Genomic DNA, 72,089 nt, shown 5'->3' with positions numbered 1-72,089 from the left:
TGCACTTGGTGAGGTATTTCCTTCATTATAACTTGATAATAATAGCTAACATTCACTGAGTTACTGTGTTCTAGAAAGGGGGCTTAAGCACTTTAAATAAGTTAATTCAGTGCTTGTAATAACTCTATGAACTGAGAATCTGAGGAATTCAATACATTGTCCAAAGTGACCAATGCTTGGTATCAATGTGAAGATCCCATGTTCATAGAATTCCCAAGTGTGAGTCCTTAACCACTGTGCTCTTCCTCTCCTTTTGGAATGTAGAATTTGATTCTATGACACATATACAACATAGACAACATAAATTTGTCTCAGAAGGTCTGATGCATAAATTCTAGCTAGATTTTTCTGACACAGAAAGCTAGAGGGGAGGAGTTAAGATGGCGGAGGAGTAGGGGTCCTCTTTTTCAGCTGGTCCCCTGAGTCGAGCTGGATAGGTACCAGACCATCCTGAACACCCACAGAATCAGCCGGGGATGAAGGGAGATACATCTAGATCTCTACAAATGAACATCTCTAGCGCTGAGTATTGAGGTACAAAACGGGGAGCTGTGAATCCGTGCGCAAATACCAGAAGATAAACGGAAGGGGGAGGGAGCTGCTGCGTTCGAGCGCTGGGAAGCAGTAGCCACCTGCGCTGGGGAGTGGGCGGACTTGCGACCGGCACCCGCAAGAGAGCAGACTGAGACCATGAGCCAGGGAACGCGGGCGACAAGACTGAATACCAGAATTCCGGAGTGAGTGAACCACACTGAAACGGAGCTCCGGAGCTCATGGGGGCAGCTGGTGGCTGGCGGTGTTAGAAGCACAAAGGACAGAGATGTGCTGGCCCTGGAAGTGAGGGCTGGGACACCAGCTGTGGGGTGCACTACCCGGGATGTTGCAGGGTTTTTAGCAGCACCAACAAAAACAGAGTTAAAGAGGCCAGGAGAGCTCAGTAAAGAGTGGACAGCGATCTCTCTGTTCTGAGACAGAGGCTAGGATACAGCCACTGCTGCTCTGACTCTCAGAAGAGCCACAGAAAACCACCAGGGAAAGCCGCCAGAGAACAAAAGCCCGGAAATACCAGCTAACAGTGTGCCCATCCCCAAACCCCCTCGCAGGGGATGGGGCAACTCTACCCAAACAGGGTTGCCTGAGTATTGGCATGGCAGGCTCCTCTCCCAGAAGGCAGGCTGAAAAATCAAGAAGCTCACATCCCTAAGGTCCCTATAAAACAAGAGCACACTGCTTGGGTCCTGGTCAATGATTTGGGTTCTGGGCATCCCCGCAACCTCTCCTCATCAGAATGATGAGAAGGAGAAATCCCCCCCCGCAAAGAAAAGATGAAGAGTCTGTGGCCTCTGCCACAGAACTGATGGATATGGATATAACCAAATTGTCAGAAATGGAGTTCAGAGAAACAATGGTCAAGATGATGTGTAGGCTTGAAAAAACTATTAATGAAAATATTAATGACAATATAGAATCTCTAAGGGGAGAAATGAGAGCAAGTCTGGCAGAAATTAAAAATGCTATGAATCAAATGCAGTCAAAACTAGATGCTCTGACAGCCAGGGTGAATGAGGCAGAAGAACCAATCAAAGAATTCGAGGATGGGTTAGTAGAAGAGAAAGCTAAGAGATAAACTTGGATTAAAAAAATCCAATCGAAAGAATGTAGGTTACAGGAGATTACTGACTCAATGAAACATTCCAATGTCAGAATCATCGGCATCCCCGAGGGGGTGGAGAAAAATGGAGGTCTAAAAGAGATATTTGAACAAATTGTAGCTGAAAACTTCCCTATCTAGCAAAGAAAACAAGCATTCGTGTCCAAAAGGCAGAGAGGACACCTCCCAAGCTCAAACACGACAAACCTACACCATGTCAAGTCATAGGGCAATTAGCAAATATTAGATCCAAGGATACAGTATTGAAAGCGGCCATGGCAAAGAAATTTCTCACATACCAAGGCAAAGGTGTCAGAATTACGTCAGACCTGTCTACACAGACCTGGAATGAGAGAAAGGGTTGGGGTGGGGGGACATTTTTAAAGCTCTTTCAGAGAAAAACATGCGGCCAAGTATCCTTTATCCAGCAAGGCTGTCTTTCAGAATTGATGGAGAGATAAAGACCTTCCAGAATCATCAGTCATTGACCAAATTCGTAACCATAAAACCAGCCCTACAAGAGATATTAAGGGGGGTTCTATAAAAGTAAAAAGGCCCCAAGAGTGATACAGAACAGAAAATCACAATCTAAAGCAACAAAGACTTCACAGGCAACATGGCATCATTAAGGTCATATCTCTCAATAATCAGTCTCGATGTAAATTGCCTAAATACTCACATAAATGACACAGGGTTCAGGTTGGATAAAAAGACATGACCCATCCATTTGCTGTCTACAAGAGACTCATCTAGAACCTAAAGATACATCCAGACTGAAAGTAAAGGGATGGAATACCATCTTTCATGCCAATGGACCTCAAAAGAAAGCTGGGTAACAATTCTCATATCAGACAGATTGGATTTTAAGCTAAAGACTATAGTTAGAGATACAGAAGAGCACTATATTATTCTTAAAGGATGTATCCAACAAGTGGATATGACAATTACAAATATATATGCCCCCAACAGGGGAGCAGCAAGATACACAAGCCAACTCTTAACCAGAATAAAGAGACATATAGATAATAATACGTTAATAGTAGGGGACCTCAATACTTCACTATCAGCAATAGATAGATCACCTAAGCAGAAAATCAACAAAGAAACAAGAGCTTTGAATGCCATACTCGACGAGTTGGATGTCATAGATATATATAGAACACTACACCCCAGAACCAAAGAATACTCATTCTATTCTAATGCCCATGGAACATTCTCAAGAATAGACCATGCTCTGGGTTAGAAAACAGGTCTCAACTGATACCAAAAGACTTAAATAATTTACCTGCATATTCTCAGACCACAATGCTTTGAAATTGGAACTCAACCACAAAGAAAAATTTGGAAGAAAGTCAAACACTTGGAGACTAAGAACCATCCTGCTCAACAATGATTCAATAAACCAGGAAATCAAAAATCAATTTAAACAATTTATGAAGACCACCGAGAATGAAAACAAAATGGTCCAAAACCTGGGGGACACTTCAAAGGCAGTCCTAAGGGGAAAATACATAACCTTCCAAGCCTCACTCAAAAGAATAGAAAAATCTAAAATGCAGTTTTTATATTCTCACCTCAAGAAGCTGGAACAGAAACAGAAGAACAGGCCTAACCCATGCATGAGAAAGCAGTTGATCAAGATGAGAGCAGAGATCAATGAATTAGAACCCAGGAGCACAGTAGAGCAGATCAACAGAACTAGAAGCTGGTTCTTTGAGAGAATAAATAAGATTGATAAGCCACTGGCCAGACTTACTCAAAAGAATAGAGAAAGGACCCAAATTAATAAAATTATGAATAAAATGGCAGAGGCCACAAACCAACAGCAATGAAATAGGAAGAATCTTTAGAAACTTTTATCAACAGCTTTATGCCAATAAATTAAGCACTCTGGAAGATATGGAGGCCTTCCTAGAAACGTATAAACTACCAAGACTGAAACAGGAAGAAATTTATTTTTTAAACAGACCAATTAATTATGAAGAGATTGAAACAGTGATTAAAAACCTTCCAAAAACAGAACGCAAGGGCCTGATGGATTCCCTGGGGATTTCTACCAAACATTCAAAGAAGAAAAAATACCTATTCTCCTAAAGCTATTTCAAAAAATAGAAACAGAAGGAAAGCTACCAGACTCATTCTATGAGGCAAATATTACCTTGATCCCCAAACCAGGCAATGACCCCACCTAAAAGGAGAATTACAGACCAATTTCCCTGATGAATATGGACGCCAAAATTCTCAACAAAATCCTTGCTAATAGGATCCAACAGTACATTAAAAGGATTATCCATTATGACCACGTGGGATTCATACCTGAGATGCAAGTGTGGTTCAACATTCGCAAATCTATCAGTGTCATAGATTTTATCAGCAAGAAAAAAGCCAAAAATCATATGATTCTCTCAATAGATGCATAAAAAGCATTTGACAAAATACAGCATCCTTTCCTGATTAAAACCCTTCAGAGTGTAGGGATAGAGGGTACATTCCTCAATCTCATAAAAACCATCTATGAAAAGCCAACAGCAAATATCATTCTCAATGGGGAAAAGGTGAAAGCCTTTCCCTTAAGACCAGGAAAACGGCCAGGATGCCCACTTTCACCATTATTATTCAACATAGTACTAGAAGTCCTTGCAACAGCAATCAGACAACAAAAAGGGATCAAAGGTATCCATATCGGCAAAGAAGAAGTCAAACTGTCTCTGTTCTCAGATGACATGATACTCTATATGGAAAACCCAAAAGAACACATGCCCAAACTATTAGAAGTTATAGAGTAATTCAGTAATGTGGTGGGATACAAAATCAATGCTCAGAAATCACTTGCATTTCTATACACGAACAATGAGACTGAAGAAAGAGAAATTAGGGAATCCATTCCATATACAATAGCACCAAAAATCATACATTATCTCGGAATTGACTTAACCAGAGATGTAAAGGTTCTATATTCTAGAAACTACAAATCACTCTTGAAAGACATTGAAGAAGACATAAAAGATGGAAAAATATTCCATGCTCATGGATCGGAAGATTTAACATAGTTAAAATGTCCATGCTACCCAGAGCAATCTACACTTTCAATGCCATCCCATCAAAATACCAATGGCATTTTTCGAAGAACTGGAACAAACAGCCCTTAAATTTGTGTGGAACCATATAAAGCCCCAAATCGCCAAGGAATTGTTGAAAAGGAAAAACAAAGCTGGGGGCATCACTTTGCAGGATTTCAAGCTTTACTACAAAGCTGTGATCACAAAGACAGCATGGTACTGGCACAAAAACAGACACATAGACCAATGGAACAGAATAGAGAACCCAGAAATGGACCCCGGCTCTTTGGGCAACTAATCTTTGATAAAGCAAGAAAAAACATCCAATGGAAAAAAGATAGTCTCTTCAATAAATGGTGCTGAGAAAATTGGACAGCTACATGCAAAAGAATGAAACTTGACCACTCTCTCAAACTATACACAAAGATAAACTCCAAATGGATGAAAGACCTCTATGTGAGACAGGAATCCATCAAAATCCTAGAGGAGAGCATAGGCAGCAACCTCTACGACATCGGCCACAGCAATCTTTTTCATGACACATCTCCAAAGGCAAGAGAAACAAAAGAAACAATGAACTTGTGGGACTTCATCAAGATAAAAAGCTTCTGCACAGTCAAGGAAACAGTCACAAAAACTAAGAGTCATCCCATGGAATGGGAGAATATATTTGCAAATGACACTACATATAAAAGACTGGTATCCAAGGTCTACAAAGAACTTCTCAAACTCAATACGTGAGAAACAAATAAACAAATCATAAAATGGGCAGAAGATATGAACAGACACTTTTGCAATGATGACATACAAATGGCTAACAGACACATGAGAAAATGTTCAAAATCATTAGCCATCAGGGAAATTCAAATCAAAACCACACCAAGATACCACCTTACGCCAGTTAGAATGGCAAAAATTGACAAGGCAAGAAACAACAATTGTTGGAGAGGATGTGGGGAAAGGGGATCCCTCCTACATTGTTGGTGGGAATGCAAGTTGGTACAGCCACTCTGGAAAACAGTGTGGAGGTCCCTTAAAAAGTTAAAAATTGAGCTACCCTATGATCCAGCCATTGCACTCCTGGGTATTTACCCCAAAGATATAGATGTAGTAAAAGAAGGGCCATATGCACCCCAATGTTCATAGGAACATTGTCCACAATAGCTAAATCATGGAAGGAGCTGAGATGCCCTTCAACAGATGACTGGATCAAGAAGATGTGGTCCATATATACAATGGAATATTACTCAGGCATCAAAAAGAATGATTTCTCAACATTTGCTGCAACATGGATGGGACTGGAGGAGATAATGCTAAGTGAAATAAGTCAAGCAGAGAAACACAATTTTCATATGGTTTCTCTCATCTATGGAACATAAGAACTAGGAAGATCGGTAGGAGAAGAAAGGGATAAAGAAAGGGGGCTTATTCAGAAGGGGGAATGAAGCATGGGGGACTTGGACTCTGAGAAACAAACTGAGGGCTTCAGAGGGGAGGGGGGGTCAGGGAATGGGATAGACCGGTGATGGGTAGTAAGGAGGGCACGTATTGCATGGTGCACTGGGTGTTATATGCAACTAATGAATCATCGAACTTTATATCAACAACCAGGGATGTGCTCTATGGTGACTAACATAATATAATAAATAAATATTATTTAAAAAAAAAGAAAGCTAGAATTTTCTTATAAACAAAGCCAGGAATTAAAACAAAGTGGCTATGCACAAAACAGGAAATATGTCTCAGAATGGACAAGCATATTTATGGAAGTCTTGAGAGTTAAGAGCTTACCTTGGCTTAGTAAGGAAAACAAAAAATTGTAAGCAACTGAAATGCACAGTTGATTTGTTTCACTACTCATTTGGTGCTTCCACAGACATACCTGATAGTCTACCTACAATTAAATAAACCAATGAGAATTTTTATTCAAGTCTCATTCTGTTTTGTTTTGTTTTATTTTTTATTTAAATTAAATTTAATTAACATATAGTGTATTATTAGTTTCAGAGGTAAAATTTAGTGCTTCATAAATTGCATATAACACTTAGTACTCATTCCACCAAGTGCCCTCCATAATGTCCATCACCCAGTTACCCCATCCTCCTTCCCGTCTCCCCTCCAGCAACATCTCATTCTGTTTTAAGTATGTAGATCTAACTAGGGTCAGATCCCTATACAGCTAGCCTAAGCCAAGTTGAGAAGTCCTTGGAATCTGAATTTTTCTTTTTAATTTATTTATTTGACAGAGAGAGGGAGAGCAGGAGGAGTGGCAGGAGAGGGAGGGGGAGAGGGAGAGCGGACAGCAGGCTCTCTGCCAAGCAGACCCCAGGACCCCAGGATCACTACCGGAGCCAAAGGCAGATACTTAACCAACTGAGCCATCCAAGCGCCCAGAATCTGAATTTCTATCTTTAACAATTCATTTCTTTGGAGGAAGATTTGCCTTTTCTTTGTGCTCCTCTTTTAAATTACAACTAATCTCTGCAACATAACATTTTGTTTTCCTAGTAGAATCTTCAGGAAAATAAATTCAGTATTTCTCTTTCTTCCCCTACTTTTATTTCTTTCCCTCACTTTTTGAACTCCTGTGTGTTTCATCATGTTTTTAGTTATGTATCAGCTTCCAAAATCTATTTTTAACTTTAATCTCAAATATCTCAAAGTTAACTATAAATGCCTAAACCAATTTGGTAATAATCACTTCAGGAGCATTTGCAAAGGCCTACAAAATTCACTTGATAAATAGTAAAATGATGCAATACTCATTTATACTCATGTATTTCATCTGTACTAGTGAATATCATAAACTAAATGTTTAATTTAAAAAGAAATGAAATATTAGAACAATTTGAATAAAAACAGAAAATAGTTTTACTTAATGAGGACTTTTTTGTTCCATTTCTTTCAGTAAAAATGTTAAATTGTGGTTTAATCTTTTTCTTCAGTATCTAAATATGTTGGACAGGGAAAAACCTAAATTTATTTTCCAAGCATCATTAATCCTTAAATGTAAATGCTTTCAAGGGAAAGTAAAAACATATGACATTTAATGAGGTTGTTCTTAAATCATCAAGGCATTACTTGTTAGGACTACTTGATATAAAGAAAAAAATCAATCTTTATTAGCTTTTTTTTTTCTTTCTCTCTCTTTGCCAGAGGACATGCTTTTCTTGTTTATGTAACACTTTCCATGAAAAGGATGAATGGTAGCTCCAATATATTTTAGTGTGGGTTGCACACACCACAGACCAAACTAGGCCCTTATGTCCACACATGCATGATCCAGGTTCTAGAATGTTCTTTCTTTCTATCGTTTCACTGCCCATCCTCTGAGTTTTACTTCTTTTTTCATCTATCACATTTTGAACACCAGAAAGGTACAAAATCAAATTTTTTTTACTGTTTTAAAAAATATTTTGCTCTTAAAAATTGATGAAAGATTTGAGATATTAATTGAAAAGAGCCATAGGGCAGTTATTAGTTATAGTCAATCAGCTTTTAATTAATTGTGTCAACACCTTGCCTTCCTGAATATTTGAGAGAGTGGAAAGAGTCATTCAAGTTTTGATATTACCCTCTAAGACGAGGTTTGGTTCTAAATGAAGATGATAAATAAGGAAATACCAGCTAGGACACAGAAAGGTGTTTGTGGAATACTAACATGAACACTTGTGGGGGGTTTTTTTTGGCAAAAGCAGTCACTGATTGCTGAAGTAGATTCAATTTGCACTAGGGATAATTTTTACTTGCAAGTTACCCATATGTTAGCCAGCAGATTTGAAAAAATGCTGGCTCAAGACCAGCCTCAAAATTTGTATATTTACTTAATTTTAAATGAACTTTAAATTTTAAAATGCCCAGGCAAATGCAAAATGTAGAATGCACATATATAGTATTTTCTCACTTTTATAGTGTTTTTAATGGGTCATTATACCAATGTTAATTATTAATCTTATATTTCTGCATCTCATTTTCTCAATTGCTTTTTATTTTCACTCTTTCCTAACCTATGTCACAGGTATGAAAACATCCAAAACTGATTTCTGAACTGAGCTGCCAAAGATAGCTCTTTGAGTAGATTCTCTGTGCCTTTCTCCCATCTCTGGACATGTCCATTTTCCATCAAGGGGAATAATAGCAATGCTTTGTTGCTGCTGTTGTTGTTGCTGTGGCTGCTCTAGTTTGTATTTATCTTTTCTGTTCATTTATTGTTCATAGTTTTTACAGAAAACAAACTCTAAATAAATCTGAAGAAGGCTTATTATGAGGCTTTAAGGTTGGCAGAGATGGACTCAACCGTAACATGCTAAGCAGTTGGAGTAAAAATTCTTATATATGAGCTTAATCATAACTAGACTTCAGATGGTCACTTGTCTTCAGTTTACTCTTTCCAAAAGGGAGGTGCAGAAGTCGTATCTTTATTATCTATGAATTCTTAACAGTCTATTATATACCATCAGGGTTTCTTTAAATTAAACTGCCCTTCTCTAAGGAATGTAAACATCTGCAAATATTGTAAAATTAATTTGAATCAATCAACTGTGAGGAGATCTAAACTAATTTTCCTACTTTCCAAGCCATTATCAGTACTATTCTACTGCTCACAAAATAAATTTTCTGTTAGCTTAACCCAATTCTATTTGAGAAATTAAAAAAGTAAAATCTATTAGGCTGAGAAATTTCTTTAACAAATCCATGATATTTTAGGTATACATGTCTCTCCTCAGTGATTTGAGATTATGTTGGAGACATTTCTACTTACCATTCTAGGATCAACTTGTGTGACCATATAAACTTTACAATTGGCATAATATTTAAATTTTTTTAAAATACCATATTAGCATGAACAAATACTAGAAAAATAATTTCCAGTGCTAAGTGATGCTGCAGAATCCATAAAATTACATGTTTGAAAGCTATTAATTCTTTTTTTTTTAAAGATTTTATTTATTTATTTGACAGAGATAGAGACAGCCAGCGAGAGAGGGAACACAAGCAGGAGCAGTGGGAGAGGAAGAAGCAGGCTCATAGCGGAGGAGCCCGATGTGAGGCTCGATCCCATGACGCCAGGATCACGCCCTGAGCTGAAGGCAGAAGCTTAACCGCTGCGCCACCCAGGCGCCCCTGAAAGCTATTAATTCTTTTTATATGGATAATTTTGGATTTTACTGAGCTTATTTTAAATCAAAACCCAAGTGTGAGACCATCTCAGTGGAATTCCATCTGCTATAACCCAATCTACCTTATGACTACTTTTACATGAGGAAACATGTTTCACACAGTGTTAAATTCTATAAATGAGTATGTAATAATGACAAAGATTTGGAAGTCATACAAGAGTAACTAACTTATATGATGATTTCATAGTTCCTAACCTGAGGGTATCTTAGAGAACATTACTTAAAAATCTTATATCCCAAGGTTCCTGGGTGGCTTAGTCAGTTGAGTGTCTGCCCTTGGCTCAGGTCATGATCCCAGGGTCCTGGGATGGAGTCCCACATTGGGCTTTTTGCTCAGGAGGGAGTCTGCTTCTCCCTCTCTCTCTGTGTTCTCCCTCTCTTTCTCTCTCTCTCTTTCTCAAATAAATAAATAAAATCTTTTTAAAAAATTTTATAGCCCAGCTAGATATTAATAAAATACAACTTATACTATGAAAATTAGTGTCAAAATTTGAGGTTCTTGTTGTTAGCAATTAGTTATTTAGAGAAATTTTTATGTTTAGATAATGGGGCTGCAGAAGTTCTAGGAATTGAAAATGGCAATTTTACAGGTAACTTTAGAAACCAGCATAGCAATCTGGAAATAAGAAGATTATATTTAAACCTAGGTATCTAAATTAAAAATGACAAGACAGATATTTGTGGAATCAGCCTCACTGCTTAGTCAGATTCATAATCTATAACTTTTTTAGCCAAGTGAAACTAAGTCATACTAGTTTTTAAAAATGTGGTTAGTCTGAAAAGTTCTTTGAAAGGAGGGTCCAAATAATATATTTGATATATTTCCTTTGTTTATTTATCACTACCTAATATAATCTCTTGCATTGACATGGATTTCTTTATTCACAGTTTATGTTTGTATGGCTTTGGCCCATACATAAATATCAGTGTTTCCTTTAAGAAGAAAAAAGAAATTAAAAGAAAGATTGCTTTGCTCTCTTGCTGAGCTTAATTTAATGGGTAGCAGTAAAAATAAACATGTAACTATATTAATTACAAAACCATATATAATCTGAGGCAAGACAACACCTTAGTTGGGTTCCAAAGGTTAGAAACTACAAAATCCTTGGAAAATGTCCTGATTTTGTTTGGTGATAAATTAATAAAATCTCCCAAAATATTAAGGTGTTACTTATTTCACTGAATACAGATCTATGATGAGGAATAAAGCAAAACTTTTCAATCGAATTCCAATTATGTCAACTAAATAAGCCAGTTCTTCTAAGTTAAAAGTTTTTAATGGCTAAAGATCTACCATTCATTTGCATTTATTCACAATCTACCATGTATTAAATAATAACAGGCCCTTTGTATGCAAAAGTGAATAAGACTAAGTCTTTGCTCTCAATCTTTGGAGATACAAGGATTCTTTTTCTTTTCTTGAACGTTTATCCCTTAATAATGATAACAGTAATAATAGTTAAAATAAAATAGCAATAGCAGAAGTAACAATATTTTCAGTCCATCTCTCATTTGCATGACAAGGCCTTTTTTTTATAATGTGTGTGTGTATAGGTGTGTACACACAGGTGTGTATGTGTATAAAATTCAAGGAACTGAATTTTCAGTTCCAAAATCAAATTCAAAGACTTGAATTTTAATTCTCAAGATCTGGTTCCTAGTGCTAGATCTGGAAAAAAAAACACACACAGCAAATTCTGGGAAACCTTGAGCAAGTTACTTGAGCTCCATGTTTCTGCTTTTTGTTTAATGAGGATTTCTTTAATAATAGTTCCAAAATCCTGCCTTTAGATGTGCTTGCCCACTATGCTCTGTTGATGTCTTAAGGTCAATCTCTAACATCTTTATTGCAAGAATTCAAAGAACGATAAGGCCTTTGTGGACTAAGTTGGAAAACTACCCCAAGAACAGCAGATAGGTTTCATCACTTTGCTTCAGGATAAATTAAAACATATTATGTTTTCTTCACACCCCCAAAAGAAAATGTTATTACTTAACAATTCCAGTCACGTCTTTCTTTCAAGATATTCCTTGAAAGTCCCAGAAAAATTGTAAATGAAATTCATAAAGAGGGGAAAACACAGTTATTAGGCGGATATACATCAGCATGTGGGCAGGATTTAACAGAGCCCCTTTTTCCTATTGAAGAATTGATCAGACGACTTGACAGCTGGAGTTTACATGATTGTTGTACAATAAAACAGGACTACAGCTACCTTTTGCTGTGTTACAAATGCCAAGTGCAATTTTGAATACTTCTTCTCTTGTATAAAAATATGTTCTCTTCATAAAAAGGGAGGATAGATACAACTTATAAATGGGTCTATTCCTACAGTATCCAACATGCATAAAAAATTAAAGAGAAATTAAACCTGTGACATATAATTAAAAAGGAAAGAAAAACCTATTGAAGTTTAATGGCTGGATTGTAAGAGAAGCCACACACAACATAGTTGGCCCTCTGAGGTCTGAGGTAAATGGATTTCAGGATGTGTAGTTGGACCTCAGCTGTGAACACTGTGATTTTTTGAGAAAAAAGGATTGAATGCACATCTCTTTGTTGAAACTCTCTCAGAAATCCTAACAAATCTGACAATTTTAGATGCCAAAGATGGCATTAAGAAGTGCAGAATACCAAATAGGTGCAATATCCAAAATATATAATATAATTAAATCACAACCTTTGCTTAATTTTTATTTTACTCTTTTGTATTAAACTCTTCTTTTTTGGATGAATGAAAAGAGAGAAGCAAGTGAATTTCCTCCATTTTTTTGGGGCTATGATGACATGATTTGGAATTTTGGGAATTGTGAGTAGGATACTTTTAGTTCAAAACCAACTAGAGCTTAAAATTGAGTATGTATTTTTCCTGGGTTCTTAATTGTTCCAATGCATACTAGAACCTCTTTACAATTAAGGCATATTGAATTCAAGAATATAGTAATAATTAACTCAATTTTTTCAGCACTTTTAATAACACAAGTACTCTTATTTATTCATTTTAATCCAATATTTTTGGTAACACCTAAACACATTGTTTTAGGTGTTAGGGATACTATAGTAAATAAAACATAAACATATTGATTATATTTTATAGGGAGAGAGAGAGAGAGATTTTTTTAAAGGCAGGTGGGAAGATAAGTTATGTTCAGGGAAAAAAATTAGTCAGGGGAGGACATGAAATTGAGTTGGAGTTGAAATTTTAGATTAGATAGCTAGTCACTGAGAAGATGACTTTTGAGTAAAAATCTGAGGGCATTGGAGCTAGCCACATGGGTATTTTTTGGTAGGGCATTCTAGACAGTGGAATAGCCTGTGCCAAGGGCATGAAGTAGAAGTGTACCTGGAGTGTTTGAGGAATAAAAATATCTGTGTGATTGAGGTGAACAGAGTCAAATGGAGGACAATAAGGGAGATGGTCATAAATGTAACATAAACTAGACTCTAAGGGCTTGTAATGAATGGTAAAGACTTCAGTTTTTACTTTGGAAAAGACAGGAAGTCTACCTCATTTTTCATAAATTGCAAACTTCTTTTATGAGGGACTAGATATTTAGGCTTTGTAGACAGTCTTTGTCATAACTTCCAACTATGAAGTTGCAGTACAAAAAGAGCCAGAGATAATACCAAAAAAATGAAAGAATCCATGGCTATGTTATGATAAAACTTTAATTACAAAAAAGCAAGATGGCAGAATAAGAAATTATAGGCCCTCAATTAGTGATAACAGATGAAAAAGAATACCTCTGTGAGAACTCTAGAGACCAGCTGAGAAGCTACAACACTCAGACCATATAAAACCAAGAGGAGATTCTAGTGAAAAAAGGTGGGAAAATTTGCAGAATTTGTTATACGTCTGTGCCCTCTCTTTGTAACCTAATGCATAGAAACTCAGAGGAAAGCCCTCATTGGAGGCTCCCTCGTTAGGACAGAAACAAAAGAATGGACCATATATCCAACATTCTTGCTCTTGAGGGCTGCTTAAGGGGCTGGTTTCCATCTTACCTGATTTAGAGCATTGATGGAACCAGCACCACAGTTTGGAAACCACTGAAAACAGAGGTAAGTATGGTACATATTAAAATTGCCATCCCTTAGGCAGATAGCATGGGGAGCAAGATGTGAGTGGAAGTTTCAGAGGTCCTAGAATCTTCAGCTAGAGCAATTGGTGAAGGTCTTCCCCTACACAGTCAGTACACAAACAATGTTTTGTTTTGTTTTTTTAATTCCCAAATTTCAACAAAAGATCACAGGACAAAGAAATAAATAGAGTAGCATGGTGTAATAAAAGAAACAAAAGAAAACTCCAGAAACTGACTCTAAAGAAACATACCGGCCAAAGAATTTAAAATAAAGATACTCAATGAACTAAAAGAGAACAGAAATGGACACTAAAAAAAAATATCAAGGAACAATGAATGAATAAAATGAAAATCTCAACAAAAGATAGAAACTATATGAAAGAACCAAAAGGAAATTCTGGAGTGAAAAATACAATAACTGAATTGAAAAATTTATTAGAAGGGTACAATATCAGGTTTCAGAGGGAAGGAAGAAAGAATCAGTGAACTTGAAGATAGTTCATTTGAAATAATCGAATCAGAGGAGGAAAAAGAGGAAAAAAATGAGAAAAAGCAAAGACCTAAGAAGCTTATGAGATATTATCAAGAGGACCTATATACAGAATATGGGAATTTCAGAGAAAGAGAGAAAGGGACAAAGAGATTATTTGAAGAAATAATTGCCTAAGCTTCACAAATCTGAGGAAAGAGATGGATATATAGACTCAGAAACTCAAAGAACTACAAGAAGAAAAAAATCCAAAGAGGACCATACTGAGACATTATAATTAAATTGTCTAAAGTCAAAGACAAAGAGAGAATCTTGAAAGTATGAAGAGAAAGCAATTCATCACATGCAAGTGCCCTCTTATAAGACTATCAGTGGATTTCTCAGCAGAAATCTTATTGGGCAATAGGGAAAGGAATGATGCAGTCAAAGTATTGAAAGAAAAAAAAAAACCTATCAACTAAGAATCCTGTATCTGGGGGCACCTGGGTGGCTCAGCCGTTAAGCGTCTGCCTTCAGCTCAGGTCATGATCCTGGGATGCTGGGATTGAGCCCCGCATTGGTCTCCTTGCTCGGCAGAAAGCCTGCTTCTCCCTCTCCCACTCCCCCTACTTGTGTTCCCTCTCTCGCTGTCTCTCTCTCTGTCAAATAAATAAATGAAATCTTAAAAAAAAAAAAAGAATCCTGTATCTGGCAAAACTGTCTTTAAAAAATGAAGAAAAAAATGAAGGAAATTTAAGACTTCCTCAGATAAACAAAGACTGGGATAGTTTATTACCACTAGCACTGTTCTACAATAAATACTAAAGGAGATCCTTTTATTTTAAATGAAATGATAGTAGACAGCAACACAGAGCTGAATACAAATATAAGGTTCTCTAGCAAAGTACATCTTAATTGGTCAAGCCACATTTCAGCTGTTCAATAGTCAGAAGTGAATAGTATCTACCATTTCGACAGCACAGCTATAAAATCTGATTTTCCTTCTTTCTCTTTCAGTTGTCTAGCACTGAAATCTGCATTTATGTTCACAAAGTACATTGTACTGAGAATTATGACATCACATAAATCCAGATTAACTCAGTGTCTCTCAAACAAATTAGGGGGGAAAAAAAGCAATAGGGGAGTTTAGCCCAGGAGCAGCAGTTTGCCAACCTCTTTTATCAGTTATGTTTGTGATTTCATTTGATAGATGAAATAACTAAGTCCTAAACATATAAGAAACATTCTAAAAATAACCTAAGTTAGAAATGCTCTTGGGCCTAAAATTCAGGTTGGTATGATTCCAAATTCTTTCAACTACATTATGTTACCTTTGTAAAGACCTCTTTGTTTTGTAGACCAGTGGTTCTCAAAGTGTGGTTTATGAAACACATTCAGTGGTCCAATGAGATCAAAAATATCCTTGTAATAATACAATATCTTTCACTTGGTGACATTTGCAATGATGATATAAAAGCAATGCAGAGGAAGGGAGATATGAGCTTGCTGGTACCTAAGCACGAATCAGGGCACCAGCCCATATTGTACTAGTACTCATTGCATTTTTCACAACCACGTAGTCACAGGAACATTAAAAGCCAGTTTTACTTAAGAATGCCCTTGATGAAACAGTAACAATTGTAAATTTATTAAAATCTCAACCCTTGAGTGTATGTCTTTGTAATTCCATGTCACCAAATGGAAAGTACTCAAAAAGTACATATGCTATGACAGAATGATAGTTTTCTCCAGGAAAAGCACTTGAGTAACTGACTTGTAAGCTGAGCTAGCCATTTTTCGAATGGAATACCATTTTATTTGAAAGAATGACTTACGAACTATGGTTATGTTTGTTTACTTTTTGGAGGTAGAATTTATTTTCAGTTTTATTGGCAAATGAAATTATAAGATACTTGAAGTATGTGATCATTTGATACATATGTATACATTGTGAAAGGATTCCCTACATCAAGCCAATTAATGCATTCATCACCTCACATTTAATTTGGATATTTTGCTGACATTTTTTGGGAAAAAGAAGGAAGTGTGCCCATTACTTCAAGAAAATAGCTGACTGTATTTGTGGCCAATGACAAAATTAAAGCTTTCAATTTAAAATTATAATTTTGGAAAATTTGTATCTGCCACTGTGAGTTTGACAGCTTTCCAATATTTAAAGACTATTCTGATGAGATCAGTGGCAATATTAACCAACATAATTTTTACATATTGAATAGTGTACTATGTCAACATTTGCAAAATCTATGAAAGTTTGCAAACCAATATTTTCCAAAGTATTAATGAATGATGTTACAAAATCATGTGTGAATTAAAAGATTCCTTCAAAGCATAAGACAGACCATTGGATTTTAATGTAAGAGAGGATAGAAGCTGATTGAAAGGATTTCAGATCTAGTCAGTTAAGCGTCTGCCTTCTGCTCAGGTCATGATCCCAGGGTCTGGGATTGAACCCCGTGGCAGGCTCTCCACTCAGAGGGGAGGCTTCTTCTCTCTCTTCCTCTGCCTGCAGCCCCCACTTCTTGTGCCCCTCCACCCCATCAAATAAATAATCTAAAAAAAGGGTTTCAGATCTACTTTGCAATGAACATTTAAGAAACTACCACTTGTCAAGTTTTGATACAATATCTAAGAAGAATTTCTATAAATATTTTTAAGGAGGCCACTGAAATAGTTCTCCCTTTTTAAGCTACATATATGTGTGAAGCTGGATTTTTCATATGCTTTAAACAAAACAACAGAACAAATTAAATGCATAAGCAGATATGAAAACTCTTGTATCTTCTATAAGGCAAGACGTTAAGAGTTTTGCAAAACTATAAAACAATGTCATTCTTCTCACCAAGTTTTTGTTGCTTTGAAAAATATAGTTATTTTTCATTAAATATGTCAATCTTAACATGTAATATATTTATCATTTTATTTAGTGCATGAAAATAATTTTTGAAAAGTTACTTCACCAATTTCTAATACTGTAAAAACTGCTTAGTATAACCCATAAACTCAAGCTTGTTGTGGTCCTCAAGAATCCTTAAGGTTGGTAAGAGGGACCTGAGACCAAAAGTTTGAGAATCACTAATGTAGACAGTTATAGAGGGTGTGTGTGTGTGTGTGTGTGTGTGTGTGTGTGCGTGCTGTATGGTAAATTCTCAACTAACTGGAGTAAGGAGAAGGAATAAAAATTGTCTATTAACTGGCCTGTGTTTTCTCTGATCAAATTTAAGAAGAAAATAAAGAAAACATAAAACAAACCAATGTTGAATGTCTTTTAATATAGAGTCAACATAAACTGTTACTTATATGACTATATGTGACCAACTCTGATACAATGTAGGATAGTAAAACAGGTCTCTTATTTTCAGGGGTTCTTATAAGAATAAATAATGACATTGAAAAAATGAGATATTAGATACAAAATCTTGTTGCATATGAAATTGCAAATTTAAGTCAATACTATGATGCTAAGCCATTTCACAAATGTTGATCATCAGATTTATTTTCTTATTTTTTTGAGCATCAGATTTAATTCGTTAACTTGACATATATGTATTTCTCAAGCACCTATTCGTCAGTACTGTATTAAACTCCATTATATACAAAGATGATTAAGACATATTCATTATGTTAGTATTTATGAAAGAATCGGTTTAAAAAGAATTGGTTTAAAAAAATAAGGGTTCTATATTTTGCCCTTAGACCATTTTATTTTCTAAGTCTTTGGGTAAATACTTTTCTGTATCATAAATTGATAATTTATCATAAATTATCATAGATAATTTATCATAGAATATTTGAACATATTCTGAAAATTCCTAATCACCTGAAGTTGTATATTTAGTGTCATAAAACAAATTGTATGCATTAGTCCCCCTGAAGTCCTGGATTCTTTTGAAAATTCTTTTTTGGAGAGAAATAAATAGCTCCTAAAAGGAAACTAATATATGAAATAAACAGTACTAAAATCGCCAACATCAGTAAAGCTGTAAAATACTTATCTTTCTACCTGATCAATCTTTGGACCTGGACAGGAGTGCTTTTTGCCATTGATTCATCCACAATGGCTCATGCATTAGCTTTTTGCTGTAGAGTCATCCATGATAGTTCCATTGCCCTAATTTACGTCTTTCTCCCATTGTCCTGCCTAGAAAAGGGTTTGCTTTGAATTATGGCACTGAAGTCATATTTAGACCAAAGGAGCATATATTTTTTTGCAGACTCTGTTCTGTGTCTTTCCCCTAACAAAGTCTAAAAGTCAGTTTTGGGTATGCTTCATTCTGTTTTTAGAAGGACACAGGGTAGCATTTTTTTCTTTCATTTTTTAGCATACGCAAAACTGAGGCTCTGGTAGATGCGAATGTTAGAAAGTGGGACTCACAGGAGTGGTATGAGAGTTAACAAATTGCTCTAATTTTGGAAAGACAATTTAAATATCTTAAGTTTCAGGGCTTTTCAGAACATTCAAAGACTTATTTGAGTATTTGAGCTATCATCTATCCAATCAATTGATTGACCGAAAAAACAATAAAATGAGTCTGAAAATTACAACTTCATTCACTATAAGAAATTTGTCTGTGTCATCGGGTATCCAGAATATGATTCTCATTAGCTGTCTTTAATTTTATTAACACCTTCCAAAGTATTGAAACCTGATCCACATTAATTAATTTTAATTATAGTGCTTGATTGCAAATGAATACTTTGCAGATGGGAAAGAACTCTTACTAAGAAATGGCACAGAATCAATAGAGAAGTGCTGATTATAACATAGAAAATAAAACCCATAGGGTTGCCTGATGAGTGTTTTAGTCTTGAACACAGTTTCTTTTCTTTCTGTGCCTAGAGCTCATTAGACAGATGAATTTTCCCCCTGATTACAACACCCACAAAAGGGCCAAAGCAGAGAGAAAATCCACCTTCCCTTGGTTTCAAATTAATCTGAAACCTTTTAGGCCTCAGTAGGTGCCCAAGGCACATTCTGCACCTATGTTATTTTTAGTTTAACGCTATTCTTCTGTTACTGGCAGCGAGATTGAAAACTGTCATGACTCTGAGCAAACCTGGTTATTTCAGAATACAGGCTTTCACAGCATTTTCCTCTAATGGCCCAGATTAGAAAAGAAAGGTTGTTTATACGTTTAAAAGGCCAAGGTCTCCTGAACCATCAAAGCAGTGGCTTGTGGTTTTAGAGCAATACAACTTCCTGCTGTGTGTAATGGGTGAGTGCCTATAGACTGTGCTGGAGCTGGGCTGCCACTGGGCACTGATGCTAATTGGCCTTCTGTGAGGGACACTCAAGCAGTGTATGAGCCTTAGCACTTTGTTTCATTTAGAGTGAAATATACTGTAAGTAACAAAGGACCCATATACCTTCAATGCCTTCTATCTGGACTTTTTTTTTTTCAGTGGATGGTCTCATAGATCAAATGCCATTATGTCACCTCCCATTTCTGTACTGGCAACCATTTATAATGTTTAAAGTAATAATAATAAAATAGTTCTTTGTAATTTGAATCTCACTCTTTGAAAAGGTTTATTGGAGAGAACATATGTTGAATTTATTTTATTATTCAAAATTTTCCTTCAAGAAACTGTAAACAGGAGAATGCATGTAGTTATAAACACCTCCTCCCACTGTCTGAAGACCTTTCTGACATTACAGGCAGCTTGGGGCTCCTTACAGCAGTCCCTCAACCTCCACCCCTTCTGTTTGTCTCCTACGCTTTGTTCCCTAGTGGGTAAAGTTGGGTACCTGTATGTTTGGTTATGTTCCATAATTCATGCTCTGCTTATCTCCTCAAAATAAGCATGTGTTAATAAGGTTCTCATGCATATTGGGTGAAATAAGAGTACCCTTCTCCAGGCATCAGATGTGCAGAGCATCCTGTGACATTCATGAGAGACTTTTGCCTGAAGAAAGGAGGTAAAATCACAGAACAAAAAAAAAGGTACTGTCATTAATGTGACTCTTAATCAAGCCATAGAGTTAGGGGCTCTTTCTGTATGAAGCAAGAGCAGAACTGAAAAAGCTAAGATTAGAAACTAGAGCTGGACTATAAATTCAGCCTCACTTATGATATAATTAACCAATAATGATACTGCGATATTAAAACTATTGGTGGTCATTTATTTCACATTTAGTACTAATTGATCTTTTCCTGTGAAGTCTCTGGCTAAGTCATTTACTCTTTCTGGGCCTCAGTGTCTTTATCTGCGGGAAAGAGAATGAATTCTAAGGCACCGTCCAATTAAAGCTATAGTGATGGTTCTATGATTTGTGCAGTGTCAAAAATATTCTCCTAATATTGGAGTCTAATTAAAGTCAAGACTTAATAATAATCCTTGGGACAATGAAACAAAATAATTTAAGAGTCAGTTTCTGTTCTCAACAGTTACATAAACCCAGTTAATTACTCCCCTAGTATTATATACATTTGACCAATTTAAAAAGCTGCTGCTCCACTCACGTTTGCTTTCACATTTTTAAAAAATTGAAATGTTCACTTCAAATTAAAATTACCTGAAATTCATACATATTTTAAATTAGTCATATAGCATTTTTTAGGAAAAGGAAGAAGTATGTCATAAACTTTAGGAATTATTACTGTCATGATTAAATCTATAATGTTTATAAAATGTTAGCATAATTATTACAAGGGGAATAATTTTTCATCATTTTCCCTCTGGGATTTTTATTCTAGAATTTTAAAAAACAAGCCATTCAATTCCTTCCCCATGCTTTTTCTGGTATTGTAAGCGTGATTCGGGTTGGGAGATTTCAGCACTGATTATAGCCTTTGTCCTGTATGATTTGCATTTTCCGCAAGCTTCCTTCCCTGTCCTTTACCTTCTACCAATGAACAAATAATTTTAAGAAGTATAGACTTCCTTATGGAAAATTTCTGGGCATATGCTAATAAGCTTTAAATTAAAAATGGGATTATATAAATATAATGTGTGTGTGTGCATCTTAGTTATGTAGTTATGACTGGATATTAAATAAACAGAAATAAAAAGAGGTTAAGTAACTTCACTAGTGGCACACAGATACTAAGTGGTGGAGTGTGGATTCAAACTCCTTGCTGGGTACTGGCCTTAAGATCCTCTTGGATTCCACTTTCATTCAGATATCAAAGAAAAACAAGTATTGGGGCACATGGGTGGCTCAGTCAGTTAAGCCTCTGACTCTTGATTTCAGCTCAGGTCATGATCTCAGGGTTGTGAGATTGAGTCCATGTCACGTTCTGCACTGGGCACAGAGCCTGCATAAGATTCTCTCCCTCCCTTTGCCCCCTCCCCTGCTTTTAAAAAAAAAAAAGGAAAAACAAGTAGTTAGACATCCTATTTATTATCTTATAGCCTCATGTATCTGTGCACTCATGTATCTAGAGGTAAGCCCATTATGAATTATAAAGATGTGACCTAGATGTAGTAGACACATTCAGGGATATACATGAATATACATAACTCAACGGAAAAGATATGTGTGCTTATAAAAAAAATCATTGATTGTGCACTACACATGGACACAACTCACCCCTTCATTTTAAATGTTAACATATCATACTCTAAGTCACTCTGCGTCATGATAAAATCCCAGATCCTTACGACGCTTACCCAGTAAATATGAGATTCCCTGTCACCTCTCCTGTACACAAATTGCTCCAGTGTTCCCCAACTCTCCCTATCTCCTATGTAACCATATCTCTCTTAGTACCTTAATTTTTAAAAAAGTTCTCTGTATTACTATTCTCATTTCCCTGAGTTTGCACTGACACCAGCCACTGCAGTCTGACTTAGCCCCTACTCTTACACAGAAAATGCTCTCAATAAGATCAGAAGAGTGTACAATTGTCTTCTCTAACTCCATCTCTTTTAGCATTTGACACTCTTGACTTTGCTCCCCATGCTCTCAAATGTGAATTTGGTGACACAATTCTCCATTTGTTCAGTCTTTACCTTCCTGGGCCCTCCTTCTTATTCTCCCCAATGCATTCATATCTCAGTGCTAAAGAGAACAAAGACCGATTTCTCAGTTAGGTTGAATAATCATTGTGTTGTCTCATTCTCTTCAGATAGACAGGCAGTCAGGACAGTCTCTCTGAAGCATGCAGGTCACAGTGGCTGAGGGAAAAGTGAGCCCGGCAAAGAACAAACTGGCCACTAAAGCTTCTGCCATTTCATTTCTACCACATTTATTGGCCAAAGTTAGTCACATGACTGAGCCTGACTCCCATTGGGCAGGGAAATACCATCCTCATTCTGAGAGTGGAGGGAAAACAGATACTAGTGGGAAATACCACCACCTTCAAACTTTCCTTTTATTTACTGATTTATTGTTGGTGTTTCCTGCCCTAGATCTCTTATTTTCTTATGTGTTTGATCCTTATGGTAGAGTTTATCCACAGCCAGGGTTTGGGATCAACCTAGAAGCTGGTAAGCCTATAATTTCTACCTGAAATCTTCATCTCTTTTCTGAATTTCTGTCTCTGTGTCCAAGTGTGTATCCATCCAAGTTTTAGTGATTAAAGAGATAACTTTTAGGATTGTGTGGAAGGGTGAGAAAGTAGGATAAGACTGAGATAAGGATGGGCAGGAGGAAAATGGGAAGAGTCCAAGGTAATACAAATAAAGGTTCATATGTTTGGCAGGTTCACTTCTTAGTTGGAAGTTTTATTATATTTCTGTTTATCTGTAAAGTGGTAATAATAATAATTCCCACTTCATAAGTTGGTTCTGAGGACTGAATTCATATATGTAAAATGCTAAAAATGATGGTTGGCTTGTATAATCATTTTTTACCTCAGAGTTTTGGCATGAGAGGAAGCTTAGGTATTATTTATTCTAACCCTTTACTTCTACAGATGAGAAAAATAAGGTCAAGAAAAATGCAAAGATTGGCACAAAGTTGACAGCTAGCTATAGGTGGACCAGCTCTAGCATTCAGCTCTCCCAATGCTCCACTCATCCACATTTCAAGGATACCATATTGTCATTTTTTATGTGAACTATAAAAATTCGAAGGCAGGAATGCAAACCGATGTTATCCAGTCATAGTATAGATTTTCTTCTGATTGTACTCCATTGCTAGAATCTGACGTGTCTCATTATAAGTGCTACTCCATAGAGGAGTCATGTGCTGGAGAGTTTGCACTCTCTTAAGAGAAGCCAAGATCTTGTGGCAGGATTTGGTCTATCGGTTTAATTTGGAAAGTTGCACATAACTTTCTGGTATCCCACAAATTAAAGTAGAATTACTATAATTTAGTTCCTAAGAGTACTATGTGAAATCAAATTATATTGCATTACTATTGCTGTAGTTATCCTTAAAAAATATTCTTTTTTTTAAACCAGTATCAATATGTGGAAAAATTCAGAACTAGTCAAATGCAGCCAAAGTTTCTGTTTGTTATAAACAGAGAAGAATGTCTTGAATGTAATAAGTTGTTTGGGCAAATCTGTTTTTGTCTGCTGTGACCAACTCTGTCCATTATATCTGTGTCCATTATGGACAGCATGTAATTTAAGAACAGTGGTTTGTGAAGAATGAGGCAAATGAAGGTTGGGAGGGAAACCCAAGTTACTCTGTTAACCAAATTCATCTTAAAATACTTCTAATTTTTCAACAACCTACTACTCTCTGCATACTTGGCTTTACAATGTTACGAAATCAAAATGCTTTATTCGACTAAAATATATACTTCATAGGGGGAAAAAGATCCCCTCCCCTAGGATTACTTAATTTAAAAATTCTGTGTTGAGAAGATTTCAGAGAAATCTATAGATACCAGGCCCAAGAATACAGATATAATAAGTTACTTAACTAAAGATTATAACCTGTGAGCTTATGAATCTGTCAGCAGGTCTATTAGAAAAGTTGCCTAGTTTAACCCTGGAGGAAGACATTATCTTCATTATGTTAGTCAGGAAACAGCACCACAATACAGACACTATCTCTGTTCTCCCAGACTGTTGTTCATACAAACGTCCTTTAAAAGACAGCCCAGGAAAAAGTTGCCACTGGAAGTAAAAAAAAAAAAAAAAACCTATGGAGAATTGTCATCAAATGAGTTTGTTTCTTTTTATTGCTGTATAGTATTCCATGGACTAGACACACCACAATATATTTATCCATTCACTAGTTGATGCACTTTTGGGTTGTTTTTGGGTTTGGCTAATAAAGCTATTTAAAACATTCATGTATAATTTGTTGTGTGGACATTATGTTTCATTTATCTTGGTAAACATGTACGTGTGGGATTTCTGTATCATATGGTAAATACATATTTAATTTTTTGAGAAGGTCCCAAAATACTTTACAAAGTGGTTATCATTTTGCACTTCCAACAGCAAAGTACAAGAGTTTCAATTGCTCCACATCTAAGGCAGCACTTAATTTAAACCCCTCTACATATGAACTAGTATCTCTTTGTGGTTTTTATTTGAATTTTTTAAGGAATAAAACTATTAGATATTTTTATGTTATTTGCCTTATTTTATCATTGGTTAAATTTTCATTCAAAGCTTTCTTTTCAAGAATCTAGTTAATTGTCTTCTTAACAATGAGTTGTAATTGTTGACAAAGACACTCTTTGACCAAACTTCAGAACGAGTCTTCAGGCCCTCCTTTCGTTTTTAGTTAAGTTTTGTTTTGCTTTTCTTTTTCTTTTTTAAAAAATGCTGATCTTTTTCACCCATTAGATTTGTTTGAAGAACAGCTTCCCATGTTTAAAAAATTAGGAAAAAAAGAATCCCTGGACCAATTGGTCCCTAGAATACTAACACCCTGTAAGTCTTGTGTTCATCTGATTGGTCCTTCCACCTGACAGGACCTCCCACATACCTCTGGAGAATACTATAGAAGGTGCTGGGAAATTAGGGAGGGACATGGGCTCAGCAGCTGCACCACCCTGGACTCTTCTCTGTACTCACAGGGAGGAGCAGTGCTCCCAGAAGGGTGGCTTCTAGGTGAGGCTCCCTTTTCTCCATGGCCTGCAGCGCCTGGCCCATGCCTGCACACTCAGGAGACCTCCATCTCTCTCCAGTATCCACAGTGCAGGATGTGCTGTAGCAGCCTGTTGACCACGTCCAGTGTCTGGTCCTTCTCCAGCACAATGTCACAAGAGTCTGTGTTGTGCTTCTGCTGTTCTTCCACCTTGTCATTTAAGAAACCAATCTTGAGAATGCCCTCCACACTGGGGAACCCCATCAGCCATAGTGAGGTCTCCCATGGAGTCTCCCAGCAGGAGGATGTGGTTTTGCCCTGAAGCTGCTGGAAGTACCTGGAGTTCTCACAAACAGAGCTATTCTTGTTGTCTGTGCATATGACCTGGCTCTTGAATCCCTGTAGGAAACTGTCTTTCTCAGAGTCCATGTAATTAGACACAATGTAGATGATGGGGTGAAACACTTTCATCAGTTGGATAATCTCCTCTAGGATATCACCAATGCCTGCGGAAAAATGAAAAGGGGAATGTTATGTTGGCAGAGGGTATTGAGGAATGTCTTGTATCCCTCCCTTAGTATTACATTGGACTCTCTAACCACCAGGGCTATCTGAAACTTCTGAATCTTCTGCTGGCATGAAAGATCACATGCTTCGGTCCTCAAATCCATCATATGAAGTAACTTCTCTATGACCGTCCAGGTTGGGTCAATCTCAACTGGATAATAGTGGTGAAAGAGCCCCTTGAGCTCATTGCACTACTGCTCACTGATGATCTTGCTGCGATCTAGAATGTTGTAAGTCCATCACTTCTTACAAGTCCATCCATTACATGCAAACCTGCTCAAGATCGTGTCAGAATCAGAAATGGCCTGTAAGTGGGCTCCCCCACCCCTGTGGAGGGTGCCAACAATCTCTTGCACCTGCCCAGGCTGCCAACATTAGGACCCTGGTCTTCGTCAGGATGCTCACCTGTCCCCAGACCCAAGGGAAGCACTGACCCCAGCTCTGCACTGGGCCCAGGGGCAGCTCAGGGCAGCTCAGCAGCTCTGTGATGGGGTTCTGGCCTGGCTCAGGGCGCCTACTGGCCGGGGTGGCATGGCAGGGTCTGGGGGTGGGAGCGCTTGGAAAGCCCTGGGGATCCAGGCCTGCCCCTCACATTTCCTTCTGCCTCTCCTCTTTGCCATGGCACTCCTGGCTCTCTTTTTGATTAGGCCTCACCCTTGGGCCTTGTCTTCAGCCTTCACAGTCCAGTTGTGGCAAGAATGTTGCTAACTTAGTTGATAGAGAATCCTCTCTCTTTGATATCTGATCACCCTTGATATCTGGTCAAAGTCCTCATCCTCCATTCTTGATGTCTAAGCCCTTGGCCTGCCTTTGGAAAGAATCTTGTACAGACAAGATGGTTCTTAAACAGACAGTCAGTTTAGCAAGAATAACCCTACCTTTGATATCCCTTCATAAGTGATTTTCCATCCACCAACCCCCTCACCTGCTTGATGTCTCTAAGTCCCAAGCTATCTCCGCTGTATTTAGATTTGGGCCGGATCTTTCTCAGTTGTGATAGTCCTAACACCATTTGAAATAGTTCTGAGCAAAGTCTTCCCTACTGTTTTAACAAGTGACAGAATAATTTCTTTCTTTCTTTCATTTTTTATATGGATATCCAGTTGTTTCAGAATTATTTATTGAAAGATTTTTCTTTCACTTTTGAAGTGCGTTAATGCCCGCGTTAAAAATCAAGTAATTGTATCAGTGTGGGTCTATTTTTGGACTTCATGGTACTCCATTAATCTGTTTGTTTCTCTTTTCATTAGTACCACACTGTCTTGGTAATTGTAGCATTCTAGTAAATGTTTTTTAAGTTTTTATTTAAATTCCAGTTAGTTAACATACAGTGCTATATTAGTTTCAGGTGTACAATACAGTGATTCAACAATTGGATACATCACCCGTGCTCATTACGACAAGTGCACTCCTTAATCCGCATCACCTATTTCACCCATTGCCTGCCCACCTCCCTTCTGGTAACCATCAGTTTGTTCTTTACAGTTAAGAGTCTGTTTTTTGGTGTGCTTATCTCTCTCTCTGTTGCCCTTGCTCCTTTGTTTTGTTTCTTAAAGCCCACATATGAGTGAAATCATATTATTTGTCTTTCTCTAACAGACTCATTTCTAGTAAGTTTTGATAGCAGATACTGGAAGTTCTCCAAATTTTCTCTCTCTCTGTCTCTCTGTCTTCTACCTATTCTAAGTTCAGTGAATTTCCATGAAATATTAAATCAGCTTGTCGTATTTCCTAATTGTTATTGTGTTGAAACTATGGAGTTTCAATTTTGGGGAGATTTGCCATCTCAATAACATTGAGTGCTCTGTTCTGTTAATATGTTATATCCCTCTATTTAATTAGTACTTATTTAATTCCTGTCAAGAATGTTTTGTAGTCTTCTATGTATACCTCTTACATAAATTTTGTTAAATCTATATCTAAGCATTTAATTTTTGATGTCATTGTAAATAGTATTATTTAACTTCAATTTTTTTCTTATATATGATAAAAAAAAACTGATTTTTGTTACCTGTGACTTTGCTAAATCACCCTAGTACCTGGTAGTTAGTTTGTAGATTCCTTATGCTATTCTAGGCAATAATGTTGTCGGCATATAAAGAAGTTTTATATCTCCCATTTCTATCCACATGCTTTTTTTGTATTTTGTTGTTGTTGTTTCTTTGCCTTATTACACTGTCCTCTGGCATAAATATGAGTGGAGTAGATGGAAAAGGACACTCTTACCTTAGTCTTTGGGGGTCAAAACAATCAGTATTTCACTGTTAAGTAAGATGTTAGATGAAGATTTTTGTTTGTGTCCCTTATAAGTTTATCACATTTTGCTATGAATTTTTATGATGAATATGTGAATTTTCTCAAATGCTTTGGCGTACCATATGGGATAATCACATACTATTTTAAAAATTTTATTATTGTAGTAATTGCATTGTTTTATTTTATTTTTATTTTTTTTAGTGCCCAATTTTATTTATTTATTTATTTATTAATATTTTTTTATTATATTATGTTAGTCACCATACAGTACATCCCTGGTTTTTGAAGTAAAGTTCGATGATTCATTACTTGCGTATAACACCCAGTGTACCATGCAATACGTGCTGTCCTTAATACCCATCACCAGTCTATCCCATTCCCCCACCCCCCTCCCCTCTGAAGCCCTCAGTTTGTTTCTCAGAGTCCATAGTCTCTCATGCTTCATTCCCCCTTCTGATTACCCCCCCTTTCTTTATCCCTTTCTTCCCCTACTGATCTTTCTAGTTCTTATGTTCCATAGATGAGAGAAACCATGTGATAATTGTCTTTCTCTGCTTGACTTATTTCACTTAGCATTATCTCCTCCAGTGCCGTCCATGTTGCAGCAAATGTTGAGAAATTGTTCATTTTGTTGAAGGTCATCTCAGCTCCTTCCATGATTTAGCTATTGTGGACAATGCTCCTATTAACATTGGGGTGCATATGGCCCTTCTCTTCACTAGGTCTGTATCTTTGGGGTAAATACCCAGTAGTGCAATGGCTGGATCATAGGGTAGCTCAATTTTTAACTTTTTAAGGGACCTCCACACTGTTTTCCAGAGTGGCTGTACCAACTTGCATTCCCACCAACAATGTAGGAGGGATCCCCTTTCCCCACATCCTCTCCAACAATTGTTGTTTCTTGCCTTGTCAATTTTTGCCATTCTAACTGGCGTAAGGTGGTATCTTGGTGTGGTTTTGATTTGAATTGCCCTGATGGCTAATGATTTTGAAGATTTTTTCATGTGTCTGTTAGCCATTTGTATGTCATCATTGCAAAAGTGTCTGTTCATATCTTCTGCCCATTTTATGATTTGTTTATTTGTTTCTCACATATTGAGTTTGAGAAGTTCTTTGTAGATCTTGATTACCAGTCTTTTATCTGTAGTATCACTTGCAAATATCTTCTCCTATTCCGTGGGCTGCCTCTTAGTTTTTTTGACTGTTTCCTTAGCTGTGCAGAAGCTTTTTATCTTGATGAAGTCCCATAAATTCATTTTATCTTTTGTTTCTCTTGCCTTTGGAGATGTGTCATGAAAAATGTTGCTGTGGCTGATGTCGTAGAGGTTGCTGCCTATGTTCTCCTCTAGGATTTTGATGGATTCCTGTCTCACATTGAGGTCTTTCATCAATTTAGAGTTTATCTTTGTGTATGGTGTGAGAGAGTGGACAAGTTTCATTCTTTTGCATGTAACTGTCCAGTTTTCCCAGTACCATTTATTGAAGAGACTGTCTTTTTTCCACTGGATGTTTTATCCTGCTTTGTCAAAAATTAGTTGACTAAAGAGCCGAGGGTCCATTTCTGGGTTCTCTATTCTGTTCCATTGGTCTATGTGTTTGTTTTTGTGCCAGTACCATGCTGTCTTTGTGATCACAGCTTTGTAGTACAGCTTGAAATCTGGCATTGTGATGACCCCAGCTTTGTTTTTCCTTTTCAACAATTCCTTGGCGATTCAGGGCCTTTTCTGGTTCCATACAAATTTAAGAGCTATTTGTTCCAGCACTTTGAAAAATGACATTGGTATTTTGATCAGTATAGCATTGAAAGTGTAGATTGCTCTGGGTAGCATGGACATTTTAACTATGTTAATTCTTCCAATCCATGAGCATGGTATATTTTTCCATCTTTTTTGTCTTCTTCAATGTCTTTCAAGAGTGATTTATAGTTTCTAGAATATAGGTCCTTTACGTCTCCGGTTAAGTTAATTCCAAGGTAATGTATGATTTTTGGTGCTATTGTAAATGGGATGGATTCCCTAATTTCTCTTTCTTCAGTCTCATTGTTCGTGTATAGAAATGCAACTGATTTCTGAGCATTGATTTTGTATCCTACCACATTACTGAATTGCTCTATAACTTCTAATAGTTTGGGAGTGGCTTCTTTTGGGTTTTCCATATAGAGTATCATGTCATCTGCAAAGAGAGACAGTTTGACTTCTTCTTTGCCTATTTGGATACATTTTATCCCTTTTTGTCGTCTGATTGCTGTTGCAAGGACTTCTAGTACTATGTTGAATAATAATGGCGAGAGTGGGCATCCTGGCCGTGTTCCTGATCTTAAGGGAAAGACTTCAGCTTTTCCCCATTAAGAATGATATCTGCTGTAGGCTTTTCATACATGGTTTTATGAGATTGAGGAATGTACCCTCTATCCCTACACTCTGAAGTGTTTTAATCAGGAAAGGATGCTGTCTTTTGTCAAATGCTTTTTCTGCATCTATTGAGAGGATCATATGGTTCTTGACACTTTACTTGTTGATATGATGTATCACACTGACCGATTTGCAAATGTTGAACCACCCTTGCATCCGAGGGATGAATCCCACTTGGTCATGATGGAAAATCCTTTTAATATACTGTTGGATTCTATTAGCAAGGATCTTGTTGAGAATTTTGGCATCCATATTCATTGGGGAAATTGGTCTGTAATTCTCCTTTTTAATGGGGTCTTTGCCTGGTTTGGGGATCAAGGTAATATTGGCCTCATAGAATGAGTTTGGTAGCTTTCCTTCTGTTTCTATTTTTTGAAATAGCTCTAGGAAAATAGGTATTTTTTCTTCTTTGAATGTTTGGTAGAATTCCCCAGGGAAACCATCAGGTCCTTGAGTTTTGTTTTTTGGAAGTTTTTTTTTTATCATTGTTTCATCACTTCATAATTAATTGGTCTGTTTAAAAAACCAATTTCTTCCTGATTCAGTCTTGGTAGTTTATAGGTTTCTAGGAAGTCCTCCATCTCTTCCAGATTAATTTATTGGCATAAAGCTGTTGATAAAAGTTTCTAATAATCCTTCCACTTTCATTGGTGTTGGTTGTGACCTCTCCCTTTTCATTCATAATTTTATTAATTTGGGTCTTTCTCTATTCTTTTGGATAAGTCTTGCCAGTGGTCTCTCAATTTTATTTATTCTTTCAAAGAACCAGATTCTAGTTCTGTTGATCTTCTCTACTGTACTCTTGCTTTCTAATTCATTGATATCTGCTCTAATTTTGATCAACTGCTTTCTCGTGCATGGATTAGGTCTGTCCCTCCATTGCTGTTCCAGTTCTTGATGTGAGAATATAAAAACTGCATTTTAGATTTTTCTATTCTTTTGAGTGAGGCTTGGATGGCTATGTATTTTCCCCTTAGGACTGCCTTTGCAGTATCCCATTGATTTTGGACCGTTGTGTTTTATTTCTCATTGGTCCCCATAAATTGTTTCAATTGATTTTTGATTTCCTGGTTTAGAATCATTCTTGAGCAGGATGGTTCTTAGTCTCCAACTGTTTGAGTTTCTTCCAAATTTTTCCTTATGTTTAAGTTCCAATTTCAAAGCGTTGTGGTCTGAGAATATGCAGGGAATAATTTCAGTCTTTTGGTATCGGTTGAGACCTGTTTTGTCACCCAAAACATGGTCTATTCTTGAGAATGTTCCATTGGCATTAGAACAGAATGAGTATTCTTTTGTTCTGGGGTGTAGTGTTCTATATATATCTATGAGGTCCAATTAGTCGAGCATAGCATTCAAAGCTCTTGTTTCTTTGTCAATTTTCTGCTTAGGTGCTCTGTCTATTTCTGATAGTGGAGTGTTGAGGTGCCCTACTATTAACGTATTATTATCTATATGTCTCTTTATCTGGTTAAGAGTTGGCTTGTGTATCTTGCTGCTCCCCTGTTGGGGGCATATATATTTGTAATTGTCATATCCACTTGTTGGATACATCCTTTAAGAATAATATAGTGCCCTTCTGTGTCTCTAACTATAGTCTTTAACTTAAAATCCAATCTGTCTGATACGAGAATTGCTACCCCAGCTTTCTTTTTTGGTCCATTGGCATGCAAGATGGTATTCCATCCCTTTACTTTCAGTCTGGATGTATCTTTAGGTTCAAGATGAGTCTCTTGTAGACAGCAAATGGATGGGTCATGTCTCTTTATCCAATCTGCAACCCTGTGGCGTTTTATGGGAGCTTTTAGTCCATTTACATTGCAACTGATTATTGAGAGATATGATTTTAATGATGCCATATTGCCTGTAAAGTCTTTGTTTCTTTAGATTGTGACTTTTTGTTCTATATCACTCTTGGGGCTTTTTTACTTTTATAGAACCCCCCTTAATATCTCCCGTAAGGCTGGTTTTGTGGTTACGAATTTGGTCAATGACTGATGATTCTGGAAGGTCTTTATCTCTCCATCAATTCTGAATGGAGCCTTGCTGGATAAAGGATCCTTGGCTGCATGTTTTTCTCTGAAAGAACTTTAAAAATGCCCCCCCAACCCTTTCTCTCATTCCAGGTCTGTGTAGACGGGTCTGACGTAATTCTGATACCTTTGCCTTGGTACATGAGAGATTTCTTTTCCCTGGCCACTTTCAATACTGTATCCTTGAATCTAATATTTGTGAATTGCTCTATGACGTGACGTGGCATAGGTTTGTCGTGGTTGAGCTTGGGAGGGGTCCTCTCTGCCTCTTGGACATGAAAGCTTGTTTCTCTTGCTAGATTAGGGAAATTTTCAGCTACAATTTGTTCAAATATCTCTTTTAGACCTCTATTTTTCTCCACCTCCTCGGGGATGCCAATGATTCTGACATTGGAACGTTTCATTGAGTCAGTAATCTCCCGTAACGTACATTCTTGAAATTGGATTTTTTTGATCCAAGTTTCTATTCTTTCTCTTCTACCATCCCATCCTCCAATTCACTAATTTGTTCTTCTGCGTCATTCACCCTGGCCATCAGAGCATCTAGTTTTGACTGCATTTGAATCATAGAATTTTTAATTTCTGCCAGATTCGCTCTCATTTCTGCCTTTAGAGATGCTATATTCTCATTAACATTTTCGTTAATACTTTTTTCAAGTCTACACATTATCTTTTTTTTTTTAAAGATTTTATTTATTTATTCAACAGAGACAGAGACAGCCAGCGAGAGAGGGAACAAAGCAGGGGGAGTGGGAGAGGAAGAAACAGGCTCATAGCGGAGGAGCCTGATGTGGGGCTTGATCCCGTAATGCTGGGATCACGCCCTGAGCCGAAGGCAGACGCTTAACCGCTGTGCCACCCAGGCGCCCCTCAAGTCTACACATTATCTTGACCATTGTTACTCTGAACTCCATTTCTGACAATTTGGTTATATCCATATCCATTATTTCTGTGGCAAAGGCCACAGACTCATTGTCTTTTCTTTACTGGTTGGGATTTCTCCTTCTTGTCATTCTGATGAGAAGAGGTTGCGGGGTTGTCCAGAGCCCAAATTATTGACCAGGACCCAGGCAGTGCACACTTGTTTTACAGGGACCTTAGGGATGTGGGCTTCTTGATTTTTCAGCCTGCCGCGCTGATACTCAGGCTACCCTGTTTGGATACATTTCCATGCCCCCTGTGAAGGGGTATGGGGATGGGCATACTGTTAGCTGGTATTTCCAGGCTTTTGTTCTCTGGCGGCTTTTCCTGGACGTTTTCTGTGCCTCTTCTGAGAGTCAGAGCAGCAGTGGCCGAATCCCACTGTGTCTCAGAACAGAGCGATCGCAGACTGCTCTCCACTGATGTTCTGGCCACTTTAACTCTGTTTCTGTTGGTGCTGCTCAACCTGCAGCATCCCTGGTTATGTGCTCCACAGCCGTCCTCCTAATCCTCACTTCCAGGGCTGGAGCGTCTCCGTCCTTTGTGTTTCTAACACTGCCAGCTGCCAGCCGCCAGCCACCCCCACAGACTCCGAAGCTCCAGCCCTCAGACTGGTTGTGCACATTCCCCTGCTCACGGTCTCAGTCTGCTCTCTCGTGGGTGCCGGTCCACGAGTCAGCCCGTTCCCCCGTGCAGGTGGCTACCGCTTCCCGGTGCCCAAACAAGGCGGCTCCCTCCCCCTTCCATTTAATTTCCGATATCTGTGCACGGTTTCATGGCTTCCCGCTTTGTACATCTATACTCATCGCTGGAGATGTTCATTTGTACAGATCCAGATGTATCTTCCTTCGTCTCAGGCTGATTCCGTGGATCTTCAGGATGGTCTGGTACCTATCCAGCTCAACTCAGGTGACCAGCTGAAAAAAGGGTCCCCTACTCCTCCGCCATCTTAACTCCTCCCCTCATTTTTAAATTTTTTAATATTAAGCCAATTTTGCATACCTGGTATAATTACCCACCTCAGTCATGATGTATCATCTATTTTATATATTGCTGCATTTATTTTGTTAATACTTTGTTAAGCATTTTTATATTTATGTCTGTAGTTTTCTTATTATGTCTTTTTTTTTTTTTCCGGTTCTCCTACCAGAGTAATGCTGTCCTCATTAAACAAACTGGGAGATGTTGCCTCCAGTTCTATTTCCTGAAAGAATGTCTCTCAACCTAATACACTTTTTTTTTTAAATATTTCATAGGCTTCCCTGGTTAAGCAACCTCAGCTGGGAATTTTCTTTGGGGAATATTTTTAGCTCTGAATTAAATTTTTTAATAGTTACAAGGCTATGTCACTATGGAAGTTTTTGTCTGCTTGTCTGTTTGTTCTACCAATTACTGAGGGAGGAGTATTGAAATCTCTATTATTTTTCTATTTCTTCTATGAATTCTATTAGATTTTAATTTTTTCATCTCTGAAATTTCCATTTGAATCATTTTATATCTTCCATTTCTCTCTTTATTTTGTTTATATTTTCCTTTACATTCTTAAGTATATTTGCAATACTCTAATAGCTGTTTATTTATTTTATTATTTTATAAAAGTATAATTAACATACAGTGTTATATTAGTTTCAGGTGTACAATATGATGATTCAGCAATTCCATACACTTATCCATATCTATCAAGAAAAGAGTATTCTTAATCTCCTCTATCTATTTCACTCATCCTCCCACCGGCCTCCCTTCTGGCATCCACCAGATTGTTTTGCGTATTTAAGAGTCTGGTTTTTTCTTTGTCTCTTTTTTTTGTTTTTTTTTTTTTTTTTTTTTCATTTGTTTCTTAAATTCCACATATGAATGAAATTGCATTGTATTTGTCTTTTTCTAACTGTCTTATTTCATTTAGCCTTATATTCTGTAGTTTCATCCATGTATTTGCAAATAGCAAGATTTCATTCCTTTTATGGCAGAGTAATATTCCATCATATACATATGTATACCTATATTTATCTTTTTTTTTTAATGACTTTTTATTATATTATGTTAGTCACCATACAGTACATCCCCGGTTTCCGATGTAAGGCTCGATGATTCATTAGTTGTGTATAACACCCAGTGCACCATGCAATACGTGCCCTCCTTACTACCCATCACCGGTCTATCCCATTCCCCCAACCCCCTCTCCTCTAAAGCCCTCAGTTTGTTTCTCATAGTCCATAGTCTCTCATGTTTCATTCCCCCTTCTGATTACTCCCCCTTTCTTTATCCCTTTCTTCCCCTACCGATCATCCTAGTTCTTATGTTCCATAGATGAGAGAAATCATATGATAGTTGTCTTTCTCTGCTTGACTTATTTCACTTAGCATTATCTCCTCCAGTGCCGTCCATGTTGCAGCAAATGTTGAGAACTCGTTCTTTCTGATAGCTGAGTAATATTCCATTGTATATATGCACCACAACTTCTTAATCCAGTCATCTGTTGAAGGGCATCTCGGCTCCTTCCATGATTTAGCTATTGTGGACAATGCTGCTATGAACATTGGGGTGCATATGGCCCTATTCTTCACTAGGTCTGTATCTTTGGGGTAAACACCCAGTAGTGCAATGGCTGGATCATAGGGTAGCTCAATTTTTAACTTTTTAAGGGACCTCCACACTGTTTTCCAGAGTGGCTGTACCAACTTGCATTCCCACCAACAATGTAGGAGGGATCCCCTTTCTCCACATCCTCTCCAACAATTGTTGTTTCTTGCCTTGTCTATTTTTGCCATTCTAACTGGCATAAGGTGGTATCTCAGTGTGGTTTTGATTTGAATTTCCTTGATGGCTAATGATTTTGAACATTTTTTCATGTGTCTGTTAGCCATTTGTATGTCTTCATTGGAAAAGTGTCTGTTCATATCTTCTGCCCATTTTTTGATTTGTTTATTTGTTTCTCGTGTATTGAGTTTGAGAAGTTCTTTATAGATCTTGGATACCAGTCCTTTATCTGTAGTGTCCTTTGCAAATATATTCTCCCATTCCGTGGGCTGCCTCTTAGTTTTTTTGATTGTTTCCTTGACTGTGCAGAAGCTTATTATCTTGATGAAGTCCCATAAATTCATTTTATCTTTTGTTCCTTTTGCCTTTGGATATGTATCATGAAAAAGGTTGCTTTGGCCGATGTCGTAGAGGTTGCTGCCTATGTTCTCCTCTAGAATTTTGATGGATTCCTGTCTCACATGGAGGTCTTTCATCCATTTGGAGTTTATTTTTGTGTATGGTGTGAGATAGTGGTCAAGTTTCATTCTTTTGTATGTAGCCGTCCAATTTTCCCAGCACCATTTATTGAAGAGACTGTCTTTTTCCCACTGGATGTTTTTTCCTGCTTTATCAAATATTAGTTGCCCAAAGAGCCGAGGGTCCATTTCTGGGCTCTCTATTCTGTTCCATTGGTCTATGTGTCTGTTTTTGTGCCAGTACCATACCGTCTTTGTGATCACAGCTTTGTAGTACAGCTCGAAATCCGGCATTGTGATGCCTCCAGCTTTGTTTTTCCTTTTCAACAGTTCCTTGGCGATTCAGGGCCTTTTCTGGTTCCGTAGAAATTTAAGGACTATTTGTTCCAGTTCTTTGAAAAATGTCCTCGGTATTATGATCGGGATAGCATTGAAAGTGTAGATTGCTCTGGGTAGCATGGACATTTTAACTATGTTAATTCTTTCGATCCCTGAGTATGGAATATCTTTCCATCTTTTTATGTCTTCCTCAATGTCTTTCAAGAGTGATTTATAGTTTCTAGAATATCGGTCCTTTACGTCTCTGGTTAAATTAATTACAAGGTAACGTATGGTTTTTGGTGCTATTGTAAATGGGATGGATTCCCTAATTTCTCTTTCTTCGGTCTCTTTATTCATGTATAGAAATGCAACTGATTTCTGAGCATTGAATTTGTATCCCGCCACGTTACTGAATTGCTCTATAATTTCTAATAGTTTGGGAGTGGCTTCTTTTGGGTTTTCCATATAGAGTATCATGTCATCAGCGAAGAGAGACATTTTGACTTCTTCTTTGCCAATTTGAATACCTTTGATCCCTTTTTGTCGTCTGATTGCTGTTGCAAGGACTTCTAGTACTATGTTGAATAATAGTGGCAAGAGTGGGCATCCTTGTCGAGTTCCTGATCTTAAGGGAAAGGCTTCCAGCTTTTCCCCATTGAGAATAATATTTGCAGTAGGCTTTTCATAGATGGCTTTTATGAGATTGAGAAATGTACCTTCTATTCCTACACTCTGAAGGGTTTTAATCAGGAAAGGATGCTGTATTTTGTCAAATGCTTTTTTGGCATTGATTGAGAGGATCATATGGTTCCTGAGTCTTTTCTTGTTGATATGATATATCACGCTGATTGATTTGCGAATATTGAACCACGCTTGCATCCCAGGTATGAATCCCACTTGATAGTGATGGATAATCCTTTTAATGTACTGTTGGATTCTATTAGCAAGTATCTTGTTGAGGATTTTGGCGTCCATATTCATTAGGGAGATCGGTCTGTAATTCTCCTTTTTGAGGGGGTCTTTGCCTGGTTTGGGGATCAAGGTAATATTGGACTCATAGAATGAGTTTGGTAGCTTTCCTTCTGTTTCTATTTTTTGAAATAGCTTTAGGAGAATAGGTATTATTTCTTCTTTGAATGTTTGGTAGAATTCCCCAGGAAAACCGTCCTGGCCTGGAGTTATGTTATTTGGAAGGTTCTTTATCACTGACTCAATTTCTTCATAATTAATTGGCCTGTTTAAGAAATCAATTTCTTCCGGTTTCAATCTCCAGTAGTTTATAGGTTTCCAGGAAGGATTCCATCTCTTCCAGATTGCTTAATTTATTGGCATATAGCTGTTGATAAAAATTTCTAATAATCCTTCCAATTTCAATGGTGTTCCTTGTGACCTCTCCTTTTTCATTCGTAATTTTAATAATCTGGGTCCTTTCTCTTTTCTTTTGGATAAGTCTTGTCAGTGGTCTGTCAATTTTATTGATTCTCTCAAAGAACCAGCTTCTAGTCCTGTTGATCTGCTCTACTATACTTCTGGTTTCTGCTTGATTAATTTCAGCTCTAATTTTGGTCAACTGCTTCCTCGTGCGTGGATTAGGCCTGTCCCTCTGTTGCTGTTCCAGCTTCTTGAGGTGAGAATATAAAAACTGCATTTTAGATTTTTCTATTCTTTTGAGTGAGGTTTGGATGGCTATGTATTTCCCCCTTAGGACTGCCTTTGCAGTATCCCATAGGTTTTGGACTGTTGTATTTTCATTCTCATTAGTCTCCATAAATTGTTTAATTTGATTTTTGATTTCCTGGTTTAACGAGTCATTTCTGAGCAGGATGGTTCTTAGTCTCCAAGTGTTTGAGTTTCTTCCAAATTTTTCCTTGTGGTTGAGTTCTAATTTCAGAGCTTTGTGGTCTGAGAATATGCAGGGGATAATTTCAATCTTTTGGTATCGGTTGAGACCTGTTTTGTGTCCCAGAACATGGTCTATTCTTGAGAATGTTCCATGGGCATTAGAATAGAATGAGTATTCTTTGGTTCTGGGGTGTAGTGTTCTATATATATCTATGAGGTCCAACTCGTCGAGTACGGCATTCAAAGCCTTTGATTCTTTGCTTAGTTTTTGCCAGGGTGTTCTGTCTATTTCTGATAGTGGAGTGTTGAGGTCCCCTACTATTAATGTATTTTTATTTATATGTCTCTTTATTCTGGTTAAGAGTTGGCGTGTGTATCTTGCTGCTCCCCTGTTGGGGGCATATATATTTATAATTGTCATATCCACTTGTTGAATACTTCCTTTAAGAATAATATAGTGCCCTTCTGCATCTCTAACTATAGTTTGTAGTTTAAAATCCAATCTGTCTGATATGAGAATTGCTACCCCAGCTTTCTTTTGAGGTCCATTTGCGTGAAAGATGGTACTCCATCCCCTTACTCTCAGTCTGAATGCATCTTTGGGTTCGAAATGAGTCTCTTGTAGACAGCAAATGGATGGATCATTTCTTTTTATCCAATCTGCAACCCTGTGGTATTTTATGGGAGAATTTAAGCCATTAACATTAAGACTGAGTACTGAGAGATATGATTTTAATGATGCCATGTTGCCAGTAAAGTCTTTGTATTGGCTGTGACTTTCTGTTCTGTATCACTCTTGGGGCATTTTTACTTTTATAGAACCCCCCATAATATCTTCTATAGGGCTGGTTTCGTGGTTACGAAATTGGTTAGTGACTGGCGATTCTGAAATGTCTTTATTTCTCCATCAATTCTGAATGACAGTCTTGCTGGATAAAGGATCCTTGGCTGGATGTTTTTCTCTGAAAGAGCTTTAAATATGCTCCCCCAACCTTTTCTCTCATTCCAGGTCTGTGTAGACAGGTCTGACGTAATTCTGATGCCTTTGCCTTGGTACGTGAGAAATTTCTTTGCCCTGGCCGCTTTCAATACTGTATCCTTGGATCTAATATTTGCGATATGCACTATGACGTGATGTGGCGTAGGTTTGTCATGGTTGAGCTTGGGAGGGGTCCTCTCTGCCTCTTGGACACGAATGTTTGTTTCCCTCGCTAGATTAGGGAAGTTTTCAGCTACAATTTGTTCAAATATCTCTTCTAGACCTCTGTTTTTCTCCACCCCCTCGGAGATGCCGATGATTCTGACATTGGATCGTTTCGTTGAGTCAGTAATCTCCCGTAACCTACATTCGTGGGCTTGGATTTTTTTAAGAGCAGCTTCTATTTTGTTTTTTTCCTCTATTAACCCTTCCTCCAATTCACTAACCCGTTCCTCTGCTTCTGTGACCCTGGCCGTCAGAGCCTCTAGTTTTGCCTGCATTTGGCTCATAGAATTTTTAATTTCTGTCAGATTCACTCTCATTTCTGTCCTTAGGGATTCTATATTCTCAGTAACCTTTTCGTTAATAGTTTTTTCAATTCTACTCATCATTTTGACCATCGTTACTCTGAATTCCATTTCTGATACTTTGGTTACATCCATATCTATTATTTCTGTGGCAGAGGCCACAGACTCAGTGTCTTTTTTTTGCTGGGGGTGGCTTCTCCTTCTTGTCATTCTGATGAGGAGAGGTTGTGGGGTTGTCCAGAGCCCAAATTATTGACTGGGTCCCAGGCCGTGCCCCTTGTTTTTTAGGGATCTTAGGGATGTGGGCTTCTTCTTTAAAGATTTTATTTATTTATTTATGTGGCAGCCAACCAGCGAGAGAGGGAACAGAAGCAGCGGAGTGGGAGAGGAAGAAGCAGGCTCCCAGCGGAGGAGCCCGATGAGGGACTCCTTTCCGGAACGCCGGGATCACGCCCTAAGCCCAAGACAGGCGCTCAATGACTGCGCCACCCAGGTGCCCGGGTTGTGGGCCTCTTGATTTTTCAGCCTGCCTTCTGTGTTCTGGGGGAGGGGCCTGCCTCGCTGATACTCAGGCAACCCTGTTTGGGTAGAGTCTCCGTGTCCCTTGCGAGGGGGGATGGGGATGGGCACGCTGTGAGCTGGTATTTCCAGGCTTTTATTCTCTGGCGGCTTTCCCTGGCGGTTTGCTATGCCTCTTCTGAGAGTCAGAGCAGCAGCGGCCGAATTTCAGCCTCTGTCTCAGAACAGAGGGATTGCAGTCCATTCTCTACTAATGTTCTGGCCACTTTAACTCTGTTACTGTTGGTGCTGCTCAACCCTGCAGCATCCCGGGATGTGCGCCCCACACCCGGTGTCCCAGCCCTCACTTCCAGGGCCGGTGTGTCTCTGTCCTTTGTGTTTCTAATGCCGCCAGCCGCCCCGCGCACCCTCCGGAAGCTCCCGGTCTCAGTCTGGATCCAGTGAGCGCACCGGGATCCGGTGTTCTGTGAGATGCCGGGTGGCGCGCATACCCGGCTCACAGTCTCAGTCTGCTGTTTTGGGGGTGCTGTCCGCGAGCCCCGCCTGCTCTCCCGTGCAAGTGGCTACCACTTCCTGGCGCCCGAGCGGAGGCTCCCTCCCCTTCCGTTTATCTTCCGATATCTGTGCAAGGTTTCATGGCACCCCGCTTCGTACCTCAATACTCAGCGCTGGAGATGTTCATTTGTAGAGATCCAGAATCATCTTCCTGCATCCCAGGCTGGTTCCGTGGTTGTTTAGGCTGGTCTGGTACCTATCCAGGTCGACTCGGGGGACTGGCTGAAAAATGTGTCTCCTACTCCTCCACCATCTTAACTCCTCCTCCTATACCTATATTTATATCTGTATCTTTCACATCTTCTTTATTCATCTGTGGATAGACACATGGCCTGCTTTCATATCTTATCTTGTAATTACACTGTTCCTTCTTTTTATGTCTGTTACTATTGATTAATTTTCCTCCTATTATGAGTATGTTCCTGCTTCTTTGTCTGGTAAGTTTCTACCGATTACCAGATACAGAAAATTTATATGTTGAGCAGTAGAGTTCGTTGCATTCCATTAAGAAATGTTGAATTTTGTACTAGCATGCAGTTACTTGCATATTATTTCAATTCTGCTAAGCTTACTTATTATGTCAAGTATGGCATATACACAGCAGTCCCTACTCTTGCGCTAACTTTCCCCACTACAATAGCCACACTCTTTTGAGGAGTTTTTCTAATGCCCCACATATGATGAGGTCTCTCTCTTTACTTTGGCTGAAGAAACACAAATTGTTCCCATCCCTGTGTTACTCTGAGAATCTTTTGGTTGATTACTTTCTGGATGTTCTGTCTGAACTTATGGAGATTCCAGACATTGACTTAAGTCAGTACTCAGTCAGACATAGAAGATTCCTCAGCCAATGTCTGGAACTTTGTGTGTGTGTGAATGTATGTGCACGTGCATATATGTCCCTATTTTCTAGTATTCTCTCTCATAATTTCTATCTGCATCAGCTTCACTGAACTGTGTCTATCTCCTCTATCAACAAAACATCCCATCTCTATTTGGGTTCTCCCTCTCTGCCTTGCAGCCTAAAAACTACTTTTAGGAAGTAAGCTTGTTCACTTGTTCCCTTTCTTCCCGTGCTGTATGACGTCCAATGTCTATCCATTGTTTTTTCATGTATAGTTTAACTTCCCTATTTACAAATTCTATTTTGTAATTCACCTGCTTGCTAAAATATATTTGTAATCCCACAATTGATACTAGCAGTGCTTTTGTACCATTTGTAGCCATGTGCAGGGTAGGGGAAAGAAAGTTTGAGTTGCCCAAGATGCACTTTCCCAGCTGAAGACCAAGAGTATACTCTGCCTTCTTGTTTCCGTTCTCACACTCACAAGCAAGTGTTCTTTTCCCAGTCTATTGAGTGTCACATTTTTTGCATTTTTGTGGTTTTTTTTTTTTTGGTTGGTGATTTCACTATTTAAAATGGCCCTTGAGCATGATGTTGAAACATTATCTAATGTTCCTAAAAACAGGAAGCCTGTGATGTGTCTTAAGGAGAAAATATGTCATTTAGATAAGCCTCATTCAGGCATGAGTTATACTGCTATTGGCCATGAGTTCAAGGCTAATGAATCAAAGAATATATGAAATAAGGTATTTTGAAACAGAAACACACATTAACAGCAGATTTCATATTAATGGGTTGATGAAAATATTATAAGCAATATCTTTGGTCTATTTCCTTCTTCATTTAGAAAATAAAACTATATTCATCTCTACCCTAAGTGAATATACATATATATACATGCATTAGAAAAGTTAATTTTAAAGAAAAATACGAATTTAATATTTCAAACAAGACCTTTTTCTTCTCCCCCCCCACCAAATAATTAACACTAAGTAACTTCTTGATAACATGCAATCTTTGTTTCTGTTTCCAAATGTGCACTAGACATGTTGTTTTATTTCTAATTTCTTAACACATCAGTAGATTCTAAGCTGGGCACTTCTTGTATCTGTCATCAAACTAAATAATGGTCACAATTTCCAGACATTCCTACATTAATAATTGTCTGTATTCAGGTGTTTATATGTAACTAGATGTTTGTCTACCTTGCCTTCTTGAGAACTGGGTCTTGTATTTACTAAACCTCAGTTTTCCCCTAACATCTAGGAAAGAACTACTCATTTAATGGGTGGTACTTGTACACCCCCAATTCATTCATACGTGTACACTGTGCCACATTCCTAAAGGGCCTGTAAGACTGGTGTGTGTATATGTATTTAAATTAGAGATAACCTTATGTGCATACAGAATGCAGGTACGAAAGCATACTATTTTGTGAGAAGAACCCCTCCCATGCAGTCTGAAATCCTACTATTAATCATTCATCTATTTGAATTAATTAAGTCTGTTATTTCTTTTAAAAGTTAACTAACTAAATAAACAAATAGCCATTCATTATGTCCAAACTTTGCAGCTTAACAGTATAACAAATACAGTATTGTGTTAATTACACATTCTGATTTACAAGGAGGGCTCTGTGTTTAAATAGTCTGTTTTCAAAATAAGTTGTTCAGGGAGAGGAGGGAAGATGTAGGGGACCTCATTTCATCTGGTCCCTTGAATTCAGCTAGATATCTATCAAATCATTCTGAACACCTGTGAATTCAACCTGAGATCTAAGGAAATAATTGCTATAATTCTATAAATAGGCAACCACTTTTTACAAGGTAGGAGGTATGGATAAATGAATCTGAGGGGATATATCGGAAGATAAACAGCAGGGGGGAAGGGAGCCTCCGAAGACAGCTACCAGAAAGTGTTATACCTCAGAGCACAAAATAGGAACTTTTAGAAGTCTGCTCCTGTTAGGAATGACCCTGTGTGAAAGGTGCTCAGGTGGCAAAGTGGGGCAGAGTCCTAGGTAGGACAGTGTGGTCTCAGGATCCCCAGGGTCACAGAAAGAACAGGAGGTGCCTGAGTTATCGGAGTTCCCAAACATTGGAGCAGGGAAACTGGCTACAATCAGTGAGGCCAGAAGTGGGCTCTCAACTCGGTTGCCATCATTGGCAAACTATAGTATTATCCCAGGAGCACTCTCTGAGCTGGAGCACTCCAAGATGCAGAAACTCCACGACCCTCCTTCCCCAGGGAGGATCTGTGCAGTGTGCACTGCAGGAGTTTGTAGAGTTTGGTGAACATGAAAGTGATTAACTGCTTTCCCTGAGGTAAATTATGGAGAACAAAGAAACTGGGCAAAAGAGAGATTAACTATTACTGGACCATAAGGGGAGAATTCAAAAAAATCAGTGGTACCCTAAATTAAAACAATATTAGAATTATTGGGGTCCCAGATGAAGAGGAAGGGGAGGCAAAAGGTATATTTGAGCAACTTATAGCTGAGAACGTCCCTAATCTGAGGAAGGAAACAAGCATTCAAGTCCAGGAGGCACAGAGAACCCCCCTCAAAATCAATAAAAATAGATCATGACCCCAACATATAATTGTGAAGCTTCAAATTTCAGAGATAAAGAGAAAACCCTGAAAGAAGCTCAAGACAAGAGGTCCTTAACCTACAAGCATAGGGACATTAGACTGGCAGCAGACCTATCCAGAGAGACCTAGAAGGCCAGAAAGGGCTGGCATGATATAGTCAGGGCACTAAATGAGAAAAACATGCAACCAAGAATACTTTATCAAGCAAGGCTGTCATTCAGAATGGAAGGAGAGATAAAGAGCTTCCAGGACAAACAGAAACTAAAAGAATTTATGATCACTAAACCAGCCCTGCAAGAAATATTAAAGGGGATCTTGTAAGCAAAGAGAGAACCAAAAAGTAACAGAGATCAGAAAAGAAAAGAGACAATACACAGAAACAGATTTTACAGGTTAATACAATGGCACTACATTAATATCTTTCAATAGTTACTCTGAATGTAAATGGGCTAAATGTTCCAATCAATAGACACCAGATATCAGATTGGATAAAAAAGCAAGAACTATCTATATGCTGTCTACAAGAGACTCATTTTAGACCCAAAGACACCTCCAGAGAGAGTGAGGGGATAGAGAACAATTATTCTGTAATGGACACCAAAAGAAAGCTGGGGTAGCAATCCTTATATCAGACAAATTCGATTTTAAGCCAAAGACTGTAGTAAGGGATGAAGAGGGACACTATATCATACTTAAAGGGTCTATCCAACAAGAAGATCTAACAATTATAAATATTTATGCTCCTAACTTGAGAGCAGTCAATTATATAAACTAGTTAATAACAAGATTAAAGAAACATATTGATAATAATACCATAATGTTGAGGGACTTTACACCCCATTCACAGCAACAGACAGATCATCTAGGGCAGAAGATCAACAAAGAAACAAGGGCTTTCTCTGAATGACACATTGGACCAGATGGACTTCACAAATATGTGCAGAACATCCCATCCTGAAACAATAGAATACTCATTCTTCTTGAGTGCACATAGAACTTTCTCCAAAATAGACCACATACTGGGTCACAAATCAGGTAACAATTGACACCAAAAGATTGGGATTATTCCCTGCATATTTTCAGACCCTAATGCTTTGAAACTTGAACTCAATCACAAGAGGAAATTTGGAAGGAACCCAAACACTTGGAGATTAAGGGGTATCCTACTAAAGAATGAATGGGTCAACCAGGACATTAAAGAAGAATTGAAAAAATTCATGGAAACAAATGAGAATGAAAACACATCTGTTCAAAACCTTTGGGATACAGCAAAGGCAGTCCTAAGAGGGAAGTACATAGCAACACAAACCTTTCTCAAGAAACTAGAAAAGTCTCAAATACACAAGCTAGCCTTCCTCCTAAAGGAACTGGAGAAAGAACAGTAAATAAAGTCTAAACCAAGCAGGAGATGAGAAATAATAAAGATTAGAGCAAAAAATCAATGAAATAGAAACCGAAAGAACAGTAAGACATATCAACAAAACTAGAAGCTGGTTCTCTGAAAGAATTAATAAGATAAAAAAAACCCTAGGCAGACTTATCAACAAGAAAAGGCAAAGGGCCCAAAATAATGAAATCATGAATGAAAGAGGAGAGATCACAACCAAAACTGAAGAAATAGAAACAATTATAAGAACATATTATAAGTAATTATATGCTAAAAAATTAGGCAAACTGGAAGAAACGGATACATTTCTAGAGACGTATAAACTACCAAAACCGAAAAAGGAAGAAATAGAAAACCTGAACAGATCCATAACCAGCAAGGAAACTGAAGGAGTAATCCAAAATCTCCCAACAAACAAGAGTCCAGGGCCAGATGACTTCCCAGGGAAATTCTACCAAACAATTAAAGAAGAACTAATGCCCATTCTTCTGAAGCTGTTTCAAAAAGTAGAAATGGAAGGAAAACTTCCAAACTCATTCTATGAGGTCAGCATTACTTGATAATAAAACCAAGACCCCACCAAAAAGGAGAATTACAGGCCAATATCCCTGATGAACATGGATGTCAAAATTCTCACCAAGACACTAGCCAATAGGATCCAACAGTACATTAAAAGGATTGTTCATGACAAAGTTGGATTTATTCCTGGAATGCAAGGGTGGCTCAACGTTCACAAATCAACCAATATGATACATTGCATTAATAAAAGAAAGAATAAGAAACATATGATTCTCTCAACTGAGGCAGAAAAAACATTTGACAAAATACAGCATCCTTTCTTGATTAGAACTTTCCGCAGTGTATGGACAGCGGGAACATACTTCAATATCATAAAAGCCATCTCCAGAAAGCCCACAGCAAATATCATTCTTAATGGGGAAAAACTGAAAGCTTTTCCCCTAAGGTCTGGAACATGACAGGGATGCCCACTCTCACCACTGCTGTTCTAGAAGTCCTAGCCTCAGCAGTCTGACAACAAAAAGAAATAAAAGTCATTCAAATTGGCAAAGAAGTCAAACTCTCACTCTTCATGGACAACGTGATACTTTATGTGGAAAACCCAAAAGACTCCACTCCAAAATTGCTAGAACTCAAACAGGAATTCAGCAATGTGGCAGGATATAAAATCAATGCACAGAAATCAGTTGCATTTTTATACACTAACAATGAGACAGAAGAAAGAGATTAAGGAGTGAATCCCATTTAGAATTGCACCAAAAACCATAAGATACCTAGGAATAAACCTAACCAAAGAGGTAAAGGATCTGTACTCAGAAAACTATAGAACACTCATGAAAGAAACTGAGGAAGACACAATGAAATGAAAAGCATTCCATGCTTATGGACTGGAAGAATAAATATTGTTAAAATGTCTATGCTACAAAGAACAATCTACACATTCAATGCAATCTCTATCAAAATACCATCGACATTCTCCACAGAGCTGGAATAAATAATCCTAAAATTTGTATATAACCAGAAATGACCCTGAATAGCCAGAGGATTGTTGAAAAAGGAAGCCAATGCTGATGTCATCACAATGCCTGACTTCAAGCTCTAATACAAAGCTGTAATCTTTAAGGCAGTATGGTACTGGCACAAAAACCGACACACAGATCAATGGAACAGAATAGACAACCCAGAAATGGGCCCTCAACTCTATGGCCAATTAATCTTTGATAGAGCAGGAAAGAATATCCAATGGAAAAATCTCTCCAACAAATGGTGTTGGCAAAAATGGACAGCCATATGCAGAAGAATGTGACTGGATTCTCTTATGTCATTCTCTTACACAATACACAAAGATAAACTCAAAATGGATAAAAGACCTAAATGTGAGACAGGAATCCATCAAAATCCAAGAGGAGAAGGCAGGCAACAATCTCTTTGACCTTGGCCACAGCAACTTCTTGCTAGACATGTCTCCAAAGGCAAGGGAAACAAAAGCAAAAATGAACTATTGGGACTTTATCAAGATAAAAAGCTTCTCCACAGCAAAGGAAATAACTGACAAAACTAAAAGCCAACCTCTGGAATGGAAGAAGATATTTTCAAATGACATATCAGCTAAAGGGCTGGTATCCAAAATATATAAGGAATTTATCAAACTCGACACCTAAAAAACAGAAAATCCATTCAAAAAAGAACAGACACTTCTCCAAAGAAGACATACAAATGGCCAACAGACACATGAAAAAATTCTCCACATCCCTTGGGATCAGGGGAAAAAAAAAAAAGCCAAAATGAGATACTGCCTCACGCCAGTCAGGATGGCTAAAATGAACAAGTCAGGAAACAACAAGTGTTGATGAGGATGTGGAGAAAGGGGAACCCTCTTACACTGTTGGTGGGAATGCAAGCTGGTACAGCCACTCTGGAAAACAGTATGAAGGTTTCTTAGGATGTTAAAAATAGAGCTACTCTACAACCCAGCATTGCACTACTAGCTATTTACCCCAAAGATACAAATGTATTGATCCAAAGGAGCACATGTCCATAATAGCCAAAGTATGGAAAAAGCCAAGATGTCCATCAACAGATGAATGGATAAAGAAGATGTTATATATATATATATATATATATATATATATATATATATATATATATATATACACACACACACACACACACACACACACACACATATGTATATATATATACACAATGGAATATTACTCAGCCATCAGAAAGGATGAATACTTACATTTACAGTGACGTGGATGGGACTGGAGGGTTTTATGCTGAGCAAAATAAGTCAATCAGAGGAAGGCAATTATCATATGGTTTCACTCATATGTGGAATATAAGAAACAGCACAGAAGATCATAGGGGAAGGGAAGGAAAATGGAATGGATAAAACCAGAGAGGGAGAAAAACCATAGACTCTCTTAACTATAGGAAACAAACTGAGGGTTGGTGGAGGGGTGGTGGGTGGTGGGACGGGGTAACTGGGTGATGGGCATTATGGAGGGCACATGATGTGATGAGCACTGGGTGTTACATGCAACTGATGATTTATTGAACACTACATCTGAAAATAATGATGTACTATATGTTGGTTAATTAAATTTAATAAATAAAATAAAATAAATTGTTTACTAGGTGATTTGTTTCAGTGTTTGCTTCAGAAAATAAGGTTGTCCTATGCCCATACAAAGTCCCCAAAGAGGTACAACAGTCACTTCCCTTCTAGAAGTATAAAACGCAGTTGGATATACTGAAGAAACTAAAATTTGAAAGTAGAGATAAATAGCAAGAGTGGATTGCTATATGAAAGAGGAGGAGCTGTAAGGACCCCCAAAAGACCAAGTATTCAGATTGGCAGTGGATACAGGGATGAGATGAATCCAGAAAGTGAAATAACAATTTTGGAAAGGCTTCTAAAAAGGCCATAATTACCTTTTTACCAGCACCAAGCCAAGTATATAATTGTCAAAATATACTGACAGGTCCTGTCTTTACCTCTTCACACATTTGACAATGGAAATCAATTTTATAACTCCTGCTCCTCATTAAACAATTTCCAGGGGATCTTGAAATATGCTGTTGGAAACTTGCTTAATATTTTGTTGGCCTTATACCACGTGGTGGTAAAGTCTATCAGCCACAAGCCTTATGTATCTTTTACCAAAAGTATGCAGAGCTTATGTGATTCCTTTGATATGTCTAGTCTTTCTTGTGGTATTGGAATGTAGCTACAGAAAGAAACAGGGTACTCTATAGAGCTTTATTTACTTGAGCACAAAAGACATTACAATAACTGTGGCAATTTTTAAATATTGTGAAGTAAACATCCTAAATGAGCATCTCAGATTCGTGGTTTAGGTGGGTCCTGAAATAAAGCCTCTCCCTCATCTGTTTTCATGCTTTCTCAGTACCTGCAAAGATAAGTTAACATAACTGGTGGTTGAAGTGATTGCTGCTGAAATAAGTGCATTTAGTTGATAAATATTCCCAGCCTGGAATATAGGCAATATACTGAGAGGAACACCAGATTTCTATTTAGAAAAAAATTGCATTGCAGCCCAATTTTGCAACTGATTGAAGGCATGAACTTGGGGATGTCCATGACTATTCTACATTTTAAGTGAGTTCACCTCTGTTCATTTCCACTGTTCTACTCCACTAGCCATAGTAATACTTTTACCCAGATTAACATGGTAGTCTCTTAACTGATTTCCCACCTTCTGTCTTCTGCCCCATTGGTTGTCCAGGTAGAAGTGAGAATGATTTCTCTAGGATTTGTTTGTGTTTGTCTCGTTTTCTCTTTGATAAAGGCCAGCCAAATCATGATCTGATTCCTCTTTAGGTCTTCCGCTGCATCTGTAGACACTTCTCCCTCATCAACATGTTCCATTTAAGCTAATATTTTTAGTTTCAGGTCTGAACTCCTTCCTGACATCTAGAACTATATCTTTAAATATCCACTAGATATTTCTTCCTTGAACTCTCATAGGCATTTTTTTTCTTTTATTGTATTTTTTAAAAAATTGTAGTAAGAACAGTTATCCACCCTCTTAATAAAGTTTTAAATCCCGTAGGCATCTTCCCCCCCCCCATTAGACATCTTAAATTTACATAGTCCAAAGCTGAAGTCTTTAGAAGTTTTCTCACCAGATCCATTCTATTTCTACCTGCACTATTATTCATTCATCCAGTGAGTTTCTAAAGCTGGGAACTTCAAACTGAGTTTTGAAAAACTCTTCTCCACCCAATCAACCATTAAATTCTCTCAATTCTCCCCCAAAGAGTCTTGATTAAATTTTTCTCTCACATTATTTTAAATTTTCTATTTTTACATCTATCTCCATATTCATCTGTAGGCTCTTTGAAGGCAGGATCTATCATGTGTTTAGACCTACCCCTGACACTAGTGTAAACGCCATCAGCAGTTGTTGAATGGCTGCCTCCGTATAAAGGAAAGACTTGGTAGCACTCCCTCTGTTCTATGTGATTTACCAGTTGCAAATGGACCTTTTTTATGGGATATGAACCATATAAGACAAGCTCTTCTCTGATTCAGCCTTGTTCCTACCACAAAATAGACAGTCTGGCAATGTTTTAAATGATAGAGTTTTGGAATCTCCTAATCATAGATTATTATATTCACCCTTTATTAAACATGTAAGAATCTTTTCCTCATATATGAAGCAATAAGTTTTGAGATTCCATCATCAATACCAGCCAAAAAAACAATTTTTAAAGCCCATAGTACCAAGAAACACCTACAATATTGTCAACTAAAGGACCTTTACAAAATAACATTCATATTATAATCATATTTTATAACATTGAACACATATTTATATGTATAGAGAGATTTTGATGACTGGTCTTGAAGCATCAGCAGTGAGTATCCCTTTGTTGTAGAACTTTATTTTATAGTTTTTTGGGGAGTACATTTCTTTATTTTAAACGTTTCTTATAGTGAATACATATTGATTTCCACAACCAATAATTCTATTAAAATATATATTGTATCCCCTAGTTAGTAACGTACTTGCCAAACTCCTGAAAGATCTCTTTTGTCCATTACTCTGTAACGTAAAAGAGGTAGAGTTGATGATTGTCCAATATTTTAAGCAGTGTTCTTTCATCAAGAGTGTGAATGGATTGTAGTTTAACAGTTATCAGAGTAAAAGATGAAGTTGGAAATTGAGTGTTACATGTGAGTCTCACTGAAGATAGGTGTGTATGTGTTTGTGTTCCGATGGGTGCATTTGTAATGCATAAAAGAGTGAGAATGAAGGAAAGTAAAAGTGTTGACAAGTGTTTTTCCTTTTCTGAAATTCCAATGATGCTGACACCCTTGTCTGAACAAATAACACTTGAATTAAAAACAAAAAAGAGAAGAAAAATAGACCAAATTTGTTTGGCTGAAATAAATCAACTTATAAGATAGGGTGGAGATCTAGCAATATCATGGAATTTCTTTGTCCTTCTCTCTCTACACTTTTATAAAAATTGGTTTAATGAAAAGGACATAAAATTTTGACCTAAAGTAAATCTGAAAAGGTACACACACCTATATATACACACAATTGAAATGAAGATTTTTAAACACTGACTACTATTTTAGTAAGAATAAAATATGTGCTTTAAAAATTATGCCTACTATGTCAATGTAAATATATGTGGAACAAATTGTAAACTACTTTGAAATTTTCTGACAGTAACAGAAGATAGAAGTAGAGACTCACCAGAAGTAATACCCATCAAATTAATAACCAAGGATTAACCATTCAGTTAGGAAACATGCCCAGGCTGTGAGATAGTGTTACTCAAAGGGCTGATACTATCTTCTCCTTTTCTTTGGTAACCTCTTTCTAATCAAGATTATTTAATTGGTTACAGCTATTAAGTTTAAATTTGAATTGTTTTGGATAATAGTGTGATTTTAAAAAAATAATAAATTGTGCTCTTTCATAAGAAAAATCTTGCCTAGTTTCCTGTATAACTTTGGTAAAATGGTAATTTAAAAGTGTGATATTAAAATCCCCCTACGCATAGCGTAGTTGTTTTTGCTGAATTTAGTGGGAGCCCAGGAATTGGAGAGAATTTTTCCATGTCCTCATATGGTATTTTCCTTGTGAGAACCCTAAACAAGAAGTACCTGTGCTTAGTAACAAGAAGAATCACAAATTCTCCTTTCAAATTAAATAGAATTATTCTATTGACTTTGAACTGTGTAACATACGTTCCCCCTTTTCTTTTGTACTCGCAAGCTTACAGCCAAATATTTAGCACATTCTTGGTGCTGCTAAATATTTCACAGCTAGATCTCTGCGGAAAACAGAAAAGTTCTGCTTTGTGGTATTTACCAATTTCTGAGGTGTAAATTCTTCCACTAAAGCTAATTTCAAGCTACCGACGTGATGTTACAACAGTGGAGCTGAGAAGAAATGTGCACTGTTGGATTTTAAACTGGTATGAACCAGCTTCCAGGGTACTGCTGAGCCCATCCTTTATATTTATGCCCTAATCATATACTATTTATGCATTTTCCTAGCCCACCTTTTTCTTATCCTTGTTTTGTTTTTGTTTTCCTCGTGTTTTGTTCACCACATTTTTATCACAAAATGAAACCACCTGCAATTCTTTCTGGTGTAAGATAAAGTAAAATAAATAAATACCAACTAACTCATTAGTAGGAAGGTGCATTTAAGATGTAACTTTGTGATACCTGCCGGATCTAGCTTTCATTAACAATAATGACTGGAAGATAATCATTCCCATGAAAGATTCTCTGGCACTTTTGTTCAGGTCTTTCTTCAAAAAGAATAATGCGGTGTTAATTAAGTATGTATGGACATTAGCTTATTTATCTTCTTGCAAAGGTCCTATGAGTCAGAGGGGAAGATACTATTATCCTCACTGTATGGATGAAAATTCTTCAAAAGTCAAGACACTTTACCTAAAACCCTATAATCTCTAAGTAGCAGAAACTTCAGTCCTGTTTTTATTCTGTTGAGACACTAAAGAACAAATCACAATTCCTAGTATTCTCTTTTAGGAGATCAGGGTACACTAGATCCTGGTGTTCGTTAGTTTTCATGGTAAATGAAAGCATTTATTGTTGCTAAGTTAACATTACTAGGATTTTGAGCCCTGAAGGTAATAATGCTGTACTTAGTTTTTAAATTCCCATATATACTGCTGCTTTTAAGTTATAAAATAGTTGTTTTGAGGAGAATCATAATGCTAAGGATACTGTTGTGGGGCAATTTTTCAAGGAAATCACTGCCAACATAGTTGATAATTTAATAGTGAGAAAGTTTGTCTGATACCTTCTAAGGAGCTGATAAATTCTACATAACTCATTTGAGCTGTGAAATCTGTATATGAAATGTAGAAAATGAAGGGTAGGAGAGCATTCAGATAAAACATCTTGAGTTGGTTATATCTTAACAAAAACCAAATAGTGCTCTTTATAGGGGACTCTGAAGAATTTTGTGTAGCAGTGGCCTACTCACCTTCCAGGCCACTACAGCTTAATGGCCAGAGAACTACTGTGATATGAACTACAGAACTGCATTTTCAAGTGCGTTTACAGCACCAGTACTGATTGCTTGATTCTGTCCAACTACCCATTGCAATAAACAACCCAGCTAGAGTCTGCACTGTTGGGAAGCAGTGATGCATTATTTAACAGTAACTAATCAATATAAAACAAGCCTCCCCTTTGTTACAGCAGTACTATTGATAGACTGCTTCTCCATTTTAATTTTTTATTATTTTGCATTGATTTCTGAAACTCAATTCTGTATCTTACTTTTCTTACATCAGTAGCTGTGAGCTGAGCCCTACCTGACTAGAAATCTAACATCCTTTTTGAATCACAAATTACCCAACTTCATTAAGAAACAATTAGTTGAGAGTTTCAAAAAAATCATTCAACTTTGCTCTAATCAAATTTAATGAGTGTGACACATTAAGTACAGGATTTTGGGGAGGATACATATAGAAAAATCTGAAAAGACAAGATTTTTGCTGCTATATATGTTTCTGGAACCAGGCTCTCAAAATCTCCCATTTAACCTGGGTGAATGTGGGAGGAAGTTCAGTCCTGTAACTACCATTAACGGTAATAGGGTTTGTCCTCTAAATCCTGCTGGAACTATGGAAAAATAAGGTCCTTAGTTTTTTCTTCTTCCTTTCATTCTTCTTCCTTCTATTCTTTTCTTCCCTTCCTCCCTCCCTTCCTCCCTCCCTCCCTCTTTCTTTCTTTCTTTCTTTCTTTCTTTCTTTCTTTCTTTCTTTCTTTCTTTCTCTTTCTTTCTTTCTTTCTCTTTCTTTCTTTCTTTCTTTCACTCATTCGTTCATTCATTCATTCAAATCTTAGCTGAATTGTCTACAACAAAACATAAATAGCATCTACTTTGGGCATTGTTTCACCTGAGTGCCAACCCCTAACCAGCCAAACATTGAAGATCTTATCATCTGTCTATATAAACAGTATGAGAGAGGAAGTCAGGTGTGAGCAGCTACACAGATAGGTGTCGATGTGTGCAGCTGTGTGAATTGGGCTAAAAATAAGCAGAGAGATGCTGGCTGGTCTGTTCATTTGATAAAATGTTTTTAGTTACCCTTTTTGGCCTATTATAAAGCAATGACAATAAAATACAATTGGGCTTCTAGATAATTTATAGAGGTTGAAATTTATGTATTAAAGATATTTCTTTGGTTAGTTACGTTCGTCAATAGGCATTTGTTGTTTAATATGTATTTTTCTGATTACAATAGACATTCAAATTCTTTGCAAAAAATTAAAAAACACATGAGTAAAAAAAAGAAAATACGAATTGCCCTGTACTTCTACCTATCTAGTAACAACCGTTAAGTTGTTCACATTTTGGTGTACACAGCCAGCAATTCATTCTCTCTTCTTATTCTCCCAATATACAACTAACCTATGTTACCTAGAGTGTAAATTATACAGAATGCCCAGTCCCTATGTAATTTTGCACAAGGTAACAGAGGCCATGTTATAATTATTTTACTAATGTTTTATTTTTGTCACTATTATTTAAAAAGACATTTAGGCATGACATACTATACTAATATTATAAACATATAAACATATGATTATATGTTTGCTCTAAGTGTTAAATAACTGTTAATTTGGTAAGAGACACAGGGTTGTCAATATTTATTCACCATTATAAGATCAAGAATTCCAAAGCCAAATTATTAAATACAAAGAATAAAAACAAGCCAGAATTGGAAGTGTTAGCTCTGGATAATCGGAAGAGGAAACTAGGAGATCAGAAACAAAAAGGCTCATGGAACTAGGACAGTTTAAGCTCACAAATCAAAATAAGCTATAAAAAAAGAATTTGAAAGTCCCTTGGAAAGGGAAAAGATCCAGGTGTAGATTTCCAGTTATACCTGTGGGGTTTCCATCCTAATTTTTCTTCAGCAATATTCAACATATATTGAACACTAACAATATGCCCAGCATCAGAGTTGACTACTAGAAATCTGACAGCCAAATTTAAGTGCAGCCCCCAGAAAGTATATAGCATTTTAGGATTTACATTTTAAATCTCATGTTGACTCAATTTGACATGCTCACCCTGGTTTTATCTTCTTAGTCTCCTTTAAGAAATCAACAAGTTCCTCTATATTTATGGCTATATCATTGTAAGCTGTTTAAAATAATTTCTGGAATGAGGCTAAGTGAGGAAAAAAATATAGCTGTGCTCGAAAGTGAGGAGAATAAGGTATCACATAAAGGGTGGTTTCGATTCACAGTAAGAATGAGAGTCTAGTAGGGGCGCCTGGGTGGCTCAGCCATTAAGCGTCTGCCTTTAGCTCAGGTCATGATCCCGCATCGAGCCCAACATCAGGCTCCCTGCTCAGCAGGAAGCCTGCTTCTCCCTCTTCCACTCCCCTTGCTTGTGTTCCTTCTCTCGATGTCTCTCTCTGTCAAATAAATAAATAAAATCTTAAAAAAAAAGAATGAGTCTAGTAAAAAAAAACAAACTTCTTTATTAAAAAAAAAAAAAGCCCTAATAAGTGTTACACCATGGGGAGTGGATGGTGGCAAAATGTTTGAATCAGGACCTTGCAATGTGTTCTGTGGTCCTAACCTGTCTAAATCATCCAAAGGTATCTAATAGTCATCATTGCCAAGTAACCATTTGGGGGGCAGAATTTGGTCATTTGTTTTTTTAATCTCTGGAAGGGCTTAACATATTTAGTTACTTACTTAAGGAATTTCAACAATGTTTATATTTTTTATTGAGAAAATTACCACAAAAATTGGGAATGTAAATAATTAGAAACCCAATGCTTCTATTTAGAAAATAATCAAATTAATTATCAGAGCTTAATGATAAATTTAAATGACCTGAATAGGGTTCTTTAACTTAGACTTTTAAAAAGAAAATCAGTTGAGCCAAAACTTACAGGTGAAACTACTAAGCTTAGACACATGTATAATTTATTATTATATATATGAGCTATATGTGGCTTTGTTCAATATCGTCTCACTAACAGTGGGAAAACTTCTTAACTGCATGTGTCTAGATATAAATTTCAACACAGCTCAATCCTCTTATGAGTTGTGCTTTCCTTGAGATTCATGTTTTTCTCTGCTGCTTGGCAGAGACTTCTTGATTAAAATTAATTTTCTTTTTGTTTGGTTTGTTTTTTAAAAAATTCTGGAAGCACCTGGGTAGCTCAGTCAGTTCAACATCCAACTCTTGGTTTTGGCTCAGGTCTTGATCTCAGGGTCATGGGATTGAGCCCTGTGATGGGCTCTGTGCTGAGCTTGGAGTCTGCTCTAGATTCTCTCTCTGTCTCCTTTTACTTCACACCTTTCCCTCCCACACCGCTCATGCTCTTTCTTTCTAAAAAATAAATACAAGTTTTAGAAAAAATAAATAAATAAAAAATTCTGTAAGGTATAATATACATAAGGTAAGGTGTGCAAATCTTAGGTGTACATCTCAGCATATTTTTACCCCTGTGTGACACCTGTAATCACCCTTGTAATTATTAACCAAATCAATATATAAAACATGCCCAGCGTCCTGGAAGGCTCCCTTTGTAGTCTTTTCTATTAGCATTCCCTAACTATTCTGATTCCTAGCCCCATGAAATATTTTTTTGTTAATTTTTTAAAAGGTTTTATTTATTTATTTGTGTGAGAGAGTGAAAGAGCACCAGCAGGGGGAGCAGCAGGCAGAGGGAGAAGCAGACTCCCTGCTGAGCGGGGAGCCCAAGGCCAGACTCAATCCCAGGACACCAAGATCATGACCTGAGCAGAGGGAAGACGCTTAAACAACTGAGCCACCCAGGTGTCCCAGAAATAATTTTATCTGTTGTTAAAATTAAATTAATGGAATCATATGATAAAGACTTTTTGTTTGACTTCTTTCACTCAATAGAATTTTTGAAATCATCCATGTTATGACTAATCAATTGATGTTGTTCATTCTCTCTTGTATCTGTGCAGTAATTCTATATATGAATATACTGCAAATTTTTCATCCATTCTACTGACAGACATTTGAGTTGTTTTCAGATATTATGATGGAGCTGCCAAGAAAATTCACCAATACTTGGTATTGTCAGGTTTTATTTTTTTTTTTAATCTTGCTCATTCTGTTAAGCATGTAATGATACTACACTCTAGTTTTAAGCTGTATTTTCTGATGACTAATGATCCTGAAAATCTATTCATATGCTTATTGGTCATTTGGACGCTCTTTTCTGTGAGATGCTTGCTTTCACTCCTTTACCCATTTTTCCATTGGGTTGTCTTAATGATTTTTAAAGTTCAGTATTCAACTCAATTCAACAAGTATTACAGAGCTAGAACTTGATGTTTCATAATAAATTTTCTCTACTCTTGGCGTTGCTGCTGTTTCTGCTACTATTGCATTTTTTTTCATGGCCTGTGTTCTTTGCTGAATTTGTCTCTCTTGCCGTGATCTGCCATACTCTCTGGGTCATATGACTTTTATTGCCACTTTCCAAACAATAAGCTTTCTAGGCTTCCAATGGACTCCAATGTGAGACTTCAGAGCCCAGGGACAGTGACCTCTTTATCTAATTCCAAGTGTGTCTCTTTTGGGGTTCCTTAGAGGCATCAATGATTTTACTGCTGATCACTTATTTTTGAAATCACTGGTCCTGTTGGTTACACTGGTCCATATCACCAACAACCAACCATTGGATGAACCAACATATCTCTTAGATTTTCCTAGAATTCCAGGTGTCATTGTTCTGAGCCTCTTTCCTCTGTTGACTAAGCAGTGAGGAATAGCTTCTAGCAAGAGTCCAATGGAAAAGTTAGCCATAGTTAAACAACATAGTTTTTTACTAACTTCTTTCTCATCTCTCTTATTTCAGGTTCCCTCTTTATTATGGGTTATTCACAAATTTTCTAGGACACATAACAAAGGCTTCCTACAATAGGAAAGATTAATGGTAGGACTTTTAAACTCCTTTAGCACTCCCACTTTCCTGCCCTTAGTAGACCTTACATAGACAGTATAAGAATGGGAAGCCATGTTTTCCAACAAGGATAAATTCCATTTGTGATGCTAAACTTTGAACAAAACAATTACTCTTCATCAGAGAAGTCTATAAACTTAGATAAGCAGGGGAATTGACAAACACAAGGTAACTGACACAAATACACATGTGTCCACTCACATGTTGAAGGCCTCCCAATGACCAAAAGATCCATCAAATGTCAATGTGACATCAAGTTGTTGATCATCTTATCTGCCATAAATACTTGCCTATTTTATGCAAATAAGATTTATTATCTTAAATATACAAAACATACTTTTATTAATGAAAAAGCTGAGACTTCAGTGAGATAAAATTGCCAAAGTCTGTTTGAAATTGACATGGGATTAGATTCATGTATGACTAGCTTCAGAAGTATGTTCTTTCTACACCTCAAGAAACAACCTACTCTCTACTGCTCTAGACTTTTGTTCTTACATATCTCATAATATTTAAAGCATTTACCACAATCAACTTTTAATATGGTTGTTGCCTCAGATAGAACGTGAGCATACACCAAGGATATGTCCCATATCCTTCCCCTTTTCACAGGGTCCAGGGCCTCAAGAAATTTTGTTGGCTGAAAACAATGGTTATGATTTAAACACCAAAGGACATATCTTAGGTTGTAATAAACTTCTGTACCCCTAAAAATGTGGAAAAGTTTATTCTGAATGGGCAGAATCAGACAAGATAGCTAAAATGTTTCTAGCACTAATTTATTTACTAGGCATTGCACTAAGGCTTAATGTGCATGAAATGCTAACAATAAACTTAGTAGTAATTACTATTATTATTCTCATTTTAAAGATGTAGATAGGAAAGAGAAACAGATATGACTGACTCCAGAAAAAGTACCAAGTCTCAATCACTATGCCTTGAGATTTCATTGAGGAGGGTTTGAGGCAACACTTGAACTGAAATATAGTCCTAAATTAGAATTTAGAATCTGTACAAACTAAATTGGGAAAAGGGGATTCTGGTAAGGCTAAAGGCAAAGAAGGGAAGAAGGTATACCAGAAACATGGTTCAGTTCACCTTGGGAAGACAGATGTTAGAATGGGTGGAACTGCATGGGATGCCTACTGAGACAGGCAGGGGAACCAGGGGTTAATGCACATGCTTGCATCTGACTACCGGGGATTGACTCAGCTCCACCACTTAGTAATTACATAACTCTTCGAGTGACTTAACCTCTCTGTGTTCTGTATGTTTCCCAACCTCATAGGGTTTTTATGAGAATTAATATGAGTTTGTCTAGAAGGACAGTATCTGGGACACCTGGGTGGCTCAGTCGGTAAGCGTCTGCCTTCTGCTCAGGTCATGATCCCAGGGTCCTTCCTCCTGTTCTTATGATTTGCACTATACAAAGTAGCTGTTTTGATGAGTCTGCTTGTCCAGTTGGTCTCAGTGAGATAATTTGACCTAGTCAGTTAAATTTTTTAATAGGTTTGTGTGTATGGAGCTAGGGGTTAATGTTCAGGGATTTCATTTACAAAGGTCCCTTCACTGCAAGGAAATCTTAGTGCTCCTAAACTTAACTTCTTAAAGTATCCAGTCAACAAGTTTGTCTAATGAGTTACCAGCTGGTTGTTTCTAATACGTTCTTTACTCAGTTTTCACCCTGAAATGACATACTTTTGTTTGCGTAAGTATGTACAAACTATGTAGAGCTCTGTATGTATGTGTATAAACATATAACATAACTCACAGGGATGCATATTAGATAACCTATTTTTAAAAATATCTAGGGTCTGTGTCATACACGTTGACTTTTATTTTCTTGTTTATAAACTGGAGTAATTTGAAAAATATTGCAGTCTGATTAAAATATGTTCTTTGATTAGCCTAAATACTTAACAATAATCTTCAAGCAATAATAATAGAAGACAGGAAAAGACAAATAGAAATAGAAAATATGAAACCACTCTGATGAAAAATGCTCACTTAAAGGGACCTGTATTGCTTTATAATTCATTATAAGAGGGTTAACATATAGAATACCTTTTTTTGCTGCTACTTTATATTCTTATCACATTTTTTCCTAATTTTAACAAAGGTATATTCCAGTATCCCCACTTCATAGTCTGGGAAAATGAGGAGGCATAGAAAGTGTAATCAGCCTTGAGTTTTACTTCAAATGTAAACTATGTGTCAGTTTATCAGAATTTTAACATGGAATATAAGATATAATAAAAGTATATCAAATATGTTATAGGCCAAAAGTGACATATATGTTTAAGAAGGTTTTTGGCATAATTCTCCAGCCTATTTTGTATTATTGTCTTATTTACTTTGATTTTTCCAAGGCTTTTATTGTTTCAAAGTTTTAAAGTATTAAAGTATTAAATTTTAATTTAATAAAAGTATTAAAATTTTAATACTTTCTATTAAAATAAGATTATTAAGATTATGCAGTTATATCCACAGAACTTTTTTGTTGTTGTTATCCCCACACTTGATTTCCTTTTTCCTCTTCTTCCTCCAGAAGCTATAAAATGTTTCTAAAAACTCATGGATTACCAATGAAAGCCATTATTCAACTACAAAACCAGCCGATTTCCTAAATAAATTCTTAGCTAATATCTTTCATTAAGAAGTTTAACCAGAAAAATCATAGCCAAATTTTCTCTAAAATGTTCACTAAAATACTCATCCAGGAAGAGGTGTTGGTAAATACACATATTGTGAAGAGACACAATTTATTGTTTAATATACCTCAAACTGCTTCATAGATAATGGACCTTTAGAATAAAAAAGCAAGCAAAAAAAAAAAAACAAAAAGCAAATTGCCAAGTTTTCTTTAGCTTCTTTTTATAGCCTTTCTTTCTTCAGGAACAATATGGTTAAAGCTTCAGTGTTGTGATGAAGCAACCAACCATCCCCCATTCTGGCTAGTCATCAGTTTTCACTGATGGAGTCAAGATATCTTATTGCATGAGGAAGACGGAGAATATATAGGCCAGAAAAACAAAGATGGTAACTTTTTCACTTTCTATGTACACATATACCTTCTCTGTTTCCTGAAAGAATACAAAAAGGAAATTAATATCCCTTTTTGCATGAAAACTAAACTTCTAAATGAACTTTTTTTTTTCTCAAAGTCACGCATCTGGTGGCTCCTTTTAGCCATGGAGGTCATATATTCCTTTAAGAGTATAGATTTAGAACATCTTTCTACCCAAATGTTATTGGCAGGTACCCTTGTAATTAAGGCAGCAATGGTCAAATTACAGAATATGCTATGAACAGAAACAATTCTCCAAAAATTATAATTCCCTATCCCTGGTTGTATTCTAAACCATATTGAATCATATTTTGGCCATAGAGTTGATTACAACGTGATTTTTCTGTCAGAATAATGTTCCCCAATAGAATCTTAGCAAAGCAGAATGTTGGAGGCTATGGGCAATTCGATATTGACATGCATGGCTAATTGGCTGGTAGTTGTGGACAAGGACCAAAGTTTAGAATTCCCTGGAAGAAACAAATCTGCTTGCACATGACCTCAAATTCATATTTATACTTCCTTTGGGGAGTTTGTGTATTTCATAAACATTTAAAATTCTCTTCCCTAATTTTTCCTCACAATGATTTTAAAGAGTCAGCAGGATAGCTATCTTCCTAAAACACAAAGGGACAATGAGACATAGGACTCACTCAGGGCCACCCAGTGAATTTGGATAAAAGTGAGGGCAGGATCAGATTGCTCAAGTCGATGCATGACTGTTCTTTCTCTTCCACATAGACACAAAAAAAAAGCATTTCAATAGGTTTAATCATAAAATTTTACCTAAAAGAACTAGTAATTATCCATGGTCAGAGAATAGCACACTTAACATAAAATTGGCCTGTAACGAACTATTTTAGCTCAATTTCCCTTTCTTTGCTGACATAATGGAGGAAGGACAAATAAACAGTAAAATTACAAAAGTGGAGAAGAGGAAGGAAATACAGAAATCAAGTCCATGCAAATAACCATCTCCTGAATAATTAAAAGTCGGCTGTTATTAGAAACAAAGACAATGTATTCTTTACCAAGCAAACATTTAAAGGAAAGATACACTAACTAAAATGTATATTACAAAGCTATATCTTTACAGGTAGAAACTTAATTTGAACAAATTAATCTGTTTTAACTTATATCATTTTAACAACCAATTGACATTCCATATCTGTGAGCATCGGAGAGTCCTGTGAGTTTGAACAATATGGTTCTACTGCAGGCTTTGTCCGCTAGTGATTCCAAACAAGACTTCAGTCTTTGCCTTGCTCTGAAAACTTCCTTTTTCCACCAGCGTTGCTGTGCTTGCCAAGAGTGACATAACCTTGAAATTATTTGTTACATTTTCCAATGAACAAACCCAGCTTGTTAAGGAAATGGGCAGCCTATATCATTAGCAACGAGTACAATAGTGGACTCAGAATTCAGCCTTGACTGGTGAGCCCAGAGTATTACTTGTTTCTGGGAAATCTCTCTGATTTTAGAAACAAGCCAGTATTTTAACTGTGCTGGTAGAGCTGAGTTAGCTTCTCAAGGTTGTTAGGGAAGTGTGCCACCTCCTGCACCCCATGAGAGCTGACTTTCACGTGGTCTTCAATACAACCCAGTCCAGATAGCATTTACACTCATTTTAATTGCCCTTGCCATGTATTAGTGGTCTTTCTTTGAACCAGGTTTGTTGTCAATGAAATAAAATCTTGAGAGTAACTATTTTTTTTCTGATTATGAAATTAATACACTTCTACAGACAATTTAAAAGTATTCTATAGAATTAAGTAGAAAAACAAATCACTCTCACCAGCCAAACATACAACGATGAACACACACTTTCATATAATTATTCAACTAGAAGTAATGATCATATATGTGACTTGATTCAGGATAATAGGAACATTTATAAAATGCATAACACCTGTTGGCTTCACAATATTTACAGATTTAAACAGAAGAACCAATCCATTAATAATCTCTCTATCTGCAGATATCTGCCAGACAGATTAATTTGAAGAACACCTTAATAGAAAATCTTGATTTGGAGAACTGATGTGTGAAATTAACTTATAGGAAGAAGGTGCTTTCTGTTTTTCTTTAAAAATTTACATCATACTGTAGCTTTTGAAGTTAATTTTATTTTTATTTTATTTTATTTTTTTATTTCTAAAGATTTTATTTATTTATTTGACAGAGATAGAGACAGCCAGCGAGAGAGGGAACACAAGCAGGGGGAGTGGGAGAGGAAGAAACAGACTCATAGCAGAGGAGCCTGATGTGGGGCTCGATCCCGTAACGCCGGGATCACGCCCTGAGCCGAAGGCAGACGCTTTAACCGCTGTGCCACCCAGGCGCCCCTGAAGTTAATTTTATTTTTAAATGGGTAACATTTGCATGTTTCTCATATGGAAAACTATGTAAGAAGATATATTTTGAAAATACTTGCTTCCATTCTTATCTCTGCCCGTCCCATTATATCTCCTGCCCTAAAAAGAAATGAACTTTATTAGTTTTGAATGTGTACTTACGGTTTTGTTTATACATATTATGCAAACATGAGTATGTTTTCTTATATTCTGTTTTACACAAATAGCAGCTTACTATATTGCCTTTAGTATCCTTGCAGCTCCTGCAGAACTTTCAATATAAGTGCATAAAGAACTTCAGTTGCATATATTCATATATTCAGAACTTCTATTTCTGTGTAAAGAAACACGATAGTTTAAGTAGTTTCTTATAGATAGTTCCTTTACATTATTTTGTGATTATAAACAATGTTGCCATGATAATCTTGTGCCAATGTTATTTTGTATGTTTGCAAATACACATTTAGGATAAATTCCCTGGAGTGGGATCACTGGGTCAAAGACTAAATTCATTTGTAATTTTGAAAGATATCCTTCATAAGGATTTTAACGTTTTGCAATACCACCAGAAGTGGAAGTGTCTGTTTTCCTTTAGCCATACAAACATTCTATATTATCAAACATTCATTTACATTTTTATGAATCTGATAGGTGAGACATTATATTTCATTTTAGTTTGCATTAAATTTTTAAAGGAGACTGCACATCTATTTTAAATGTTTGCAAATGTTGTGTTCCTTTTCTGGAAAATTATTTGTTCTGGTCTCTGCCTATTTTTCTATTGGGTTCTTCCTTTTCTCAATTTGTAGAACTCATTGTACATTAGAGAAATTAATCCTTTATGATAAGAGTTGTAATTTTTTGTTATTCTCTTATTCACTTATACTATTTGTTTTGGCGTGTGAGGTTTTTAAAATTTTGTGTCTTGTTTTGTTTTATTTTGTTTATGCTCTCATCAAGGATTTTTTTGTGATTTAATTTATCAGTCTGTTTTCCCCACAACCTAAATTCAGTCTTTCTTTTTTTTTAATGTTTTTTTATTATATTATGTTAGTCACCATACAGTACATCCCTGGTTTTTGATGTAAAGTTCCATGATTCATTAGTTGCGTATAACACCCAGGGCACCATGCAATATGTGCCCTCCTTAATACCCATCACCAGCCTATCCCATTCCCCCACCCCCCTCCCCTCTGAAGCCTGCAATTTGTTTCCCAGAGTCCATAGTCTCTCATGCTTTATTCTCCTTTCTGATTACCCCCTCTTCTTTATCCCTTTCTTCTCCTACCGATCTTCCTAGTTCTTATGTTCCATAGATGAGAGAAACCATATGATAATTGTGTTGCTCTGCTTGACTTATTTCACTTAGCATTATCTCCTCCAGTCCCGTCCATGTTGCAGCAAATGTTGAGAAATCATTCTTTTTGATGCCTGAGTAATATTCCATTGTATATATGGACCACATCTTCTTGATCCAGTCATCTGTTGAAGGGCATCTCAGCTCCTTCCATGATTTAGCTATTGTGGACAATGCTGCTATGAATATTGGGGTGCATATGGCCCTTCTCTTCACTACGTCTGTATCTTTGGGGTAATACCCAGTAGTGCAATGGCTGGATCATAGGGTAGCTCAATTTTTAACCTTTTAAGGGAACTCCACACTGTTTTCCAGGGTGTAAATTCAGTCTTTCTTAACCAAAATTCTGTAAAGTAGAATATATGATATTTTAAGTATTTTCTCCTTCATAAAGTATTCGCTTGAAATAAGGCTCTTCTGATGGAAGATGATGTTATCTCATTCTGAAGAGAAGTACTACAAATTTCTAAATTACTTAAAGTGTAATATCATGTTTCCTCTTAAATGCAAATGCTAAAGCTACAAACCCTTGGGATTTGACTTTTTTAATGTCTGATCCCACATATACAGTATAAGGCTTTTTATGATCATGAATATTTGATGAATTTATATACTTTTGCATGATAGAAATATAGATCTCAATAACAATTCCAAGTAGTCTAACTAGCCCTGTTGGAAGATTAATATATCTTAGAATTTCTTATATTAACTGCAGAAAGCCATCTGAGGAAATATGTGGATGTAGTCTCATGTATTCATAGTAGAGAGGCTAAAAAATATAAGAATGACATTCATATATGTTAGTTTAATATTTGTATCACTTTATATTCAATATACAAATAGTAATAACATGAGGTCAGTAACAATTTGGAACATTTCTGTCTGCTCTGGACAGCTGGTACAGTAGTGTGTGCTGATATTTATGATAACAATCAAACAGTTTGCTTATTCAGCCTCAGCTGCCTTGGGTTAAAGTCTGAACATGTCTTAAACTCTGCATGTCAAGAGTGTTTAGGACAACTCTATCATTTATTTAGCTAGTACTGATACTACTCCCTGGTGATGGATCCAGAGCTAAGCTCCAAGGCTCCAGTTCTAATTGGAGAAATCTTTGATAAATTCCCACGGCATTCCATTTGGATAGGTGTTGCTGTTCCGCTCTGAATGTTCTCTACCCCACTCCCACACGATGACCCTGCTAGTATAATCTCGTCCTATAAGAACTGCTGTGGTAAACAGTATATCTTTGGATTGATTTGATGGAGTCAGATTTTTCTTTCGTAGTCTCAGAGGAGATAGTCTACCATTTCAGTTTTCTATTTTTCAGGAATAATGAACAAGGCAAAGAGATGATAAGTGCTGACAGTAAGCCAAATTATTTTTTTCCATGAAAATACTCATCCTAAAAACACTGTTTTAGTTCTACATTTTAAATTACTTGAAAATGCATATCTGCCACTGATGCTATCCCTGGGTCTCTTTTATCATTCTTAAGCAGCCTTGTTCATTCCTTTTCCACAAAAAAGCCTCTTCACTAACTCCTTAAGACATATGAAAGGTCCCTACTAACATCAAATTATCCTACAGACATTAATTTTCTATCATGGATATTTTATTCCTTCACTTCATTTAACAAACAGAACTAAAGCCTCTGCTTTTTTTTGACTGCCTTTACAGATCTTGTTACTTATTCATCAGTTCATTCATCAATTAAGCGTTTAGTTTGTATGGGCTATATACTAGGCATTAACTAAGTTCTGTGACTACTTGGAATTTAAGACACTGTCCCTACCCTTCAGGTATTCATAGACAGTGGGAAAAATATCCACACGAAGAGAAAATAATACAATGAGTATTAATACATAATACAATCAGAAAATAACACAATCAGTACAATCAGTGGCAGTGCAGAGACGTGGATGCTGGTTTGTTAAAGACATGTTGTATTATTGGGTTGAAGTAAGTTGTTATATAATACTTAGCTTGACTATTCTGAAATCGTTGGAAACCAACCAAAATACGACATAAGCTAGTTTATAGGGTTGAGACATGGTTTGCAGCTCTTAGAGATTTTGATTCTGGGCCTTTCATGAGGTCTTTATAGGCAATTTGGGGAATGGATCTCTTATCCTTGGCATGCTGGAAATTCTCCCTAATAAAAAGACTGTTCTTACTTGCCAGACATACTTCTAAAGATGTTATCATATTTTCATTTCTGCTTTTGAATGCTTAAAATTTCTTTTCCTGAAATTCTCAGGCTACTTGTTCTTTTTTTTTTTTTAATTTTGTATTCCAGTATAGTTAACATACAGTGTTATATTAGTTTGAGGTGTACAATACAGTGATTCCATATATTACTTACTGTTCATCACAATAGCTGTACTCAATCCAATTCATCTGTTTCACCCATTCCCGGCTCACCTCCCCTTTGGTAAACCTCTGTTTGTTCTCAATAGTTAAGAATCAGTTCTTTGGTCTGTTTCTCTTTTTTTTCCCCTCTGTTCATTTATTTTGTTTCTTAAATTTCACATACAAGTAAAATCATATGTTACTGTTTTTCTCTGACTGGCTTATTTTGCTTAGCACTATACTTTCCAGATCCATCCATGTTGTTGCAAATAGCAACACTTCATTCCTTCTTAAGGATGAATAATATTCCATTGTATATATGTATACCACTTCTTTATTCATTCACCAATCTATAGACACTTGGGCTGCTTCCATATTGTGGCTATTGTCAACAATGCTGATATAAACATGAGTGCATATAACCCTTCAAATTAGTGTTTTTTTATTCTTTTGGTAAATACCCCATAGTGTCATTACTGGATTGTAGGGTAGTTCTGTATTTAATTTTTTGAGGAAACTCCATACTGTCTTCCACAGTGGCTGCACCAGTTTGCATTCCCACCAACACTGCGCTATGGTTCCTTTTTTTCCACATCCTCGCCAACATCTGTTGTTTCTTGTGTTGTTGATTTTAGTCATTCCAACAGGTGTGTGGTAATATCTTATTGTAGTTTTGATTGCATTTCCCTGATGATGAGTGTTGAGCTTCTTTTCTTGTATCTGTTGGCCATCTGTATGCCTTCTTTGGAGAAATGTCTGTTCGTGTCTTCTGCCCATTTTTAAATTACATTATTTGATTTTGTTACTTGTATCAGTTCCTTATAGGTTTTGGTACTAACCCTTTATAGGATATGACATTTCCAAATACAGTCTCCCATTTCATATGTTGCCTTTCGGTTTTATTGATTATTTCCTTTGCTATAAGAAGCTTTCTGTTTTGGTGTAGTCCCAATAGGTTTTGTTTTGTTTTGGTTTTTTGCTTTTGTTTTCCTTGCCTCAGGAGACATATCTAGAAAGATGCTGTTATGGCTGATGTCATAGAAATCACTGCCTGCACTCTCTTCTAGGATTTTTATGGCTTCAATATTCACATTTAGGTCCTTAATCCATTTTAATTTTATGATTGTGTATGCTGTAAGGAAGTGGTCCAGTTTCATTCTTTTGCATGTAGCTATCCAGTTTTCCCAACACCATTTGTTGGAGAGAATGTGTTTTTCCAATTGCAGATTCCTGCCTCCTTTGTTGAAGATTAATTGACCATAATATCATGGGTTTATTTCTGGGCTTTCTATTCTGTTCCATTGATCTATTTCCTTTTTTTGGTGCTATACTGTTCTGATTACTGTAGTTTTGTAACATAACTTGAAGTTAGAATTGTGATATCCTGTTTTCTTTTTCTTTTTCAGATTGCTTTGGCTTCTCAGGATATTTTGTAGTTCCATACAGAATTTAAGATTGTTTGTGCTAGTTCTGTGAAAAATCCTGTTGGTATTTTGATAGGTATTGCATCAAATGAATGTGTAGATTGCTTTGGGTAGTATGGACATTTTAACAATATTTGTTCTTCACATTTGTGAGTATGGAATATCTCACCATTTGTGTTGTTTTTAATTTCTTTCATTAATGTTTTATACTTTTCAGAGTACAGGTCTTTCATCTCCTTAAGTTTATTCTATGTTATTGTTTTTGGTGTAATTATAAATGGAATTGTTTTTTTTAATTTCTCTTTCTGCTATTTCATTATTAGTGTATAAAACTGCAATGGATTTCTGTACATTAATTTTGTATCGTGTGACCTTACTGAATTCATTTATCAGTTCCATTTGCTTTTGGTGGAGTCTTTGGGGTTTTCTATATATAGTAGCATATTATTTGCAAATAGTGAAAGTTTTAATTTTTCTTTGTTGATTCAGAAGCCTTTTATTTCTTTTTTTCTTTTATTTTCTTTTTCATCTTTTTTTTTTTTTTTTTTTTGAGACAGAGAGGTGGGAGAAGATGGGCAGAGGAAGACAAGAGAGAATCTTAAGCAGGTTCTATGCCCAACACAGAGCCTGATGTGGGATTCAAACTAAGGACCCTGAGATCATGACCTGAGCCAAAATCAAGAATAGGACGCTTAACCAACTGAGCCACCCAGGCACCCCTGGATGGCTTTTATTTCTTTTTCTTGTCTGATTGCTGTGGCTAGGACTTCTGTTACTGTATTGAATAAAAGTGGTGATGGTGGACATCCTTGTCTTGTTCCTGACCTTAGGAGAAAAGCTGTCAGTTTTTTTTCCCATTGAATATGATGTTACCTGTGGGCTTTTCATACAAGACTTTTATTATGTTCAGGTATATTTCCTCTAAATCTACTTTGTTGAGGGTTTTTATCATGAATAGATGTTTGTAGTTTGCTAAATGCTTTTTCTGTCTCTATTGAAATGATCTTTTTTTAAATCTTTTCTCTTATTGATATGATGTATCACATTGATTTATTTGTGAATACTGAAACACCTTTGCATCCCATGAATAATTTCCACTAACCATGGTAAATGATTTTTTTTATATATTATTGGATTTTGTTTACTAATACTCTGATGGGAATTTTTGTATCTATGCTTTTCATTTATGTTGGCCTGTAGTTCTCTTTATTTGTGGTGTCTTTATCTGGTTTTGGTATCAGGGTAATGCTGGCTTTATAGCCTGAATATGGAAATTTTCCTTCCTCTTCTATTTTTTGGAAGAGTTTGAAGAGAGTGGGTGTTAAGTCTTCTTTAAATGTTTGGTAGAATTCACCTGTGAAGGTATCTGGTCCTAGACTTTTGTTTGTTGGGAGGTTTTAATTACTGATTCAATTCCCTTGCTGATCATTGATCTGTTCAAATTTTCTGTTTTTTCCCGTGTTAGTTCTGGTAGGTTATATGTGCTTACAAATGTATCCATTTCTTCTAGGTTGTCCAATTTGTTAGTACAATTTTTTTTATAATATTCTCTTACAATATTTTCTTATTCCGTGGTGTCATTTACTCTCCTCTTTCTGATTTTGTTTGTTTCCTCTCACTCATTCTTGTTTGTTTGTTTGTTTTGTTTGTTTGATGAGTCTGGCTAGAGATTTATCCATTTTGTTGATCTTTACAGAGATCTAGCTCCTGGCTTCATTGATCTGTTCTGTTTTTTTTTTTTTTCTTTCTATATAATTTCTGCTCTAATCTGTATTATTTCCTACCTTCTACTTTTTGAATAATACTTTTTTATTATGATATGTTAGTCACCATACAGTATATCCTTAGTTTTTGATGTAATGTTCCATGATTCATTATTTGATATAAAACCCAGTGAACCATGCAATATGTGCCCTCCTCAATACCCATCACCGGCCTACCCCAATCCCCTTCCCCCTACCCTCTGAAGCCCTCAGTTTGTTTCCCAGAGTCCACAGTCACTCATGGTTCATTCCCCCTTCTGATTACCCCCACTTCATTCCTCCCTTCCATGTCCTACAAATCTTCCTATTTCTTATGTTCCATAAATGAGTGAAACCATATGATAATTGTCTTTCTCTGTTTGACTTGTTTCACTTAGCATA

The 72,089-nt window shown here is 36.8% G+C and overlaps 1 pseudogene; it reads right to left on the bottom strand.

The window, feature by feature from the left end:
- Positions 1-25,477: 25,477 nt before the first annotated feature.
- LOC123784895 (7-methylguanosine phosphate-specific 5'-nucleotidase pseudogene) lies at positions 25,478-50,785 on the bottom strand (annotated as a pseudogene).
- Positions 50,786-72,089: the final 21,304 nt, after the last annotated feature.

Source organism: Ursus americanus, chromosome 31, assembly GCF_024610735.1.
Source record: "Ursus americanus isolate L20-20 chromosome 31, mUrsAme1.1.p, whole genome shotgun sequence".
In the NCBI taxonomy this organism is placed as follows: Eukaryota; Metazoa; Chordata; class Mammalia; order Carnivora; family Ursidae; genus Ursus; species Ursus americanus.
Note: the sequence above shows the minus strand (reverse complement) of the source record. Positions and strands in the feature narration are given on the sequence as shown.